Source organism: Anabrus simplex, chromosome 3 (genome assembly GCF_040414725.1).
Source record: "Anabrus simplex isolate iqAnaSimp1 chromosome 3, ASM4041472v1, whole genome shotgun sequence".
Classification (NCBI taxonomy): Eukaryota; Metazoa; Arthropoda; class Insecta; order Orthoptera; family Tettigoniidae; genus Anabrus; species Anabrus simplex.
In genome coordinates this window covers 15,923,114-15,995,202 of record NC_090267.1, presented here as the reverse complement: position 1 = coordinate 15,995,202, position 72,089 = coordinate 15,923,114, and the positions used below count along the sequence as shown (strand labels likewise).

General features: G+C 39.4%; 1 protein-coding gene across 4 annotated transcripts; it reads left to right on the top strand.

Annotated features, from left to right (window-relative positions):
- The first annotated feature begins 18,936 nt into the window (after nt 1-18,936).
- LOC137498986 (gastrula zinc finger protein XlCGF52.1-like) lies at nt 18,937-64,833 on the top strand. 4 transcript variants are annotated; one of them, XM_068226965.1, is made up of 6 exons: nt 22,140-22,446; nt 27,312-27,441; nt 35,512-35,607; nt 49,369-49,442; nt 60,691-60,791; nt 63,519-63,727. In XM_068226965.1, exons 1-6 carry the CDS (start codon nt 22,409-22,411, stop codon nt 63,599-63,601), a joined length of 522 nt encoding a protein of 173 aa, XP_068083066.1. In that variant the 5' UTR covers nt 22,140-22,408; the 3' UTR covers nt 63,602-63,727. The 4 variants fall into 4 exon arrangements, with proteins under 4 accessions (XP_068083065.1, XP_068083066.1, XP_068083063.1 ...); XM_068226964.1 differs by lacking the exons at nt 22,140-22,446; nt 60,691-60,791 and adding an exon at nt 18,937-19,197 and having other exon boundaries at nt 63,519-64,833; XM_068226962.1 differs by lacking the exon at nt 60,691-60,791 and having other exon boundaries at nt 63,519-64,833.
- The last annotated feature ends 7,256 nt before the right edge of the window (nt 64,834-72,089 follow it).

The window sequence follows — 72,089 nt, the reverse complement described above, 5'->3', positions numbered from 1 at the left end:
TCATCGATTTATAAATGTGACTATGGAATAGGCAAGTTGGTAGTATTCTATCCCCATTGGTATTAAAAGACCTGGCGGGAACAGCTCTAGAGTATTTTGTTTTCCTGTTTGCTTTGAGCGATCCCTTCTTAAATACTACCGCCGAGTCAAGAGGGTGCCACTTGCTGCATTCTCATATCGGTCGTAATGCAAGTGCTGCCTCTCTGTGGTCGAACGAAGAATCGCTGAAAAGTGATGGCTTGGCTGTTGTTTCCACAGCATATCAGAAAAGTTGGGCACGGATGCGCAAAAGGCAGGCTTCCTGGTTTCTGGCTAAATGCTTAGAAATTCTTGCTGACCTGTGATCTCACAGCCACCTGGCGTGGAGCGCACGTGTAGACGTGGTTGTGAGGGGAGTTGAATAATTTCCTATTCTGTGGCTGATATCTTTATCAATGCACTGTATTTCATTGTAGATAATATTTTTAAAGTAATTTACTTTTCAAGTAGGCAATGTACTTCAGCACATAAGGTACGGCCGCCCCTGTTTGCAACCCACTGATGTGTTTTTAGGCAATCGCCATTCTTATTATTTAAGATGATGTCTTATGTCAACCAGTCGAGTTGTATGTAGGCAACCCTAATGATGATCGTTATCAGATTCCCCTTGATTTGATATTCAACAAGAATTGATGATGACTCCAAGGGAGTCGAAACTGGTCTTCGCCCAATAAATATATTTTAATAATAGGAATAATGATCACTCGAAAGAGTATAAAGTGTATCTAATATCAGTCTGTGCTATACTGAGTCACAGATTTTGTTGTTTTTTGCACTTAAGGAAGTGATATTTTCCCCATCTGTTCCCACACAAGGAGCACACAGTCTTTTTTCGGGAAGTGAAAAATCTTCGTTGTGCAAATCTTATAGTGGAAACTGTGAATCGCATATCTGGTTATCAGATGTCTTTGCTCCCGAAGCTCCATGGTCTAATTTCGATCTATCATCGCGCCCGTAGCAAAAAACTCGGGGTCGATTTCCTTTGATTTTTCTTACAGTAACTTATCCGATATATTTCACAATGATGGAACATCCCTCAAACTCTTATCATATTCCTATTCCTTTCCGAACCAGTACTTCTCACTCAACTCTGCTTGAAAGAGAGTGGTAAAAAGTGGATGTACAGATTGCATTATAATGAATAGGCATAAACTGACATGAAGTTTCTGTTACCTTTCATTATACAGGAAGAGGACACTCCGTGTATTTCTCTGGAAGAAGTTGAAGATGATGCCAGTGCTGTGGGGACAGCACGCGAGGACGATGCAACAGGGAGCCATTCAAGCCCTTTTATCGCACTCACCCCTATAAAGCCTCCCGTTAAAAGGAAGAGTGAGAACGAATTTCTTGCAACTGCTGTAGAGACTTTGAAATGTGTCAAGGAAAGTCGCATGTCAAAGTTGCACACAGCAAATAGCGATGAGTGTGATATAATTGGAGAGCTAGTTTCTTCGGAGTTGAGGAAAATAAATGACCCCAAAGTGAGGGAGACTTTGAAATTTAATATACAAAAGTTAATTTATGAGGCAAAAATTGGCCAGCTTTCTGGTGAATAACGTATATTGTTCAGCACCTACACCAAGATAAATAAATGTGATTTGTTGAAATTTTCTGAGTTAATAATTTATTTGCGGAAATGTAAGTTACCTACCTGCATGTGTTCTTTCAGGAAATATTATATTATTGCTTCACATATTTCAGGATTAATTTTTGAGATCTGTTGCTTGTGATACTTTTACAAGGTATATGATAAAAGAACATATAAGGATCGCAGACAATGACTAGATGACCAAAATGACCATGTTATGAGCAGCAAAAATAATGAGAGTAACACTTATTTTCAGCATAAAAGAATTAGCTTTCTGGTTAGAAATATTTGTAATTTTAGAAAAACTGTTGTAGATACAATTAATTTCTTTTAATCCAAATTTAAAGAGGCATTTGAGAAATTGCCTCTAAAGCCATATATTTGTAAGATCAATAATAAGCAGGAAATTCTTCTTTTCATATTCGGGGCAATTGCGGGACATTGTTGGATAAAGTTAGGTTTTGTTTTGATGAAATTTGAAGTAGCAAGAAAGCAGAAAATCAATGAATGCAGGTATGCGTGTGTTCTGTTTCAATATTCAGACCTGACGAAGATTATGTGACAATTAGCCATGTGAATATTAAGAAACTGCCACAACCTAAATTTGTGTGTACCGGAGATCGTATCTGTTATGAATTTACAGAGGCCATAGATGTAATGTAGAAAAAATATGTCATTGGATTCCTTTGACATATTGTAGATTGTAATAGTAGTGTATTCTTTTTGTCCAACTTGTATTTTTTTGCGTACCCTTTAACATTTCACGTCGATGATGTACAGTGAGTGAAGTCTTCTTTATATGAAAAGTATTTCAATCATTACTGATCTGCACTTAGAGCAGTCGCCCAGGTGGCAGATTCCCTATCTCTTTTCCTAGCCTTTCATAAATGATTGCAAAGAACTTGGGAATGTATTGAACATCTCCCTTGGCAAGTAATTCCAATCTCTAACTTCCCTTCCTATAAATGAATATTTGCTCCAAATTGTCCTCTTGAATCTTCATATTGTGATCTTTCCTATATTTAAACACACTACTCAAACTTATTACAACTTATTCGTCTATTAATGTCAATCCACACCATCTCTCCACTGACAGCTCAGAACATACCACTTAGTCGAGCAGCTTATCTCCTTTCTCCCAAGTCATCCGAGGCCAAACTTTGCACTGCTACTCTTTTGTTGGAAATCACCCAGAACAAATCTAGCTGCTTTTCTTTGGAATTTTTGGAGGATAGCAATATTGGCTTATATTTTAATTGAGCATTATGTATGGACATTGGTTATTATTTATTGCAATTTTTCTCTGTTTTGGTAGTAATTAAAGTCGCTTCAAGTGTCAGGTAATTTTTAACAGTAAAAGTCTGTTTAATTAACAAAAGTAGTGCAATATTATGCTAATAGGGTTGTTTAAAAATTCAGTCAAATAATATACATTAGCTCTATCCCACTTTTGCCTCGTTATCTGCCAAAACAAGATTTGTCATTGAGTTAACAATGTATCCTTCTTTTTCCCCATGCCTGTTCTAACATTGGCCCAAACCACGGGGTAATTATGGGGCAAAGTTTCTATGGAATTGCTAAACAACTGTAAGATTTTTAATACAATTTATTTCTGGGAATGAACTGTGGGTACCAAATTACAATAATTTAACATTGTGCCAAATTTCCACTTTGAGATTTAGTGCACTAGAATTCAAAAGTTTTCATTTCTATCCCATAATTGCCCCAGCTGTCCCTATTCTAATGTTCCCAAGAAACTCTGGAGAAAAATATTGCCTCCTGAAGTTCTCAGTATAGCTGGGAACTACAAACATTGCAGAAAAGCAATTAGTCTGGAAGCGGTGCAGATGAAGTGTACCTTACAAACCATCACTCTAATTTTTGTTCCATATTGAAGACAGCGTTCTCACTTAGTTTACAAAAGAAGTATATCTTTTACCCCACCTATTTAATACAATTAATACCACGTTATGTGGTTAAATAAACATAGAAATTCTAAATTTTAAGGGAACATGTTTAGACCTTCTTTTATTGGGCATCATCAGCCTTGTTTAATCTTAAAACAACCATTATTTAGAGGATATTGACATTTATAATTTATGAAAATTGAACTGTGATTTCTGAAGGTTAAAAACACTAAGGAATAATAGTTATAAAATACGATGTTGAGACATGACATATACAACACATGTTACAATCATTGTGAACAATTTTAAAATCTTTGTCCAAAAGGAAATTTATGTCATAAAATTCTAAAAACAACTCTTGTCTGGCAATGAAGTGTATCTTCCTCGTAAGAAAATTCGAGCCTGTGTTAGCTAGAGGCAATTGTCAATACAATATCATATGTCATGTCTCAACATCATATTTTAAACTACTATTCTTAGTGTTTTTAACCGTCATACATACATACATACATACATACATACATACATTATCATTATAGACTCTTATGCCTTTCAGCGTTCAGTCTGCAAGCCTCTGAGAATTTACTAAACGTCGCCACAATCCTCGATATGCAACTAGTGTTGTGGCCTCCTTTAGTTCTATACCTCTTATCTTTAAATCGTTAGAAACAGAGTCTAACCATCGTCGTCTTGGTCTCCCTCTACTTCTCTTACCCTCCATAACAGAGTCCATTATTCTCCTAGGTAACCTATCCTCCTCCATTCGCCTCACATGACCCCACCACCGAAGCCGGTTTATGCGTACAGCTTCATCCATCGAGTTATTCCTAAATTAGCCTTTATCTCCTCATTCCGAGTTCCCTCCTGCCATTGTTCCCACCTGTTTGTACCAGCAATCATTCTTGCTACTTTCATGTCTGTTACTTCTAACTTATGAATAAGATATCCTGAGTCCACCCAGCTTTCGCTCCCGTAAAGCAAAGTTGGTCTGAAAACAGACTGATATAGTGATAGTTTCGTCTGGGAGCTGACTTCCTTCTTACAGGATACTGCTGATCGCAACTGCGAGCTCGCTGCATTAGCTTTACTACACCTTGATTCAATCTCACGTACTATATTACCATCATGGGAAAACACACAACCTAAATACTTGAAATTATCGACCTGTTCTAACTGTGTATCACCAATCTGACATTCAATTCTGTTGAATTTCTTACCTACTGACATCAATTTAGTCTTCGAGAGGCTAATTTTCATACCATACTCATTGCACCTATTTTCAAGTTCCAAGATGTTAGACTGCAGGCTTTCGGCACAATCTGCCATTAAGAGCAGGTCGTCAGCATAGGCCAAACTGCTTACTACATTTCCACTTAACTGAATCCCTCCCTGCCATTTTATACATTTCAGCATATGATCCATGTAAACTACAAACAGCAAAGGTGAAAGATTACAGCCTTGTCTAACTCCTGTAAGTACCCTGAACCAAGAACTCATTCTACCATCAATTCTCATTGAAGCCCAATTGTCAACATAAATTGATTTTAATAATCTACCTTTAATTCCAATAATTTCAATTTTTATAAATTATAAATGTCAATTTCCTCCAAATATTGTTTGTTTTAAGGTTAAACATAGCTGATGACGCCCAGTAAAAGAAGGGCAAAACATGTCCCCTTAAAATTTAGAATTTCTATGTTTATTTAACCACATAATATGGTATTATTTGTATTGAATAGGTGGGGTAAAAGATATTTTCCTTTTGTAAACTAAGTGAGATTGAAGTGTACCTTTCCAAGCGGTTTGCGTTCAAGGCGATGAGCATGGTGAGGGGAGGAAATAGAGCCAACAAGACACAAACGAACATCATTCTTGAGGTAAGTTTATTAATATTCCATACATAACATTAAAATGTGTGTATTTTTTTGAACAAGAAATCAATGTTTGAAGAAAGAGTGCATCAGCATTCCACATACACATCAGATTGGCTGTAAAAAATGTTCCTTGCACTCAGTGAAACATAGTCATTTGAGAAAATGTAAATATAAATGTGGCATAATCTTTGAAATTGAAACAAAACAAAGAAAAAACTCATAATGCAATAACTTACATGTTCTAAATGTATGAAATATGTTACATTCAGTTTACTTTGCGTTCAATATGCACTCGAATCACACAATATCACGTATGATTTCACTAATCTGAAGATAATATTTCTTCTAAATTACTACTTTTCTGAACGTTAGATGAAAAGTCCTCTGTTTATATGTACTGGGTACCAGTGGAGGTTCGTACATTAAAGGTTTTTGGCGCCGCCCCGCCTCCTTTTCAAAAACATTTAACTTTATTTCACTCTGTGATCGATTACATAAAGAGATGGACAAATGTAGCAGTCAAACTTAAGTGGCGTGATATTAAGTTTTACAATGTTGTCTTTATTAATTCGGTTGTAAACATTTTCCTTTTCTGTTTTCAAGAAAATTGCCAACCCTTTCAGACCGTGGCTGCTGTCCAGCAAGTGAGGCACTCAGACTGTGGCAGCAGAGCCCTGAGTAGGTCCCCAGACTTCGCAAGTGTGCGGGGTGCAGGAGGAGCCAGAAGGATGACGTTGGCTTGTCAGTTGAAGGAAGAGTGCAGGTGGGTGTATAGTATGCAAACCTTTTCTTGATCCGAAGTTCCCATTCAGTGCTATGGAGCTCAGGGATCAAGAAAAGGTTGATGTACTATACGTCCGTCTGGCAGTGCCCTCAGTAGGTCCCACGAGTTAACAAGTGTGCAGGGTGTGAGAGGAGACTGGAAGGATAATATTTTCTTGTTAGGGGAAGGAAGACGCAGGTGGGTGTAAGCGCTGAACAGCGGAGCCCTCAGCAGCATCGCCAAACACTTTGCAATGTACCTAGGCTTTTTCACACCATGTTGTTAGAGATTAATTCCAAAACATTTTACAAAACAATGAATTCCATTATACTGACTATTTAAATGATTCAGTTCTATTAAGAAGCTAACATTAAGATTCAAAATGTAACCACAACATGACGGCAATAATTTCTAGGGTGGTCAAATTGTTAACACATTGGAGACCGAGCCGAGTGTGTATTGGGGTGAGGTAACAGCGCAGACCGACCGTGCCTGAGGCTAACTCGGGCCTGCATATTTGTTATATTGTCAAGACAGCCAGGACGACAATCGGGCGGAAAATATACCTACCATTTTAAAGAACTTTTGTAACAGCTATACTGTGTGTTCGTGTCCTCTGTCGTTGTTTTCTTGAACTTCACTTCTACACTCCATGCTTCCACCACTTTTGGAGTTTTGTTTACATTGTGCAAAGCGTATAGACTGTTTTTTTCTCCTACCATGATCGGATCATTGAATGAAAGTTGAATCATAGAGATTTTAGAAGAGATTTTTGATGACAGTGGTTCAGAAGAAGAGATAGATGATTCAGATCTAGACCCTGATATCGAACCTCATGTTAGTGATGAAGGTATTCTATCATATTCCACCCAGGTGTGATTTTGCACTTCGTGGCTTGTTTAGTTTATGTTTCATTATCTTCATATGACTGGAGATTCATTTAGAACAAAGTGACGCAAGCGATGCTATTTCAAAGGCAGGGACAGATTCACATTCGCTGAGGACTTTTGGTGATTTGAATGTACTTGCAAAGCCTGTGCAAGGAAAAGCGAAAAATGGGAAAGTAACGAGAAGAGAGACATGCTGGTGTTATCCAATGTGTTATGTAGCACTTTGTGTCCCTGAATGCTTCAAACTATTTCACTCTCAAGTTCATTATGTGTAAGACTTTGTTGTCAGGCTTTTTGTTGTTGTTGTTGTTGCAAAAGGTATACCGTTGGAAAATATGTAATGCGAAAAGTATTAAATAGAACTTAATGCAACTTTTTAATCTGTAGAAGAGACACTTTTAATTTTTTGATGATATGTATACGTGTTACAATTGCAACCTACCTACTATTATCTACAATTTTTTTAAACCTTCAAAATTAGGCAGTCTGCCTGCCAATATACCACATTAAGACACGGTCTCCTATGAGTTAAATACGTTGTCATGCTTTGAAATTTGAGCAAGGAGAGAGAAAATTTGGGAGTGCACTATTTGTTTTCGTGAATGTTGTTGTGATTCACTTGTGACTGTGATCAGTGTATCAGGGTAGTGTCATAATAGTCAGGACTGCATTAGGTGTTAGCCTGTTAATGTGTGTGCATAAATGCGATTTTAGTGTAGTTAATATTGTACTGCAAGCAGATTTCTATTCAGCCAGTGTATTCGTATTATTATTATTTATCTAAAAGTATCGTGGTGCTCGCCAGTGAAAACTTGACCGATTGGGGAGGGGAAAGAGATGGCGTCACAGTCCTGCCAGAGCAATATGTCAGAAACCGCCACTGCTGGGTATCTAAGAAATATAAAAGAATCTGACAAGGGGGCATTCCCTACTCGTCACCACCGATTTCGCTCAAATTTATAGAACATGCAGGGCTTGGCTAGAAATGAAAGTACCCAAGGTGGGAACTCCAGATGGCCATGCGTATAGAAAATAAAAATAAAAATGTTGACGTGGCTCTCGCACCGTATAAGCCACTTACGTTAGCGCGCGCGCGCCGAGAAGTTGTTGACGTAGCGGTAAGAGGTCGGACTCGTAATTCGATGGTCGTGGGTTCAGCTCCCCGTGTGGAGACTGGTTTTATTCTGTCAACTTTTATATTATTCATTTTCCAATTAAGCAAAGAGGTGAATAATTCATTTTATTTATTTATACACAAAAGGCGTAGAAAAGGTAAAAAATTGGGATTTAATTGTCAGACTTTTTTCTACCTGCGCCAAGAATCTATTGTCTGTGCACAGCCGCTAGGAGCAACCTTCACTTGTCAGGTGAAAACGAATCTTACAGCGAAATGACTATTCACATCTATGGCACATTCCCCAAGGAGGAGAGATAGCCAATAAAGGAGAAAATAGACGAATTTCTGTTTGAAGACATCGGGAATGTTCGCAACTCCGAATTTTCTACAATTGTGCCCTCATTAAAATAATGACATCCTACATGCCTTTTGCATAAAAATAAATGAATAATAAAATTTTAAAAAGTATTCTCCACACAGGGAGTCGAACACACGACCATCAAATTACCAGCCCGAGAACTTACTGCTACGCCACTACGGCTTGGCGTGCGCACTAACGTAAGTTGCTTATACGGTGCGAGAGCCGCGTCAACATTATTACTTTTATTTTCATTTTCTATACGCTTGGCCATCTGGAGTTCCCACTTTAGGTACTATCATTTCTAGCCGAGCCCTGCATGTTCTATAAATTTGACCGAAATCGGTGGTGACGAGTAGGGATTGCCTCCTTGTGAGTGTGTTATATCCGTGCAGATCATCCTGTTCTGTTCTGCCAAGACACACTCCCTAATTCTGTAGTGAAGAAGTCTGCAAACTCTTCGCGAACTTCCTCAGAGGGAAGTATCCTTCAAAAAGGACGAAGACCCTCCAATCCTCCTTCATTCTTCTACATTCCAGGAATGATGGTACCAGTGTTAGTATCTTCATAGTCAAATGAGCCTGTTGGAGAATTCGCTGCCCTTGACGAAGTACTTGGACGTAGAAAGTTGTGCAAGACTGTGCTTGCCATCACCACAGAAATTGCAGTATTCACTGAAACTGTCATAGGTTTTCTGAAAACCCTGAACACTGAGGACAGAATTCCAAAAGCATTTTCCACAACATTTTGAGCCCTTAAAAGCCTATAATTGAATATTCTTTCTCGTGATCCTTTCTGATGTGTTCCGGAAAATGGTTTCATGATATTCCTTATCAGTGGAAATGCCTCATCGGTGAGTATGACATACGGTACAGAATTCAGCCTGCCTGGTAATGGTTTCTCTTGCAGAAGGTTTAGGACATTGCTTTCAAGTGATGTAGCCTATATAGTGTTGTAATCCTGAATACTCCAACATCAGAAATTCATCCTTGGCAGCCAATGTCTACAAAAATGAACTTATATGAAGTGTCCACGAGTGCTAGGAGGACAATAATGAAGTGATTCTCATAACTGCAGTAGAGACTTCCACTGTTAATTGGTGCCTGGAGAACCACATGTTTTCCATCCATCGCACCAACATAATGACGATAATTCCATTTTCCATGAAATTCCTTTTCTGACCAGTATTTTTCTGAAAATGTTACCTGAAACAAAGTTACAACATATGCATATACTGTACAAAATATAATAAATATAACTGTAATTGTATTAGCTGTGTTGTTATTTTTATAATGCAGGAAATAGTCTCTCCAAATGGAAGAGCTAGACAATGATAGTGCAGTGTTCTCTCCAGAAATTTTTGTCAGCTGGGTGTCAGGAATGAGTATTAATATTATGTAATTAGCACATATCTACGTTATACTAGTCGCACGGTCTGTAGAAATGGCAGGGCGGTTCGCTCATGAAAACCATCCTAGGGAGAGCACTGTAGTGGTGATGATCATCTAGTAAGGGAGACTGAGGAGGTAGCTCATCCTCAACCTTTTTAGAATCTTCAGCAGTCAGGCGTCCAATAAAGAGAAAATACCCTCAAGATGAAGCTCTCTCTGGGGGTCTGGGCCATGTTTCATAAAATATCGTTCATTAATATTATTAGTAATATACCAATAATATTAACTAATAATATTAGTATTATGTTTCATAGAGTTATTAGCTAATAAAATTAGTAATTAGTTTATGAGTCTAAATTTTTAGTAGATATTCCTAATATTAGTAAATTGCATTGCAGTCCACTGGTTGGTAGTGATACACTGTATCATTGTGCTTCTCTAGTGCAGTTCTGCTTGGACACTCCAGATATCCTTTAAAATCTTGGCTCATATCAAAAGTAAACCAAGATGATGGTGGTGGTGGTGATTATTGTTTTAAGAGGAAGTAGGCTACAACTAGGCAACGATCATCTATAATAACACTAATCAGATAGAAAAAGGGAAAGGATCCGACATTTTGAAAAATGAAGGTATCGGCCAAAGAAAGAGAAGGGCCTCGAAGGGCATGAAAATGGAAGGCTCTCTTGGCCTCGCAACCTAATACTGTCAGGGTTGGAAAAGAACAAGTGTTAAACAAGGGATGTTGGAAAGATAGATGAAAATGAGCCTGGCCCAAGCAAGTTGAAGCAATGGCAGGTCTCATCTCAATGCCCCATGTTTGCCAACCCACACTCCCAAGTTGAGAGCCCTGGAACCTCTTTTTAGTTGCCTCTTACGACAGGCAGGGGATGGCGTGGCTGTTATTCTACCGCCCCCAACCATCAGGGGGTAGTAAACAAAGATTTTGCTAGTCCATCCCAACAGAGATTTTTAAGAGCACATGAAATAAAAAAGTAAAAGGAACAAGGAGGGTTAAAGTGTGCAAAAGGCTGCGAATAGCTGACGCTTTATCTCAATAACCTTCTGCAAAAATCCTCCTTCTCTCACTTTATTTTCACTTCTTTTATCCATTTTCATATGTATCAAAGTCACAATAATGACACTATCAAGTGAGCCTCTTGAACATGTGGATTAATAGTCGGTTGTAGTCAAGCATCAGCCTACCGCTAGGAACAAACCAAACACATATACAACAGACCGATTCTAACCTCCATTTGGATCAGCTGACTAATTAAGTAATATTATTAGTGAAGATATTTTATAAGTCATATGTAAATCTTTATGAAACAGAATTTGGTTAACTAATAATTATTTTTATGAGTTCTAATATTATTAATTAGTTTTATGAAACAGGGCCCTGGGGATAATGAAGAGTATTAAAGAAGCGAAGAAGAAAAATTTGCAGGTAGCAAGCAAAGATCGGAGAACTTGTTGCCTCTCAACTGCAAGAGGTGAAGGTGAAGGACGAAGTGGTCCAGGAAACAATGAAATTTTTGAGACAAAAATCTATCAGTTAACTGTGGTACCGTCTACTGAAATTACGTATGTTGTAAAAAATGAATTAAGGATAGTTGTGTATTTGATTAAAGCGTATTAAAAAATCTATAAAATTATTCACAATGATAACAATGTGTTAAATTTACCTGCATGTGTTCTTCCACTAAAGATGATATAATTGCTTTGCATACTTCAAGGATAATTTTTGAGATTTGTTGCTTGGACACTTTCACTACGTACATGATGCTTGTGTAAGAATCTCCTGAGGCCAGGAAACGCAGATAGCTGCTTGTAACTGTGTGTCTGCCTTTCTTATGGTAGGAAGTATTTTTTTTCAAAACTACATTAAAATCATGCTGGGATATTCTCAGAAAGTTTTTGAATCCAAACCTATCTTCTACTTTTAGCTCATTCAGAATCTCATCCACATTGTGCCTTTTATTGAGATATTGTCATACCCACATTCTCCTTTCCTTCCTTCTCAAGATCTTGTAAGAAGCAACAGTGGCAATAACAAAGATCAAATCCTGTTCATCTGAGTCCATTATCCTTGTTTGAAAGTACTAGACACCAACTAAATGCATTACCACAAATGAATATGATGAACAGACAATACAAGACATCACCTGAATGTGTAACCACAAACTGATATGAAGAACAAAGGAAGTCAAGTTTAATATGTTTATTAAGTGTGGACACAATGTTAAATAAAACAGTAATTAACATTTAACATGTTGATGTTGTCATCAGTTAACATTTAACACTTTTAATATTGAACATGTTGTTAAATGTTAATCAGTGGAGACCGGCCTTTAGGCCGCCAGCGCCACGTGTCGAGCTATGAAAGTACTCCGATTACAGAGTGTAGACCCGACTGTCAAGACCAGAAAGAAGCTAGCTAGAGCGACACATCATATCGCTATCCGTCAAGCTCTACTGTACGTTAAATATTCCCAGCTAACTGCAGCAATTATTGCTTATTGCTACGCGCCTTACATAATCCCCGGTCCCGATCACATTGGTACGTTCAAAATATTCGTAAACTAAGTTTCGATCTTCATCTACGAGACAAACGGATTACCTGAATCTGGATTCCGGGACATTCAAACATAGCGGGTATGAACTGGCGGACCGCTTAGCTCAGGCAGCTGCGCATGGTCAGGGAGTGGCGTATCATTTGATGTTGATCACAAAGTTTATACAAGGAGTAATTTTAATACCACGTATTCAATATAAATTTATTCCACTATAGTGTGGTTAAATACACATGGAAATTATCAGAAATTTGAAGTACATGTTTCGCCCACTATTTATTGGGCATCATCAGCTTCAATCAATCTTAAAACACACATGGTCTAAGGAGTCATAATAAATTCTGTAAAAAATTGATGGATGCAAAATGTTTACAGTAAAAAAAAATTGTATTAAAACAGAACTTATACTAAAATCACTTTGAAGAAATGATGTGTTCGTCTAAAAGTCGTATATTGTTTTTAAAAAATAGTCCATGTCTGACACTGAAATGGATCTTCTTGATGAGAAGTTCAAGCAATATATATTACACTAGGAAAACAGAATATCAAAAATAAGGCGTCAACAGGATAAGAACAAGACGGTTAAAAGATGCAGTAAAAGTTCATATTTGAGGCCAATATTTAAAATAAGAATGGAAAGAAGTACTTGCATTGAAGGCAGTGTAGTTTATGACGTCTTGGAATGTTGGATTAAAATAGTGGTATGTCGTGAAGTGCTGAAAAACATCGAAGAATTTGCCGTAAAACGCTGCTAAAATATCGAATAAAAGAAGGTAGGCTGGACGACAAATTCGTGTAACAGAAAATGCCTCTTGTAGACGTGGATGTCCGTAGTAAACAATGTTGTCAATTTATTCTCAAGTTGTAATGTACACTGACTGACAGAGCAAATGCAACACCAAGAAGGAGTGGTCAGAACTTTATGCCAATTGTAGGGTAGACTGACGTCACTGAGGTATGCTCATGATGTGAAATGCGCCGCTGTGCTGCGCACGTAGCGAACGATAAATGGGACACGGCGGTGGCGAATGGCCCACTTCGTACCGTTATTTCTCAGCCGACAGTCATTGTAGAACGTGTTGTCGTGTGCCACAGGACACGTGTATAGCTAAGAATGCCAGGCCGCCGTCAACGGAGGCATTTCCAGCAGACAGACGACTTTATGAGGGGTATGGTGATCGGGCTGAGAAGGGCAGGTTGGTCGCTTCGTCAAATCGCAGCCGATACCCATAGGGATGTGTCCACGGTGCAGCGCCTGTGGCGAAGATGGTTGGCGCAGGGACATGTGGCACGTGCGAGGGGTCCAGGCGCAGCCCGAGTAACGTCAGCACGCGAGGATCGGCGCATCCGCCGCCAAGCGGTGGCAGCCCCGCACGCCACGTCAACCGCCATTCTTCAGCATGTGCAAGACACCCTGGCTGTTCCAATATCGACCAGAACAATTTCCCGTCGATTGGTTGAAAGAGGCCTGCACTCCCGGCGTCCGCTCAGAAGACTACCATTGACTCCACAGCATAGACGTGCACGCCTGGCATGGTGCCGGGCTAGAGCGACTTGGATGAGGGAATGGCGGAACGTCGTGTTATCCGATGAGTCACGCTTCTGTTCTGTCAGTGATAGTCACCGCAGACGAGTGTGGCGTCGGCGTGGAGAAAGGTCAAATCCGGCAGTAACTGTGGAGCGCCCTACCGCTAGACAACGCGGCATCATGGTTTGGGGCGCTATTGCGTATGATTCCACGTCACCTCTAGTGCGTATTCAAGGCACGTTAAATGCCCACCGCTACGTGCAGCATGTGCTGCGGCCGGTGGCACTCCCGTATCTTCAGGGGCTGCCCAATGCTCTGTTTCAGCAGGATAATGCCCGCCCACACACTGCTCGCATCTCCCAACAGGCTCTACGAGGTGTACAGATGCTTCCGTGGCCAGCCTACTCTCCGGATCTCTCACCAATCGAACACGTGTGGGATCTCATTGGACGCAGTTTGCAAACTCTGCCCCAGCCTCGTACGGACGACCAACTGTGGCAAATGGTTGACAGAGAATGGAGAACCATCCCTCAGGACACCATCCGCACTCTTATTGACTCTGTACCTCGACGTGTTTCTGCGTGCATCGCCGCTCGCGGTGGTCCTACATCCTACTGAGTCGATGCCGTGCGCATTGTGTAACCTGCATATCGGTTTGAAATAAACATCAATTATTCGTCCGTGCCGTCTCTGTTTTTTCCCCAACTTTCATCCCTTTCGAACCACTCCTCCTTGGTGTTGCATTTGCTCTGTCAGTCAGTGTATGTCCGAATGTATCTGCAGCGTTAGTCTGTTTGAAGTTCCTACTTTACAGAAGTTATTATGACTCCTTAGACCATGTGTGTTTTAAGATTGATTAAAGCTGATGATGCCCAATAAATAGTGGGCGAAACATGTACTTCAAATTTCTGATAATTTCCATGTGTATTTATCCACACTATAGTGGAATAAATTTGTACTGAATAGGTGGTATTAAAATTACTCCTTGTATAAACTTTGTGATCAGCTATTTTTCAATACAGAATAATGGTTTGTCATTTGATGTTGCCGTTCATGGAATTTTGGAGTAGTTGTCTCTCACACATACGCCTGCTTTGGCAGACTGAATGGAGTGATCCCGCTTGTCGTACAGGTCGTCACTTGTATTCGATACCTCCATATGTCCCGCGCTCCCCGTGGTTTCTGAAACACCCCTATACTAGACGTCAGATTACTACTATTATTCGTATGCGACTTAACCATATGTGTACATTCGGTGTTCGGCTGTTGTGCAGTGCACACGTCTTTCTCCGGTCACTGGTGCAGCGGCTTTTTCACGTCTGTAGATAAGTAGAGTGTTTTATGTTTGTATCCTAGTACTTCTTCTCTTGTTTTTTGTTTCGGGGCTAGTATTGTGTCCTCACCTTTCGGAGTACTATGTCTATAGATAGTGGTGGTGGCCCTTTAGGAAGACCACCTGATATTGGCAATGATGCCATGCGTGAGAACTTACCCATGGACGCTAGTAATACTGATACCCAACGAGACCGTTCTCAAGATACAATACGTGACATGGATCAGCGCCAGCACGTTCCTGTATCTACATATTCTAACACTCATCTTGGCCTCTACATAGTATATGTAGAATCGACTGAATCTCAAAATAAAATAGGACATATTCACCCTATGACTCTGGGTCGGATTTTCTTTGAGAGGCAAATTGGTGAAGTCAAGGCCATCCATAGGAAGGGAAGAAATAGGATTCAAATTACTTTCATGACACGTAAGGCTGCAAACGCCTTTCTTTCTCATCCCATTCTTAAGGAAAAGAAATTGACAGCTTTTATTCCGTCCTCGAATATTCATCGAGTAGGGGTAGTACGGAGAGTCGACACTACTATTTCCGAATCCGACATTCTCACCTATTTAGAATCGCCATATCCTGTAGTGAAAGTACAACGTCTAAATAGACTATCATCCAAAGAGGGAAAAACTGAATATATCCCTACAGGTACTGTAAAGGTTGTATTTGAAAGTCAACAACTTCCGAAAAGTGTGTCCATTTTTAAGGTCATTTTAGAGGTTCAGGCCTTTATATTCTCTCCTTTATTACGTAAACGATGTCAGCGGTATGGACATACCGCTACTAATTGTCGTTCCAGGGAGCCGAGATGTGGAAAATGTTCCCTTAATCACTCTACCGAAGATTGCACTCACCACCTAGTTAAATGCGCTAATTGTGCAGAAAATCATCCTGCGGGGGCTGAATGTTGTGAAATCCACAAACAACAGAAAGAAATCAAACGCATTATGAGTGTTGAAAACAAATCCTATTTAGAAGTGAAAAACTATTTTGCCCCATTACAGTCCATATCCAACCCCCTTCTGATGCCACAACATTTCCCTCCTTTTACCAAATAGACCTTCCCACTCGGAAGAAACTCTTCCTCGAAAGCGTAAATTTACTATGGTGGTTAGTAACCCTCCCCGCCCACCTGTTAAACCAGGTTATGACAGGGCATCATATCTGAATTTGATAAGTAATCCGAAGATGGTTCCAGAACATTCTGGCACTCCAGTAGTGCGTTTGATACCTGCTACTCCTAACGAGCCTGCATCTACATCACGGAAGTCAAGTCCCCAAGGGCAACCTTCGGATTCCCACGCACAACTATCAGCATCTCCCTCTGTCACGGCTTTACACTGTAATTCAAATGTTACTTCTACCGACAAATGTCGCAACGTCTCTAAGATGTTTGAAGAGTTAATAGAAAACATGGGACAAAATGTCCAAGTGAAGCATATGTTAAAGTCATTACAGGATGAGATTTATATTTTATTGGGACCCTCCACTCCTTCCAAGTAAACCATACGGCTATTCCAATAGAATTGTAGGAGCATTCTACACTCATCCGACTCCGCCTAAATCATGTCTGTACGCCTACACATCTCTATCGCCTTACTCTTCTTGCAAGTACCTTATGTCCATGTGGCCGAGCAGTCAGTACTGTACCTCCCATCTTTTTTCACTGTCAGACATATGAACATCACCGTCGCGCATTCATAGGTAAGCATTTTCATGTGGGTTACCAACTGCCGTTAAACGTTTCGTGTTTAGTGTCCTAACCGACTTTTCACTTTGTAGACTTAATCATCAATTTTTTTAGTTACAGGTAACATCCATTTGTAACCTTTTCCTTTCCTCTAGGTACGGACTTGCACATATTAACCCTTATCTGTGGTCCGGTCTTGTTTGTTAGTAGTAAGACGTCGTGACAGACCACACAGACGTGAAGAATTAGAACCCTGTGCCCCAGTGTTTTTGTGTTATGGCCTGATAGTTTAGCCTATATATCAGTGGTATTTTCCTAAGTTTCATCATTCCCTGCTGCAATTAGCTTCATTACATAGCTAACCCTACTCTCTCGTAGTGTACTACTTTCTTCTAATGTTGGCACCTCTCCCAGACATTAATTAACCCCCAAACCAGTGACTGGACGTAGCGTCTTACGACGATGTCCAACAACTAACTAAGGAGAAGGAGAAGAAGAAGAACCATATGTGTACACCGGATTACTTATTCCGCATGAAATTGGTAGAGTCTAACCTCTGCACTAGAGCTGGGGACGGAGCGGAGCAGTTGTTGTGACGTCATCACTCGGTAGTACCGAGTGAACTACCGAGTAAATGTCCTGACGCGGGACATTTAAACACGTTATAGGTATGGCACTGCGAAGGTATTGCATCCCTCTATTAATACCCTTCTCTCACAACGTAACAACTGTAAATAACTGCATATATATTCACTATAATTGTCATATACGTAACTGCTAGGGAGTAGGAGGTAGTACGTGGAATAAATGTTAGTTACTCGTATAGTTAACCCATTCGAATAGTGAAACAAAGCATGGCGCATACCTACCGAAAGGGTTTGTATACAAGGGGATTGGAAGTTAACAGAAAAGTAATGTATTAACAATTATTTCGTAAGTTCATGTGATACGGTACACTGTTAATGAGAAGAATAACCTGAATATAAAGAATCTTATCAGAATATAATGAAAAACACTGACATAATTTCATCTACAGGATGACAAAAGTAATTACGTAAATGAACGTTGACTGGAATGTCCTTTGCAAATGTGATTACAAAACATATCTGACAACATACTACTACACGTCCCAATGCCAAACAGCTATCAGTAGAATGCTTCTATAAATACAGTTATTATATTATATTATATTATATTATATTATATTATATTATATTATATTATATTATATTATATTATATTATATTATATTATATTATATTATATTATATTATATTATATTATATTATATTATATTATATTATATTATATTATATTATATTATATTATATTATATTATATTATATTATATTTGATGTGCCACCACCCGTCGCGTATGTGCGGCCACAAAATTTGCATTTTGCGTGTTTCCTATTGTCAGTGATGTCAAGAAACTGCCAGGCATCCGACGGTTTTCGTGGCCATTGTGGAACAACTTTCTGTAAAAATTTCTTTAAATTCCTTTAAATGTTCTAAAAATATAACTACTATCTACGAATATGTTTAAATATCACACTAACACCACAAATATAATCTAACAGACTTTACATTATCTACAAAATATAACAAGCGTAGGAAATATATACGTACATTCGAAACAACACAGATTGAATACAGGTACTTTCGTACGTGTGTTGTGCGCTACACTGTGCTCAGGTCCTCCGCGAGTACTCGCAGTTGTAAGCGGAGGGGATCGGTGGTGCGCTCTACCGATACAACCGGATTACTCATCGGTATTACTCGCTCCGTCCCCACCTCTACTCTGCACATGTCGTACGTCGGTGGCTACTATTAATCATATTTTATTTCAGTGACCGTTATTAGAAGTTAGTAGGCGTAAATGGTTACAACCTTGTTTTCGGAAACAATTCGCGTTACATACGAAATTGACGTGTTGGATACTAGATTCCACTCCATATTCGGTAGCTGCCCTATCCAATTTCCTTTTTGACAACAAAATATTCCTGTAGTTTCTGTCCTTTCCCCTACTCCGTAAGTGTGGACCCGGTTCTGTACGTGATTTGTAGAAGTCGCCAAGTATAGATCGTTCTGGCGTGAAGCCTAGTACCTTGTATCCCTGTGTTTGTTTCCTGTGTGTAGGGTTTGTAGTTTCTTTCTATACTTACACTTACCTTTAGCATTAAAGTTTCAGCATCCTCCATCTTTTGGCTTTGTTTTTAGGATACGTGGCTGGGTATACCGCTCCCAAGCGAAGCCCATTAAATAGACAAGACAAGACACATCAAATCGGCTGTGGGTTTACGATTACTGCATACGACTGGAAGATTGTACTAGTGTGTAGATAATTGTGATCGTAGGGATTCGGTGTTCGGCTGTTGTGCGGTGCACACGTCTCGCTCCGGTCACTGGTGCAGCGGCCTTTTCCTGTCCGTAGATAAGTAGAGTTTTTTATGTTTGTGTTCATATTCTAGTCCTTCCTTTTGTGTTTGTTCTGGGGCTAGTGTAGGGTAATTCCTTTTGGGCTATTATGTCTGTAGATAGTGGCGGCGGCCCTTTAGGCCGGCCTCCTGATATTAGAACAGGTGCCGTGCGTAAGGATTCCCCCATGGACGTTAGTAATACTGCTACCCAACGTGATAGTTCTCCAGATACAATACGTGATTCGGACCAGCGTCTGCAAGTTCCTGTAGCTACCTATTCTACCACTCATCTTGGTCCTTACATAGTATTTGTCGAATCGATTGACTCTACAAATAAAATAGGACATATTCACCCTATGGCTCTGGGACGGATTTTCTACGAGAGGCACATTAGTGACGTCAAGGCCATTCATAGGAAGGGAAGAAATCGAATTCAAGTTACTTTCATGTCTAGTAAGGCTGCAAACGCCTTTCTCTCTCATCCCATTCTTATAGAAAAGAAATTGACAGCTTTTATTCCGTCTTCGAATATTCAGCGAGTAGGGGTCATACGGGGAGTAGACACTACTATTTCCGAATCCGATATTCTCACCTATTTAGACTCGCCATATCCAGTGGTGAAGGTACAACGTCTAAATAGACGTTCATCTAAAGACGGAAAAACTGAATATATCCCTACAGGTACTGTGAAGGTTGTATTCGAGAGTCAACAACTTCCGAAAAGTGTGTCCATTTTTAAAGTCATGTTAGAGGTTCAGGCCTTTATATTCTCTCCTTTATTATGTAAACGATGTCAGCGGTATGGACACACCGCCACTAATTGTCGTTCTAGGGAGCCGAGATGTGGAAAGTGTTCCCTTACTCATTCTACTGAAGACTGCACTCACCCAGTCGTTAAATGTGCTAACTGTGGCGGAAATCATCTTGCGGGAGCAGAACATTGTGAAATCCACAAACAACAAAAAGAAATTAAACGCATTATGAGTGTTGAAAACAAATCGTATTTCGAAGTGAAAAACTCTTTTGCCCCATTACAGTCCTTATCTAACCCCCTTCTGATGCCCCAACATTTTCCCTCTTTACCCAATAGATCATCTCAATCGGATGAAACTTTCCCTCGCAAGCGTAAATTTACCATGGTGGTTAGTAACCCTTCCCGCCCACCTGCTAAACCAGGTTATGACAAGGTATCATATCTTAATTTGCTCAGTAATCCGAAGACGGTTCCGGAACATTCTGGCACTCCAGTCGTACGTTTGATACCTGCTACTTCTAAAGAGCCTGTATCTACATCCCGGAAGCCGAGTCCTCAAGGGCAACCTTCGACGTCTCCTGCGCCAATATCGGCATCTCCCTCTGTCATGGCTTTACATGGTCAATCAAACGATCATTCTGATGTACAGCTTCCAAAACTCTTTAACAATTTTGCAGATTTAATCGCAGTAATGGACCCTAAAGACCCATGGAAACAAGAGCTACAGGAAATATATGATGACCTTTTTCGATTATATGGACCTTCCCCTACTGCTAAGTAACACATGCGGATCCTGTAATGGAATTATCGGAACATATTACATATGCACAATCATATAATATTTTGGAATATTCACAGTTTTCATTTGTACTAACTACTAAAGCACCTTGATGGCTTTAGATAATCCAGAACATTCTAATATTTGGTACATTCAACATTTCCGTACATTACGTTCAGACTTATCCCTCCGTCATGTTCAAGTATTATTCACATGGCTTCCGGGCCATTCTGAAAAACACGGCAACTTCATAGCGGATATCCTATCTAACGAGGCCGCCCAGGGTATTGGATTGGTCTACTATAACGCAGTTTCACACACAGACTCATGGGAATACGGTCATCACGTCATCCACGATCAGTGGTGTGTAATGGCGTCGCACTCCCCCGTTGAAAGGTAAGCACTTATTCACGATACTGTCTGATATTCCTACTAATCCGTGGTTCGCCGTTTGTTCCTACACTCGGCGTCATATTCTTCAAATCATACATTTCCGCTTAATTCATGTGTGTACGTCTGCTCATCTCTATCGCCTAAATCTTATCGAAAGTACCTTATGTCCATGTTTTTGAGCAGTAAGTCCTGTCAATCATATCATTTTTCAGTGTCAGACATATGAACATCACCGTCACGCATTCGTCGCTAAGCTTCTACATGCGGGTTGCCAACTGCCGTTAACTGTTTCGTGTTTAGTGTTTCAACCGCCTTTTCGCGTTGTAGACTTAATATTTTTGTTTTTTATTTTCACCTGTAACATTCAATCCTAACCTTTTCCTTCCCTATAGGTACGACCTTTCGTCTCCCAACCCTTATTTGTGGTCCGGTTGTGTTTGTTTGTAGTAAGACGTCGTGGCAGACCACACAGACGTGAAGCATTAGAACCCTGTATCCCTGTGTTTTTGGGTTATCCTAGTTAGTTTAGCCTTCATATTATTTGGTTTTTTTCCTCAGTTTCATTATTACCGGATGTCATTCACTTCATTACATAGCTCACCCTTCTATCTTGTAGTGTACTAATTTCTTCTCATGTTGGTACCTCTCCCAGACATTAATTATTCCGCAAACCAGTGACTGGACGTAGCGTCTTACGACGATGTCCAAAAACTAACCAAGAAGAAGAAGAAGATTACTGCATACTTCACAAATCCGGTTTGGTTTTGAAGTGGAGCGTATGTTATTAGTTATACTGCACTGTTTTAGGATGCGTCTTGGGCATATCGCGCGAAACAATGCACAGTTTTGATCCGTTAGTTCTGTTCCTTCTCCAAGATTTGTTCCTTAAGGAATTGTGATTACTATCATTTTACACTGTGTCCCCAATCCTTAACATATTTTCAGTAAAGTTCAAGGCTCAAACATTTATTCTGTCAAAGTTCTAGGTCTGAATAGTAGGCTTCATATGGTACATCGTATAAAACATTTCTCAACCGGAATTAGGTAAAACTGTTTCCGATATCGGCATATTTTGTCCTAGATCTATATTTTTATGTTTAAACCCATGCAAATAGTTTTTCTTTTGAAAATTCGTTGCTCTTGCTTTATGATAGCCGGCAATTGTTGTAACAGTGTAAATCTGAGTTTCACTGCATTGGTTATCTAAATTTAATAGTAGGAGAGATGGTGATGGAGGATGAAAATTTTATAGGGAAGTAACAAGATTTAGTGAATAGTTTCAATTATTGTATTGGCGTGTTATTCAACTCATCTGTGTGCACGATTTAAGAGGGATATCCAGAATTTTGATTCGTTTCTTACTTTGTAGGCTACAAAACATGTTAATAGAAAAGTTCCTGGTTGGAAACCTTCGGAGTTGTTCCGTTTAGGTTACATGTAAGATTATCCTTATTCCTGTAGGAATTTTTGGTATATCAGTGTCATCTTGGAGATTCTTCTGTATCATATCAGTACTCCACAACAGCTATATACAGTTGATAGCCAGTATTTATACCTGACGAATTCTTTGTGTGTGATATTATAAAAGTAGGCTGCCTCTCTTTTGGTAGATATTTCTCGAGAACTGTCAGTGCATATAATAATTACTTCAGGATATAATTCCGGCTCTCAAGACTGTAAAGGATAATAGTTATATCCATGTAAAACCAATAATATATTAATGTAACTAGCTGAAGTATAGTCCACGCACCTTTTAGTGATGTTTCTTTGTTTAGGGTGAGGAGTAAGGAGGGAGATCAATCAATCAATACTGATCTGCATTTAGGGCAGTCGCCCAGGTGGCAGATTCCCTATCTGTTGCTTTCCTAGCCTTTTCCGAAATGATTTCAAAGAAATTGGAAATTTCCTCTAATACCGCCAACTGAATGGAAATTAAATCTGAATTGAATTGATAATATGATCGATCGATATGAATTTTCTAAACCTTTATTATCTTAAGCCAACAACTGTGTCATACACATATTATATAACATTATATAACATTTCTCGATGCGAATCTTGTTCCTAGCATGAATTCCATAGTTTGGCTTTGCTGTGTAAACAACAATAGTACTAATACGTAAAGTGTACGCCAGATGTCGCACAGCGATGCATAAGCGATTCATAGTTTTTGTTTCAAAGGTTTCCAATATGAATCTCGAAGATACCCGAGGTCGACCAATTCAGAACTAGGGTGTCCATGTATCGCTAAAAGGTGCGCATACTATACCTGTGCTTTGCTATGGGATTCTCAGAAAGCCTGTCTTTGTGGTTTTCATAAATGAAGTCAACTTCGGCCATTACAACGTAGGAATGTAGCCATTAAAAGCAATCTTACCAGTTTCATATAAAATATTACAAACCATTTTTCTCGTCATTATTCCGTATTGATCATAGCTATAAAACTAAGTTTACACAAGGAGTAATTTAAATACCACCTATTCAATACAAATTATTCCACTATAGTGTGGTCAAATGCAGATAGAAATTACCAGAATTTTAAAGGTACATGTTTCGTCCACTTCTTATTGGGCATCACCAGCCTTGTTCAATCTTAAAGCCCATATTGGTCTGAGGAATCTTATCAAATTACATAAATTGTATTGATAAACTCTTAATTGTATTGATGTAATGGTTACATAATAATTACAGCAAAAAAAATTGAATAAAATATGTACACATACTAAAATCACTTTGAAAAATTAAAATGCTCATCTAAAAGTAATTGTATCGCATTGTATTTTAAAAATAATCCATGTCTGACACTGAAATGGGTCTTCTTGATGAAAAGCTTGAACAATATACAGTATATCATGCCTGGGGAACAAATTATCAAACCCAAGGCTTCACTGGACAATCGAAGATGTCTTAATCCATATCGCCTGCAATTCGACTACGTATTTTCATCCCAGTTAATCGACTTTAACCTCATCATATACCATTTGTATTATTCTTATCCAGACAGGTTTCATTAATACCTGAAGAACAACAAATACTCGTAAACATTTAGACCAATGGTATGGCACAAAACTCCCTTCAGCAAGCTCTCTGTTAAGCATCCTTTGGTAGTTTCATTAGTCAGGAGAAGCACTCACCAATGAAGAAATGGCACTTCAGTAACAGTTGGTGTCATTGTTCCAGCAAATGAGCAAAGCGCTAACAACAAGAGAAGAAGAGAAGAATGTCCTTTTTGCACTGTATAGTGTTATATTGCTAGATGATGGAGCATACTGAAGTTTTACACTGGCCTTGCTTAAGACAATAAATGTTCTCACTTCTGTAATAGATATTCATATTTGAATGATTTTTAAACACAAAGTGTCGCATGATATGATGTAGCACTTGCTTTTTAGTGTTGACTTAATTAAAGTAACCTGTAAGTTTTTCAGTCTGTTGAACACAAGATACAGATTTATAAAGTACTAGTATATAGCCATTTTGCAAGGCAAAATTGAATGCACTAGACCACTAGACCATAAGGCAGAACAACAAGTAGATGGTTAGACCAAGCAAAGAAGATCACCGGTCTACCTCTTCACAGTATGTTAAGAAGAGCTGAAGACCGCTCAGGGTGGAAAAATCTCGTTAAGAATGTAGTTACTAATGAAGTCAAGAAATGAGGTCACGACGCTCAGCAATCAGTAAACCGATTGATGATTATGTCAACTTCAACAGTTTGAAAACATATTGTAATGGTTATAGCGTCCGCCATGCCAAGTAGTTACGCGCCGAGCTCGTCGCCCATCGCTCCACCCCCTTAGGCTCGAGCGCGCCAATTGCGAGCAACATTTTAAGTGCTGGGTGGGCCCTTCTCTCTTCTGTCCATGGTCGCACCGCATGGGACGACGGAAATTACTTCCAAGAGAACATACCGGACCCAGTTCGAGACTGGATCGAAGTCCAAGAAGAGTGCCGAATACCCGATCGCCGGACTACAGAAGATGACAGTACAATGCAGCCCCCAGCGATGTTCAACCTACGAGGAGGTTGTGGGAGTGCTGGACGTGTGCTGCGGTGTCCAGCAACTGAGAGCCACCTACCGAGTCCAGCTGCAGGAGAGGAGTCAGCGCACTAATGTAACGCCGCGGGAATTCGATGCCGAGATTGAGTGACCAGGAGACGTGATTTTGGAATTATCCCGAGGTGACACCAAGCTCGAGGCGGCTGATGGCTGTAATAAACCACGTGGCGCTGCGACCCATCCAGGGAGGACGACCGGAAGGAAACAGAACTACGAAGAGGCTCTGACGATGGCCAATGAGACTGAGGCAGTGACTGCAACAGTACAGCTGAAGGGACCCCTATTAAGAGACGGAGCACCAATCAAAGACGAACAGATGACCAACGAACGAGTATGCCACCTGACTAGGACACTTGTTCTGGCACAAAGCCGCATGCTGGTACGAACATCAAATTCCACACCCCGGAAGAAGAGGAATTTCAGCAGGGCTAAATCTGGGGTGAGCAAACCAGTCCCGGGCATCACACCAGAGGACTACGAAGGCGCTCAAGCCCTGAAAGTGGATGTGGGTGTGGAGGAAAGGAAAACCACCGAAGATCCAGCTGCCACAAGAGGACTCGCTGATCGTCATCAACGGGGACAAGGACACCGTCGACCGGACCCAGCGGATCCCCCACGGGAAGGTGGTGGCCAACCGAACAAACCGTATTTCAGCATATCATGGAGCAGTTCGGGACAAGCAGCCTTAAGGAAGGGGCAATGTAATGGTTATAGCGTCCACCATGCCAAGTCGCTACGTGCCAAGCTCGTCACCTATCGCCCCACCCCCTTAGGCTCGAGCACGCCAATCGCGAGCAACATTTAAGTGCTGGGTGGGCCCTTCTCTCTTCTGTCCATGGTCGGGCCGCATGGGACGACGGAAATTACTCAACGATTAATCTGGAGTCTTCCATCTCATGAGGTTCCTGGATCCATCGAACATCCGGACGATTGTAGAAGGCCCAGAGCAGGTATATAAGGAGAGGAGTAACTTTGAGTGAGAGTAAGACGGAGTTAGTGACTGAGAGCGAGATTGAGTTCGCTGGAGCGCAGTCAGTTATGGCCTGGGAGAGTGCAGCCTGATGAATTATCTGCCTGTTGGAGCCAAGGACTCGTTCCTGTTGCCCTGACATCGTGTGTGTGTATGTGTGCGCGCATCCCTTGTGGCTGGCTGCTGGAGAAGAACCTTGGGTGTTCTGGAGCGGCGAAGAAGGGAACACTGTGTGGCGATGTGTGTAGACTGTGAACGGGGTTTGACGGATTGAGTGAACAGCGGATACTATCCCGACCTGCGAGACTGACGTGTAGGCTGTGGACCGTGACAGCGCTGGCGAGTATGAGTGAGTGTAGTGTACATAATCGATGACTCTGTGTGTTTGTGACATTGTAGATGGAACATGAGAAACTATGAGTGATAGCACAAACCGTGTGAATGTACTTGCGTAAGATGTAATCTCGGCTATCATCTGTGTGTGTGTAAATCTGTAATTGTAGTACTAAGTTAATAAATCTTAGAAATAGGACGCCACTAGGTGCTGTCCTAATTTATTTATTTATTTACCCCGCCAACACGTTACAGTATTTTTTACACTGAATGTGGAGTATGGCACTGTATGGAAGGGAAATGGGGATAATAATTGGACCTGAGTTAAAGGTTGCTTAGTCATTGGAATATCTTGAAGTTTGCTCCAATTTGATACTGAACAATGCACAATGAAAATTATGTCCTTGTCATTTGTAGTTCTATGCAAAACTGTGCATCTTATGGTTATGTTTATGATATCAACAGCCCTGAAAAACTACAAGCTTGTTGCATAGTCACTGGACTACAAACTAAGGATTAATAATATATTTCTGGTTCCTGTTTCAGTGCAGCATTATTGGAAGTGATTTACAAGCTCAGCACCTTTGAACTACTTCATTTGCAGTGTGAAATGGACCTGAAAGTACAGATCAAAGAGGAACCAGTCTGGGTTGAAGTAACAGCAGATACTTCACTTGTGAGTGTCATTCCAGGTAACTTTATAGTGATAGCAATTTAACCTACAGTAGTGTGGCAGTTACTATCAGTATAGCACATTTCATAGCAAACATACTGATATAGGTTGAGTCTCGCTCAAAAGTTTTGGGGAAGTGAGAGTTCTTAATTATCTTCCTTTGCTCTCTCTGTTGCTGCATTCACCACAGTCCATTGCATCCTTCCAGATATATGGCTTGCAGTTCAGTGGCTCTTCATTTTGACAGGAAAAATGTATTGAATGATAAGAATTTCATTTTGTCCATATTGAACTGAGATTACATACATTATTATTATAGACTGTTATGCCTTTCAGCGTTCAGTCTGCAAGCCTCTGTGAGTTTACTAAACATCGCCACAATCCTCGATTTGAAACTTTTATTTGAGATTACAATTAAATTAAAAATATATTGTGGTTTGCACCACCCCGTTCCCTACCGATGATGTGAGACGTAAAATGATACGCACATAGGGGAAAAATGAGGCGTGGGACCACGACTAGGAAAGGCCAGGAGAACACAGCATTGAGCTGAAAAAGTCCCTCATTATTGATGAATAAGGATATCAATCTAATACTACGGCAATAAAATCCGAATAAAACTTAAATGGGGGTGTATTGCTAAAGTAAATTTGAAACAGACAAGCAAAATAGTGATGTCAATAACTTAAAAAGGGAAAAGGATTGTAACATAAGCATACCTCGTTCAATGGATGTCAAAACATTGTAACGTGACATTTGCAGGTGTTAATACAGCTCACGCAGCCCAGTTCGTTCTTTTTATGAAATTGACTTCTTCCAAGCATGTATATTCTTTTCGCTCATTATTTACAATAGCCATATCTCTATGATAAAACCTCTCCGCATCATGGAGAAGAAAAGGCAGGTAAAACAAATATGAAAGACAATATCACGCCCGAGAGAAGAATGTCTCTGGACCAAAGAAGTGTATTTAAAATGAAAGGAGAAAACACAGGCAGGCGCATTGCCGACAAGAATGAAGGTAAATAAACATGGCTGCCTCACGGGCAAGCAAGCGCCCGAGACAGAGACCAAGACAAAATAAGTAATACTGTACCGAGAACCAAAATAAGGTACAGAAACTAAATTAAAAACGAAAATAGAACTGAGCAGTACATCATCTTTTTGCTCCCCTAACTCACGCACACACTCCCGAACTCGCACACACACATATGCCAGTACGGCAGGCAATACGAGCGGTCGCTCCAATTAATAAAGTCGGATACCAATCCATATAGGGTGACTCACCTGGTCACGAAGTGCAGGTCTCTCGTACACCAGACAGCAGTGTGCATGACGCAGACAATATAACAACGAGATCGGAAGAATCCGTACTCAAAACCACCATGCCATGTGCCCCGTATGGCGAGAATGGAGTTTCCAGTCGACACGGGGAGCACAGGTATATTTGATGGCGAAATACCATACGATGCAGTGCACATAAATGGAATCAATTAGAGACTCGGTTATCATCATGGCATAGTCACAAACATACTAACAAACACACGTCTCATTCATGCTGTTTGAGCCGTAAGAGACATATCGATCAGCCATAAACAATAGGGCCAATAGTAATACAGTAAAACCTCGTTAATTCGAAGTCGTTGGGACTCAAAAAGCGGACTTCGAATTAACCGCCAATTCGCAATTCAGAAGTACCAGCCCTTGCCATGTTACAAAATATTCTAAGGCCCGTTCCTGCATGCAGTTAACCTTGATTCACAGTTTAAACCTTTCAAATGTCATGAAAAAAGATCGATTTCCAAAATGTATCTAAGAAGGTGCATTTACAGTATTCAGATAATGCACCTGGATATCTCACTGGCATACACAACCTCACGCAACGAAAGAAAGAAAAAAGCATGATTCAAAGACGAGAAATCTATGCTGGCTCCCATGTGCAAGTGCTTTATTAATTGGATTACTATACTGTATGCATTTTAGATGCCTTGTATTTACACAGAAAGTACCCAATGCCCTTAAAAATCAAACTTTCTTATGACTATCCTTGTATGATTTCCCGCCATGGCACTTCACTCGTACTTCAGAAATGTAAACACTTGCTGCATCACAAAGCATTCTAAGACCCATTAATACATGCCCTCACCTCGATTCACAGTTTAAACCTTTCAATTGCCATGGAAAACCTATTCCCAAAATGTATCCAACAAGGTGCACTTTCAATGTTCAAATAATGCACTTGGATAAATCACTGACAAACATAACCTCACGCAAGGAAAGAAAAAATAACACAATTCAAAGACGAGGATAAATTATGCTGGTTCCCCTGTTCAAATGCATAATTTTTTGGATTTCTGTTCTGTTTGTATTTTTAGATGCTTTGTACTGGCATGGAAAGTGCCCGACGCCTTTAAAACATTGTGGCTTATCGAAATTTCCTATGACGGGATTAAGTTTCTCGCTTCCAAGTGCATTGTAACGCACTACAATGACCCCCATCCCTCACCCTTGTACGACACTCCGGCTGGCACTTTCTCCTTTAAAATAATAAGACCGTTTGGGCTTGCTTTAAAATAAAGCAATGCAGTTTCATCAGCAATGACAATATGGTTCGGTGCCTACAAATTTATTATATGAGCCACGTTTTTTCGTCAATTGTCGGCATTGCCAGTGTTCGCGGATTCTGTTTTTCCGCACACGGCCTGTTGCATGATATTACGGCGTCCCTTAAAAGGTTGAATACAAAAGAATTCCGATTTCATTCAACTTAGCTATCATCAAGCGTACTGTAGACGCACCGAGGTGAGTGTAAGTACGGAAACAAAGAGAAAGCTACCCCTCCACGTTCTGGAACACGTGTTCCATTATGACACGGATAAATTTTGAGTTGAAATTACTCTGTAACATAGGTTATTATTGTTTTAAAATGTAAAGGCAGTTTTGAATTAAAGTATAAATTTTGGTAATGGGGCCGATATTGTACTTTGAATTGCGAGTTATCCGTATTTCAAATTAAACAATTTAAATAACATGCAAAACTCCATCTCAAGTTTCCGGGAATGAGAGCTTCTTCGAATTAGGCGGGATTTTGAATTATCGAGGTTCTACTGTACTAAAGAATTGCAGAACCAAAGTTAAACTACAATTAATGTACCTGCGATATGAGTAATCAAAATAATAAGATGCATGTTAATATGAGGTAGGTTTGAATATGTTAAATACCCATTTATAACATAGGAATGCAGTTCTGCTCTGTGTGGGCTCCATTGTTAATTCATCTCCCATAAACGAGGCAAAGATACCCTTTACTTCTTGTCTCGCAAAAGGAACCATCTTCCGTGTTTATATTACATGGTGCTGCCCTCTCTAGTACATTGTCAAAAACTCATAAGCTATTCGAATTGAGGCCATAGGAAGCCATTTACATATTGAAAAAAAGTCACATTTATGAACATGCCATTAAGCATGGCTCAGCATCCAAATGCCCCCTTTTAAAATGCATCCCTTCTTGTTGATCAGACAAGGGGGACCCATTTTAAAATGAGGCCTAATATCTTCATTCTAAAGTGCACGCACTAATACATACTAGGAACTTACAATCTAACTATCGCTATGAACATATACAAATACACACAATTTCAAAGGCTATTTACAACAATTCACAATAAAATGAAGTCCACCTTGACCGGAGGTCTGGACTTTCTTAAGAAAAAAGGGTGTCACGCCGAGTCAATCAGTCTATATTCGTTTTTTAAAAATTCATTCTGTATATTCGGGTGTAAGAGTCAGGCATCCAAGGGAAACCAATATGATTTGAATAGCGCCTTCACGTACTTAAGGAAATCAAAATTTGTTCCGTCTCAACTTCACTCTGTAATACCAATATTCCTTCTTTCCCTTTTATTTATTCATTATTCCCTGAGAGAGAAAAGGGCTTTAGAATAAGGGCAATTATATGACAAACGGAACAATCATGTTGCTACTAAAATATTATGCACTATATGTAGGGTTTTACGTGCAACATTGATGATAAGGCTTTACTGATTATATATGTGCTTTTGATAATCTCTTATTAACAAAATCTTCTAATTCTACTGTTACTGGTCCCAGGAATCTCACTATTCTCTTGGGATCTGACTATTTAAACAGCTTGGCCGCCGAGCTTATGGGAAACATTTTGCACCACAACCTGGTCTCCCACATCCATTGCAACGTTTCTCCTTCCTCGGTTGAATCTTTTAGCCACCCGTTAACAGGCTCTGACCAAGTGCGCAACAGCTTCCTTCCATTTAGACTCAATACCCATGCTCCTCGACAGCTCGGACAGATATCCAATGTCCTATCTCAATTGGGGCCGGTCAGCCAGGGTTCGTCCTATAAACAGATCAGCTGGAGTATGGTGATGAGACTCATGCAGAGCATTGTTGAAGGCTATAACAAAAAATGACAAATTTTCGTCCCAGTTGCGCTGATCAGCGCTGTGGAACGCAGTTAGACAAGATTTTAAATTGCGGTGAAACCGTTCAACGTGAGAAGGCTTACTCAAAACCACCCTGCCACGTGCCCCGTATGGCGAGAATGGAGCTTCCAGTCGACACGGGGAGCACAGATATATTTGATGACGAAATACCATATGATTCAGTGCACATAAATGGAATCGATTAGAGACTCAGTTATCATCATGGCATAGTTACAAACATACTAACACACACACGTCCCATTCATGCTGTTTGGGGCGGAAGACGCATATCGATCAGCCATAATCAATAGGGCAAATAGTAATACTAAAGAACTGCATAACCAGAGTTAAACAACAGTTAACGTATCTGCGATATGAATAATCAAAATAATAAGATGCATGTTATTATGAGCTAGGTTTAAATATATTAAACACCCATTTATAAGATAGGAATGCAGCTCTGCTCTGTGTGGGCTCCTTTGTTAATTCATCTCCCATAAACAAGGCAAAGATACCATTTACTTCTCGTCTCGCAAAAGGAACGATCTTCCGTGTTTATATCACACAGTGCTGCCCTCTCTAGTACATTGCCAGAAACACATATGCTATTCGAATTGAGGCCATAGGAAGCCATTTACATATTGAAAAAAAAGTCACATTTATGAACATGCCATTAAGCATGGCTCAGGTTCCACCTATTCAATACAAGAAAACTTATTAATGCAAGGTTACATTATAAGTCAATAAGTGACTCAATGTGTTCCTGGTTTGGTTCAGTGATATTTGAAGATTCAGAAATATCCCAGGACATGTAAGTGACTTTACTGGCATATAAGTAAATTCCTGTACGACAACATTCTAGTAACTCCAGTGTCCTCCCCAGAAGTTTTCCTCAGCCGGATGGCGGAAATGAGTAGCCAGGTGGAGAATATTGTGTAAAAATGATCAAATTTAAAAAGTCAATAAGTGAATCACTTATAACGTAACCTTGCATTAATAAGTTTTCTTATATTGAATAGGTGGAACCACAATATATTTTAAATTTAATTTTAGGAAAAACGCAAGCTGACTAGCTCAGAGGGGAAAATAATGGCATGGTAATTTCATGTTGGCAAGTGTGTTCCTGGTTCGGTTCAATGATATTTGAAGATGCTGAAATATCCCAGCACATGTGTGTAACTTTACTGGAATGTAAGTAAATTCCTGCACGACAACGTTCTAGTACCTCTAGTGTCCTCCCCAGAAATTTTCATCAGCCGTATGGCAGAAATGAGTAGCCGCGTGGGGAATATTACGTAAAAGTGATCAAATTTAAAAAATTTCTGCTCAGGGCATTAACAGTAATAAAAGACAGGTAAATTTAACTGCAAAATTGAACTATTTTCATATTATGACAACCAAGACATTTCAAAATATTTTGAAGTTCTAGGTGCCGGTTGTTCATAAGCATGAAACACTGGAGCTTACCACTCGGTTTCTATGGACTGCCGCATTTGTGCCATCATGGGGAATCTTGTGGTCACATGCGATTCTGCACTTAACTCCAATGCAATTGATGCAATTATATTGACAATAATGAAGATTTATCATTTATACAAACAGTTTTATAGTATTTAAATTTTGATTTGGATCACCAAATGACTCAAATATGCATTAACGGTAAGTAACTCGTACATATCTAGGTTATGTTAGCGGTGCGGTCTTTAAAAACGCCAGGGCGGTGCGCCCAGTAAAAAGGTCCTAGGGAGAACACTGACCTCCGTGTAGTTGAAGACCTTGAAAGTTGTTACACGGTCGTTCGAGGATTAACTGTGACGTGACGTAATAATCTATTCCAGAGACTGTGAGCTGCTTCTTATTAGATGTGATATTGTGCAAGAGTTGCTAAAAGCTAAAATTCTGCAACTAATGCACACTGTTCTGAGAATGAATGTGTAGGTGAAAGAGTTCCACGGTACAAGCACTGCAGAAGAGAGTGATGTCTATACATATCTGAAAATCGAGTGCACTCCTTTTCAATATCAATAGCTTGGATATTTCTTATTATGTTACTCTGTTAAACTTAATACTGACGTATATGCACAGTGTAGTTTTGTTATAATTTTAAAATGTTACTGTGTCAAACTTGTACGAATATCAAAGTTATGTTAAAGAAATTAGTGTCAGTATTGGAATTGAAACTCATAACAAACTACCTTTTTCTTCAGAGAACATACTGCAATATTGCATTTTAAAGCTTTATAGTCTTTAACATAAAATAATATTTGGTGTAGAGTAAGAAATGTACAGACGTTCAATACATATTCCTTTCATCACAGGGCCTGATGACCTAGATGTTAGACCCCTTTAATGAACAAAGATGATCAACCATTCATCACACAGTGCACATAGGTGGTAGCATAGTTGTAGGACCTTGCTGTCGATAGCAGAAGTGGTGCAGTCCTGGAAGTGATTCATTGTGAGTAATTGCTGAGTGGAATATTGACATCATGCCATTTTCCCTTGCATTCTTATCTAACAGCTCTCTGCCCAGTGTGCTGATGGCCAATGGTTTTACGTATATGGCAATATAATAAATGGTCTGTGCTCTAACCGTGGTGTGTCCAAACATTATTGGTACTCATGATACCTGTTACTGCTAATAAGAAAATTTAAGTTAGGGTTGGGTTACATTGTACTTTTTGCTGTCATTAAAATTACACAGCAATTTCATCAGTTAAGGGGTAGAATGCATTCCTGTTACCTAGGTTTTTTGGGTTTGATTCCAGCCAGTTAGAAATTTTTTACCCGAATCTGACATCTGGTCTGAGATCCACTCTGTCTATGTGAGCTCTCTCGTGTAAAAAGCAAAGATACATCTCTGCCGGCCTCAGGCTGAACGGCAAAGGCCTACCATGATTGTAGCACCATGTTAATTATTTTCTTCACCTGGGAAAAATTTCTGCTAGTGACATTTAGGTCACTGCTTTTTACTGTTAAGGTAATTTTTTGTGTAGAATTCATAGGTACCAAGCAAATTGGCTGCATGGTTTGGATCACACAGCTGTCAGGTTGCATTCATCTGGTAGTTGGTTTGAAACCCTCTGTCAGCAGCCCAGAAGTCAGTTTTGTGTGGTTTCCGATTTTCATACCGTGAGTTTGTTAAGGCTACAGTCACGTCTAGCCATTCCCAGCACTTTACTGTTCCACCATTGCCGTAAGGCATGCCTGTGTTGGTATGATATAAAATTGAATAATATTAAAAACCTTTCACTTGTCTTGGCAGACTAATGTGTAATAGCATTTTCTGGCTAGGAAAGGGAATTAAAGGGACAGTAACTCACTCCTTACTTCCTTAGTATATCTCCTTGGTGACACATAGGCTCTCTGTGGCAGATTACTGTAGATCAATTGAGGATCCAACCATATTTTTATGTGGGGACTTAACACACGACAGATTAGATAGACACGATATATTTCCTGCTAAGCTGTACTTGCTGGTATAAAATGTGGTGGTCCGTGTTTTGAAATATAACATAAATACCAGCAGGTAATAAGTGACCGTGCATATTTGTCGGTGACTATATTACCAGATCTGTACAAAGAATATGCCTAATCTATATTCTTTTTTGCAGGAAAATTATGAACTTATATCCGAAATGATACCTCTGAAACAGGAAATCAAATCAGAGTTAACAGAACCAGGACGAACACAGGAAAACACATTTGAGGTAATGTACATAATTTGATAATCCATTGTCTGATAATGGAGATAATCAGAAAATGGCTGAATGGATTTCATTGGACAATTCTTCATTTCAATGCATACAATTTTAATGTCCTAGGGAAAATGTACATTTTCAAAACCTGACTTCATATTTGCTTCAAATGGCTCCAAGATCTCACATTAGATGTCATGTGGCAGATGGTATATTTCCTAAAACCTCCATTACATATCGTCTGGAAGCTGGTATCATTGCTACTAATATGTTTGACTGTGTTAATATTTCTTATGACAGAGTTTCAATAAGTTATTATTCTTTTGTCACTGTTATTGGTGCTGTGTAGAATAACTTGAGAAAGTTTTTGATCCAGTTTCAATGAACAACTCCTTATTTCAACACACAACAGGTTAGATGGACAATATGTATTTCATGCTAAGCTGTATTTGCTGGTATAAAATTTGGTAGTCTGTACTTTTAAAAATAACATAAATACAGGCAGGTAATAAATTACCGTTCTCTTTTGTTGGTGACTATATTAGCGGATCTATACAAAGAATATGCCTAATGTATATTCTTTTTCACAGTAAATCAGAGTTAACAGAGCCAAGACGAACACAGGAAAACAGGCCCTGTTAAAAGTAGTAATTTTTAGGTTTGTTAGCTTTCCTGTATAATATTCTAATTTTCCACAAGTAGTTCCAAGGTTGTCCACTGTGTATTGTAGTGCACAGTTAAGTGTTGTGTGACAACTAGCATTGGTTCAAGGCCCTCAACTCCATACAGCAGCTGATATATTTAAATTTCTTTTTATATATGCATAGTGTGTGGCAGATGGCATCATTGCTACTAGCGGTGTACTGCTGGTATAGCCTATTTCAGGCAGTGTTTTGTTAGCTTGTTGTTAGTACAGAGTGCACACAAAGTCAGTATACCCCTACTTATTATTTATTTATTCCCATTGTTATCGACTTCGATTGTTGTCAGTAATTGGTGCCAAGATATTGAAAGAATGGCTGATACAAGTGATTATACAATTGGGAACGTTTGCTGACCGCTGTATGGATTCATGAGCATTAAAAAAGTGGCAAATCGATTAAAAATGTGAGGGACAATTTTGTTGCACGGTTTGTGAATGCAGCACTAACAAAGGATATGTTAGCATAGGAAAGGAAAGCCTTTTGAATGGGCAGTGTTTGCATCGTTCCAAGAAGTGGAAGACAATCCACCAAACTTGAACTTTATGCTGATGTGGAACAATCTGTCAAACAATCTCCAGTCAAATCCATATGGAAACATGTGTCAGAGTTAGTGATACCAGAATCATCCATGAGGAAACACATGAAAGTAGATCTGAAAATGAGATATTGCCATCCATTGAGTGTCAGTGATTTAGGAGACGATGATTTGGAGAGATGTGTTGATAATTGTGATCAGATGCTGCAACAATTCCAAACAATGACTCAGAAGGCAGAAGTTACATTCGGTGATGAATGTGTGATTTATTGCAGTTCCCATAGTCCATTGTTTACTTTTAGGGAAAGGAAAATCCAAATTTCTTTCAAGAAATTGAGCGAAACCCATCTCACATCATGATCTGGGCTGGAATGACGCAAAATTATCTGCTTGGCCTACATTTTTTGTCTTTTTGTTAATCAGAACAGTTACCTCCAGATAATTAATGACTGGCTCATCCCTCAGCTGCAAAATATGGGAATCTTAGATGTTGTTTGGTCTCCACATGATGGGGCACCGGCTCATTTTGCAGTGGCTACTTCACAACACTGAATGCAGTCTTGGGGAATCGCTGGATTGGTCGATGTTCAGACAATGTACCAGCTCCTCTTCCATGACCACCGAGGAGACCTGATCTAACAGCACCCTATAACGTACTGTGGGGTTACAGCTAGGAATTGGTGAAGAAGCAGCAGTATGTTTTAATCTGGAAAATGCAGTGCGCAAATCTTTCCAGACAGTGACCCCATGGATATTGTTTATTGCTAAATATGAGCATCAGAACATGGTGGCATATTCAGCTGTACAGAGACAATACAGGGACACATACAGATGTTTTAGATTCCTAGGATGTAAGATTTAAGTAGAAATAAGTAAATAATGAGTATATGTATTCTATATCAGTTTGAGTTTAATTTAATATAGGGGTATATGGACTTTGTGCGCACTCTGTACATACATTCATACATTTTCATTATAGACAGTTATGCCTCTCAGCATTCAATCTGCAAGGATCTGTGGATTAACTAACCACTGCTTTAATCCTCTTTTCGTAACTAGTCCTGTGGCCTGATTTTCTTTATATCATTAGAAAGTGATTAAGTCTAAGATTCATCATCTTGGTCTCTCTCTACCAGGTGTAAGCAGATGTTTTTGCTGGTTTTTGTGGTAAAGAAAACATGTAATTTTCAAGGAAAATTAATTTTTTGTTTGTTCAAAATATTGGCCATTGGCTTCTACACACTTTGCCCGTCTTACAGGTAAGTTATGCCAGAAAAACTCCTTGTATTTTGCAGCAAACCATTCATCGAGCCATTTTCCAATATCCTTAAAATTGCTGAAGTGCTGCTCTGCATGCGCGTGCCCCACTGATGCGAAGAGGTGATAGTCAGATGGCGCCAGGTCAGGGTAGTACGGTGGGTGCAGAAGGATGTCCCATCCGAGCGATTTCAACAAGTCTTTTACTGGTATTGCTGTGTGAGTCAGCACATTGTCGTGTAACAAAATCACTTTGCCATGTCTTCTGGCCCATTCTGGTGAGCGACTCCTTTGAAACAACTTGGTGAACGAAACGAGGAGCTGTCAAGATTAATGGGGCATATGGACGAAAAAGTAGGACTGCTGAGTCGGCAAAGAGTTCTGGATGTGTTAGGAGTTAATGGTATTCGGGTAAGGGGAGATAACGAGATAAGTGATCATAGTGTCCTCGACAGGTGTTAAATAGTGAATGGCAGAATATGGGGAAGGACTGTTCATTACGAATACTACTGCACGTAACATAGTATCTGTTAGGCAATGTGGATGGATTTGGCAGTTGGAGGAATTAGGACAAGAATTGTCTCGGTTTAATCAGCATGTCGATGCGGGAGTTGGAAATTTGAAGGATATGCGAAGGGGATGGATAAATGTGGGGGAAGATATGGAAGTTAATAGGCATGGAAAATGTTTATTGGACTTCTGTGCTAGTATAGGATTACAAGTTATGAATACATTCTCCCAGCATAAGACTAATCACTGCTACACATGGGTGAGTGGGTCATCAGATCCATAATAGACTATATCATATCAGAAATTTGTTAGGAATGTATGGGTATTCAGGGGATTTTTTGATGATACAGACTATTAACTGATCTGTAGTAAATGCAAAAAGATAAGTCAGAGATGGCTCAAGACAAGGACTGATGCAGACAGGAAATTGTACATAGATGAAAGAAACAGAGTGAAACAAATAATTATTGAATCCAAGAAGAAGTCTTGGGACGATTTTGGTAATAACGTGGAAAGGCTAGTTTGAGGACATTAATAGAGAATCTTAGAAAAGGAGGTGAAGAGGAAATCAATAGTGTTTAGAGTAAATCAGGTGAACTCATAATAGATCCCAGGGAATCACTGGACAGGTGGAAGGAATATTTTGAAAATCTTCTCAACGTTAAGGAAATCTTTCTGGTGATGTGGCGAACAAATGAGTTCATGGGGGCGAGGACAACAATGTTGGCAAACCTGCATTAGAAGTAGTGGAAAGTGTGGTAAATAGACTCCATTGTCATAAAGCAGCAAGAATAGATGAAATTACATCTGAAATGGTGAAATATATAGTGGAAAGCCAGGGATGAAATGGCTTAATACAGTAAAATGGTTATTATGAGATGTTAGTTACCTTTCGGTTGAATGAAAGCAGCAATTACACCTATCCATCAGCAAGAGAATAGGAGGGATTGCAACAACTATCAAGGCATTTCATTGATCACTGTACCAGGAAAAGTGAACACAGATATTTTAGAAGGGAGGGTGCAGTCAGTGGTTGAGAGTAAGTTGGATGAAAACCAGTGTGGTTTCAGACCACAGAGTAGCTGTCTGGATCAGATTTTCAGTATGCACCAGGTACTTGAAAAATGCTACCTGAGGATTGGACAGTTATGTTTCGTAGATCTAGAGAGTACCGAGGGAAAAGATGCTCACAGTACGGGAACATGTGCTGGCTTCATGTCCCACTAACTACTTCTTTCACGGTTTTTAGAGATATCGAAGTGTCAGAATGTAGTCCCACAGGGAGTTCTTTAATGTGCCAGTTAATCTACAGACATGAGGCTGATGTATCTCAGCCCCTTCAAGTACCACCGGACTGAGCCAGGATCGAGTCTGCCAAGTTGGGGTTAGAAGGCCAGCGCCTCAACCGTCTGAGCCACTCAGCCTGGCAAGGGAGAATGAGCTCATGGTTCAAGGTACTTACAGGGGTTAGACTTTTTTTTTCAATTTGCTTTTATGTCGCACCAACACAGATAGGTCTTATGGCGACAATGGGACAGGAAAGGCCTAGGAATGGGAAGGAATTGGCCATGGCCTTAATTAAGGTACAGCCCCAGCATTTGCCTGGTGTGAAAATGGGAAACCATGGAAAACCATCTTCAGGGCTGCCAACGGTGGGATTCGAACCCACTATCTCCCGGTTGTGAGCTCACAGCTGCGCGCCCCTAACTGCACAGCCAACTCGCCTGGTAGGGGTTAGACAAAGCTGCAATCTTTCACCTTTGTTCTTCATAGTTTACATAGATCATTTTCTGATAAATTAGCAGAAGGGTATTGAGTTGAGTGGAAATGTTGTAAGCAGTTTGGCCTATGCCGACGACTTAGTCTTAAAATGGTAGGTTGTGCTGAAAGCCTGCAGTCTAATATCTTGGAACTTGAAAATATGTGCAATGAGTGATATATGAAAATTAGCCTTTCCAAGACTAAAGTGATGTCAGTAGGTAAGAAACCTAGGATAATTGAATGTCATGCTGGGAATACAAAGATAGAACCGGCACATAGTTTCAAGTATTTAGGATATGTATTCCCCGGGATGGTAGTATAATAAGCGGGACTGAATTAAAGTACAGTGAAGCCAATGCAGTGTGTTCACAGTTGCGATCAGCCGTATTCTGTAAGAAAGAAGTCCACTTCTGGACGAAACTATCATTACACTGCTCTGTTTTCAGACCATCTGTGCATTATGGAAGTGAAAGCTGCGTGGACTCAGGATACCTTATTCATAAGTTGGACCTAACAGACATGGAAATAGGGAGAATGATTTTTAGTACAAACAGGTGGGAAGAATGGCAGGAAGGTACACAGAATGAGGAGATGAAGGCTAAGGTAGGAATGAACTCAATGGATGAAGCTGTACACATAAACCAGCTTCGGTGGTGGTGTCATGTGAGGTGCATGGAGGAGGATAGGTTACCTAATGATTTAAAGTTAAGAGGTATTGAACTAAATGAGGCCACAGAGCTACTTACAAATAGAGAATTGTGGTAGTGTTAGTATATTCACAGAGGCTTGCTGACTGAATGCTCAAAGACATAACAATCTACAATGAAGACTTACATTACACAAAAATAAATATGAGAAAAACCACAAAACAGCAAGTGTGAAACTGAGCAGGATCTCAAAAATCAAGAAACAGACCACTCGTCAGTTTCATAATTAAGCATGTCACCTTTATGCCACTTGCAACTTCAGAACAGTGGCTTTTCAAAAATGTTACCACTGTTGAGTTGAATGTTATTTTTCTTTCCATCAACCTAAAGGACTAGATGTACACTGATTGCCATAAAGTTTTGCATTTGCACTGTATTACTGTACCACAACAAGTCACTTATTAGCAGATAAACATCATAAGTAATAGAGAAGCTAATTTTGATCTGTAGTAAAGCTAAGTTGGCCTTAAGTCTGTGGTATTTACAATTACTATAGGTTAATAAAGAAGGCAACACCTACAAGAAGATTTACAGGAGGATTGGTGATATTACAGTGCCTGCTGTTATAAAAGTATGCCAGAAATACAAGTTTAGTAAATGTTAAAAAACAGCTCCAAGAACTAACAGATATCCTATTTAAAGCAAATTTATAGTAGCCATTCAAAATGTTGAATGAATGCACATCTAACAGCTTCTGCACCATTATTTTCATTTCTATCAACTTGAATTTCACCTTCCTCTACACCCTGCTTAACTCTATCCTCAACCTCTGCATCAAGAGGTGGTTGGTGTTCGTTATTGTTGATTGCCAGATTATGCAGAACTGCACACGCCACAATCACTCCTTGCACATTTTCTATTTTCTGCCGAATACCTAATGCCAGCACTGGAAAACGGGCCTTCCACACACCATACTGTCTTTCAACAGTGTTACGAGTTCTTATAAGAGATTCATTATACAACTGCTGAGCTCGAGTAACTGGGTTCCTAAGAGGAGGTAGCAAGTGCAGACCAGGGGCATATCCGGAATCACACACAAGGACCAAATTGACAAAGTCACCTCTCTCCAACCTTGTTTTCAATAGAGAATTGTTGAAGATGGTGTAATTGTGGCTTGGACCTGGCCACCTAGCCACAATGTCCCTAATCCTCAGCTTTGTATCGCATACAGTCTGCACATTCATAGAGAAGTAACCTTTTCTGTTCCTGAAGTGTTCAGGGGCATCTCCACCTGGAGATTTAATCCTAATATGGGTGCAGTCCAATGAACCTATTGTAAGGGGATAAGCTGCCAACCTATAAAAATCACTCTGAAGACTATGACATTCTCTCTCTCCTTCAGGCATCTTGATGTATGTTCTCCGAAGTGAAGCAATTGCGGCACTGACTTGATTTACAACAGTTCCAGCAGTAACTTTATGAACACCACAAAAATCACCTGCTGTTGTCAGTGTTCCCCCAGTGGCATAGAACCTCAGTGCCAATAATAACTGGTTCATTGGAGGTAATGCAGAATTTCTGAAAAAGAAAAAAAAAAACAACACTTAGTTAGAATCCTACCATACAAATGTATATATGATATATAGGCTGCCATAATTCAATATCAAAAATACATAGTGTTGCTGTGATATAGGCTAATATGTAATACAGGCCTACAGTGAGACACACCGGTAATATTTCTAATTAGGTCTGGGCCCTACATGTTAATTTCAGGCCTTGCATTTTCTGTAATTTAATTTATGTCAGGCCTCATATCACATAACAGGCCTATACAGAACTAATACACTGATTTTATGGCAAGTAAACTGTTATTTGAACACATTCACGACTGACGAGCTACATGACATCTCCTAGAATATGGAAAGTAGTGTAGCCTGTTGTTTTGCATACTTGTTTATCATACAAAATAATTATTCGTTCTGTACAGTGAACTAGAATTGTTTGCCTCTCGTATACGGTAAATAACCTCGTCAATAGATATTATATTAGTCTTCGGTCGTGTATAATGTGTGTCGATATAAGGTTACACGCCAACAAACCCACATGAAGAGACGTTCTAACCTTGCTTCTGCTACAGGTATGTTACACGTTACCTACTATATTTCACACCCAGAATAATCATAGCCCTAGTTATATAATATTATTATTCCACTAACAATATAGAGTACATAGGTTACTCACCGATTTGTAGCATGTTCCAGTTGATCACGGATCTCATCTAATACAAGAAGTGTCGTCGGTTTTGTTAACCTGAAACGTTTTACAAATTCTTCGTCATCCCATTCTTCGAAGTTATTTGGACGTGGCCTAATCCTTTTCACTTTTCTGACACGACGAAGCATCTGCTCCGGAAATTCATCAGAATCAGACTCAAAATCAAACTGGTTCATCAAACGATCATCACGATGAGCAGCCATCTTGAATTATTTCTACTGCCGACAGCCGTTGCCTACGAGATACACAAGGCCGGGAAATACAGCACACTAGACGCGTCCTCGAGATACTTCCGGCAAGTGCCGCTAGAGTTCTCTTTACTGATCTGTCTCGCCCGCCCATTGCCACACGTTCGAATATGAAAAACTATAAAAATTAATTAAAACTAGTAATTTCAGAAGGCAGCAAACAGATATGAGATCAAAGATAGACAAAGGGCAATTGTTTGACTTATTTTCTACAACGTATTTCTTACAATATGCTTAAACGAAATAAGTAATTCACGAATGAAGCAGAGAAATCTGATAGCGAGTTTGTCACTTCTTACCGATTCCTTTAATTGTGCCACAGTGTATCCGATAAGCGGATCGAGATTGCTGTCATAAATAACTTTGGGTTTAATCGCCCTTTCACCAATTATCAGCGATCCAATCTTTTCCTCCGCACATCTGATGTTTTGACATTCGTATTGAAGCCGCTGTTTGGTGAGCGATGTTATGCCCGTTACGCAAATATTTAGCGTCGTTTCACTGTATTTCTCTTTTTTCTTCCCGTAAAATTAAATTGGTGTTCTCCTCTGTGGTGTAGTGGTTAGTGTGATTAGCTGTCACTCCCGGAGGTCCGGATTCGATTCCCGGCCCTGCCACGAAATTTGAAAAGTGGTGCGAGGGCTGGAACGGGGTCCACTCAGCCTCGGGAGGTCAACTCAGTAGAGATGGGTTCGATTCCCAGCTCAGCCATCCTCGAAGTGGTTTTCCGTGGTTTCCCACTTCTCCTCCAGGCAAATGCCGGGATAGTACCTAACTTAAGGCCACGGCCGCTTCCTTCCCTCTTCCCTGCCTATCCTTTCCAATCTTCCCATTCCTCCAGAAGGCCCCTGGGCTGCCTGGCCGAGGTACTGGTCATCCTCCCCAGCTGTATCCCCGACCCAAAGTCTGGTGCTCCAGGAAACTACCCTTGAGGCGGTAGAGGTTGGATCCGTCGCTTAGTCCGAGGGAAAAACCGACCCTGGAGGGTAAACGGATGAAGAAAGAAGAAGAAAATTAAATTCGTTTTAGCAGGAATAAAGCTCTTAAATTACCAATTTTAGCATGCTTTTCAAATCGGTGTGCTTTTTGGTCAAGTTCAGATACCGTAAAACTTTTTTTCTGATTTCATTACCCGTATCCTACTTCTCAATTTACAGATTGTTTTCTGTAATCTGGCATTTAATTTTCTCATCCGTATATTTTTTAGATTTAACAGAGATACTCGTAGACTTTCCTTGATATGGAAACGAGACTTGTACTCATTTTTCGTTTGTGGTTGACGTATGAAGATATGGTATGTTCATCGTTATGTGAATCGGAACTTTTACTAAATTTTAATGGCAATACATCATTTTTGGGAGCTGGACGCTTCCTGCGTTTGACATTTCCCTGTTTGTGAACAGGATACACAATGAAAACAGAAGGAAGTTTGACTGATGTGCTTACACTGAAATCTGTTTTATGAGAAGAATTGCTAGGTACCTAAAGAGATCCTACTACATCACCTTGCCTGGAAATAGTTTGCTTCCATTTCTTCCTTAAACCGCACTCGGAAAGGAAACTATGGAGCGTCAATGTTCATGCTTTTTTAGTGTCATCCGAAATACAGAGAGGTACACAACACTGCACCTTCTTCTCAACCTCACAGACACTCGCCGACAGAAACAATGTTCATAATGAATTGCATAAAATCAACACAGCATCACAATTACTCCGCATATCACAATGTTAAAGTCCGCCAAGAACAGAACGGAAACCTGACATCTAGCGGCCAAACCGTGAACACGGTCGACCCGCCTTTTCAGCGACAAATTAGTAGCTATGTCCCGGCCTTGTATATCTCGTAGGCAACGCCACGGCCGACTTCCAGATAACAGCGTTAACAGCCTCTTCAACTTCGGGATAGCTATACTCGAGAATATTTTCCCAAATTGCACATACACGAAAGTCGTAGTACGCGTTTTCAACGGAACTTCCAGGTAAATGTCCAAACTGCCAAATAAATTTATACGGCACTTTTATCTGGCTGTCGTAGTACAGGCCCTAAAGTATCTAATATGTAAGTAATTCAAATAACATTTTGTTTGAGAAGTGCCATTTTCTATTCTCGTAAAATATACATGTGAAGTGCTATCTTGAATTATCCAAAGAAGTGATGTTACGCGGAAAGTCAACCAAATTAATAACATTAGAGGTTATTAGGTAGTCATCTGACCAGAATGACAAGTTCATTCGATTAGGAAGTATTTAACCAGTGATGACCAAACGTTGCGTTCGTAATATTGACAATGTTGAATGAAAAGGTTAACTTATCTTAAATGCAGATATGATATGACATTGTGGCTAATATTACGTCTACATTAGGGCATAATACTGTGAATTGGAATTGAAATACTTTTTTTGCAAGTTGCTTTACGTCGCACCGACACAGATAGGTCTTATGGCGACGATGGGACAGGAAAGGGCTAGGAGTGGGAAGGAAGCGGCCGTAGCCTTAATTAAGGTGTGGTGTGAAAATGGGAAACCACAGAAAACCATTTTCAGTGCTGCCGTCAGTGGGGTTCGAACCTGCTATCTCCTGAATACTGGAGACTGGCCGCACTTAAGCGACTGCAGCTATCGAGCTCGGTGGAATTGAAATACGATCATATACAGGTTATAGCAACATCTTAGGAAGATATATGATGATGATGATTAAAGGAATCTGAAGAAAATTGAGAACAGAATGGGATAGTTAAGTGAATGAACAGTGATTATGTTGTAACATGCGTCAAATTAAGATGGATTATTATGGTTAGTGTAATGTAAAGTGAAATACGAGATGTGTAATATGAAGTAGATGATATATGTGAAGAATAGTCGAATATTATGAAGAGTAATGGTGATGATAATTATTGTTTCATCAAGAATGAAGAAATAAGATATTTTTATTGACGATTGGATTCATTTTAAGGTGGAGGATAGTTATACTTGATTCCCTAGTGCATGTTAATAGTCCAGTAGCCCACATATAATACAGAATACGATCTATGTAGTGTGCCAATATTAACTAAATACCTGTAGATCATCAAAGATAAATCCACATAGGGAGAATAACACAAACGTAGCCTATATTGTTACAAATTTCTAACCACAAATATTTTCAATCAAATAAGAGAAGTTTGGAGGCTTATTTGGTTACATTGAATGATATCACTGGTAATATTATCTGTAATTGAAGGTTGATATTGACTGGTAGAGTCTTCTTACAAGTCAGACTACCGAATACCCAGAAAAATTTCATTGAATAGTTGTCAGATGTAGATAATAGCATAATGACAGATCATGTATGATAAATGTGTTGGCACTTAGATTTTTTTTTAATTCATGTTTATTTTTGATGAATAACTTGAGTTTCGTATCCCACTATCGGCAGCCCTGAAAATGGTTTTCCGTGGTTTCCCATTTTCACACCAGGCAAATGCTGGGGCTGTACCTTAATTAAGGCCACGGCCGCTTCCTTCCAACTCCTAGGCCTTTCCTGTCCCATCGTCGCCATAAGACCTTTCTGTGTCGGTGCGACGTAAAGCCCATAGCAAAAAAAAAAAAAAAAAAAATAACTTGTGTAAACAGCAGTAATGATAATTTGATTATTTTTAGAGTGAAATTATGGCTTCCCTATAACGTTAATGTCAAAGGTGAGAACTTTGAAATAAGCAAGAATGTTTAAGTGAATGAGAAGGTTAATTTCAATGAAAGAGGTTAACAAATAGTTATGCTGATAATGAAGGATGGACAGCTACTTACCAGCGAAGCTAACTTGCTGTGAATTGATTAGTAAAGGTGATATATATGCAAATTAAATGAAAAATTTATGAAACTAGATTCCGTAAAGATAGATGCAAGAGTAAAGCGTGATGTTATATTTGACACTAGCTACATAATGTGCATCACAGTCAAACTTCTTTTCGTTGATATCAGATTATTTCATTTCTCAAGATTTTCTCTTTTATTTAATAAAATACTATTAGAAAAAACTTTTTCACTCTTTTAATGACTTCTTAGGCTAAGCATGTAGTTGTAAGTAAACATAGGTTAAGGATCATTGAGAATCTTTGCGGAAACAAACTGGATCGTGAACTGGAGACACCCGATGCGTAGAGGTTTTATCTATTCAATCGTTTATCCCGATGTGTCACTCTCCGTAGCGTAACGGTTAGTGTTATTAGCTGCCGTCCTCGGGGGCCCGGGTTCGATTCCCGGTACTGCCAGAAATTTAAGAATGGCAGGAGGGCTGGTATGTGGTTCAAATGGTACATGCAGCTCACCTCCAATGGGGGTGTGCCTAAAAAGAGCTGCACCACCTCAGGATGAGGACACGAGTTTACATTATAGCTGCCTCTGTGGATCAGCGGTAGAGTGTCGGCCTCCGGATCCCAAGATAGCGGGTTCAAACTCGGCAGAGGTAGTCGGATTTTTGAAGGGGCGGAAAAAAGTCCATTCGACACTCCATGTCGTACGATGTCGGCATGTAAAAGATCTCTGGTGACACATTTGGTGTTTACCCGACAAAATTCATTAAATCTCAGCCATAGACGCCCAAGAGAGTTTCGGTTTACTCGGTCTGCCATCTAGTGGGGGCCTAGAGTAAAACGGAACGTCGAAATTGACGAGCAGACAGCCAGATGGCGTCAAATTGAAATGTCTGCACACGGTAGCTGAGGCCATACGATTATTATTATTATTACTCTTGATATAAACTCTTGACCCTGATTCGACCCGGATTGGAAATTAATGATACTTCGGGCCTAGTCTGGATCTAATTGCGACTCGACCTGGACGCGGGAACGGCGCATAATAAAAGTACAATTCATGGAAGTACATGATAATGACACACAGACAAACAAAATTAGAACTGTCCAACACGAGATGGTCTGGGCATCAAAGGAGGGAACTCTGTTATATTTGCCCAAACCATTCATATACAATCCTGTACGAGAGACATGTCCATCCACCCTTTTTCTTGGATACAAACGTGGATCCCATATAGGAACAACATAAGGCGCGAGTTTTCTGCCATCACCTGTTACAGCAAGCATTGCAGTACATCGTTCTTTTTCACTCCCGGTAGCGTGTACGATTATACTCGATGTCCCTTTTTTATCGATTGTTCAACTTTGTGGCATACGGAAACTGATTGTCGTCTGACCTGTGGTTCCTATTTGGGAGAGCAAATATTCCTTCACTTTACGCTTCTCAATCACAAAGTGATGAAAATCAATTACTTTCTGGTTGAAATCATTCGGCATTTTATGGCATGTTGATGTTATTTGTCGAAGGGATAGTCCATTTTTCATCATAAAATTAATCACTAAGCCTCGGCTAACCTTCAAATCCGAGAAACTTACTCCATGTGCAGTAGCTGTCCTTATCGTCCTTTAAAATACAGCATTTCATGAGAAATGGCATATCCAACGTTGCCCTCAGTACACTACACCATCCGAGTCAAGCCGAGTCGGCCCGATGCACTGTGCACGGATCTCTGTGCCTCGATTTGCACACATGGGGTTTTGAGCATTTGAGAGGCCCTGGTCTAGATAGTCCTTATTGTTTGAAGTTTCTTGTTTTCTGTTGCTACCAGTTCTTGTTGCTATAATCTCATTTGTTCCTCTTTGTATTCATGTCTCTCTACATAATTATGACCTGATTTAATACTTGCTTTCAGTTTCTTATATTTGTATGTTGGAAGAAAAATTAATGATAATATTTTTGTGCCAATATGAAATGTATTTTATCAGCTGTTTCTTGATTCTATATTCTGGTTCTTAACCTCTTTTTTCCTTATTTCTTAATTGCAGCCTTCTGCAGACATTAAGGAGGAAATACTCATAGAAGAGCATCAAGTGGATCCAAACATCAAAGAAAACAACGAGTAAGTACACCACTAAATGTACAAAATATTGAATATCTTGCTGAACTGTAATTCTCGGTGGTGGATGTTTTTCATTTCTGTGAACTGGACATTTTTGTCACTTTAATTCTTTCATTACAAGGTTACATTTAAACTCTTAATACCCTAAGAAATTAGTGGTTAGTTTATGTTCCGGGTTGAAACATGTTGTGGTTTTCTGAACATTACGTGCAGTTTGCCGACATTTCAAATACATTGCAGTATTCTTTGTCAAGGTGACTGAAATATTCCTACCTGAAACCAGGTAATCAGCCTCAGTCTCCCAGGCAGCAATCATACTACCACTGAAGCTGATTACCTGGGTTCAAGTAGGGGTATTTCAGTCACCTTGACAAAAAACACTGCAATGTATTCTAAACGTCAGCAAACTGTACGTAATGTAGAGAAAACCAGAACATGGTTCAACCCGGAACATAAACTAAATAATTCTACACACCGTGGAAACTTCACCTCTAAGAAACTAATAGTTACAATTAAATGTGATATTCAGGAAATTTAATAACATGTTTAATCTCTTCCTAGATATAATGTTATTAAATACAGTCTGTAGACAGTATGTGATGTAAATCAACAAATTTCTGAAGTCGGTTCATTTATGAAACCCATGAGCAACCGTGAAAAATGTCCTCATGCTTGCACTGTCACTGCGGTAGTTGTCATCATATTATTATCATCCGAAGTGTGATCTGCAAGTATTTCCTCGAAAGCATTCGCAATTTTCTCAGAAGTATTAAGACTTTTGTACCTCCAATAACACACAGAGGAAGCCATGTTCATTGATTGTCAACTAAATCTTTGAATTCAACAAAGTTTGATGTTAGAATATGTTGAAAATGATTTAACACTTCACAACTAACAGCAGGCTCCTTCTTACATGACACAGCAACTCAGCCGGCTCTATTTTTCACATAATTCCTCACAAATATTCCTATATGTTCTCCTATGGCCTGCTTAGAGCAATCATTTCATTGCATTCATCATAGTAATTAAGCACAGAAATTAGTAAACAAAAGCTTCATTGATCAATGGCTTCCTTTTTACACTTAATGTCATTGTAGAACTGCCATCTGCAGATATTGTACCCTTCCCAGTCTATGTATAAATTCCAGGAGCTCATCCCAACATATATTGGGTATGCCCAGGATAATAGTTGGAAAATATAATAATCTTAAAGATGAGTACCAGTAGGTAGGAAATGCTAAGACAATGAAATATAAACATAAGAAATGAATGAGATTCATTTAGGCAGAATGCAAAATGTATTAAAGAAAAACCTTCTGACAGGTTAAGAAAATGGCAAAGTACAAGAATCAAATATATTAATGAACTCTGTCAAAAATAAACAAACACAAGACCCACCTGGGTTGAAAAGAAATCAGCCATTGTTATAAAAGCATATAAACTATTAGAATGATGTCCATCATCATTTTTTATTTGAAATTACAATGTTCGAGGTAAGTGATCTGCATTTAAAAATATTATTTTAAATCAAACCAAAAATAGGTCATAGGTAGCTCTCAGATGACTTGTGTTACATCAGGTAATATTGCACTAAAACACACACTCAACTAATGACTGTAGTAAAGGGCCCTACATCCTAATACCAAAAACCCCTGAAATCATAATACTACAACTTGCTCAGCCGCAAGGTTCGAAACTTTGTACCGAAACACATGTCAACCCATTGGAACAGAATCCACATGGTAGCAAAATACAACACTGGGACAGAACACATGCATGAAAACCTCGTGAAATATTCCTTCAGTGTAAATCAGGACTGTGACTAATTAACGTAGCATCGCCCTTTAGGATGTTAGTGCAGTGAATGTGACAAATTCCCATCTCCTAACTTATAACTTGAAATAAGAATGTGCAAATGTTGTGGTGTGTTTAAAAATAAAGACCAAAGAAAAGACATGAATATTACCACTGTGTTTCCCATTAAAGACTCTACGGAAATTGAAATGCTCTCCCGCAGTAAGGTGCAGCTGAGGGTAATAAATAGCATCCACTGGACTTGACACTTCACAGTTGATGACAGACTCTTTGCTACGTGTCATGGCAAATCATCTGGCTCTCTTATTCGCATAATTTCTTGCAAATATTCTCATGTTCTTATATGTTTTCCTTTGCCCTACCTAGGGCAATCGTGTCATTATTCTTCTCATATAGTCTACTTCTGGCTCTTTTTATTTATCAATCGTTACAACAAACCAACCCACATGGACACTAACAACAACAGATCACCTGTCATAACACACTCTACATTGGAAATATTTGGTACGTGACAAATCAGTGCCAGTTAATGGAGTACATAAGTTTCCGAGTACAGAATTATCAGACAAACACATTAATTTTCTCTACACAACTTAATACAATCTTTTATTTACAGGCCAGACAGTATTCCAATTGACAGTACTCTGTTAACATTAAATACAGCAGAATAGGAGGCAATCACTTCCCCATTTTAGAACATTTCACAACTATCTATGGAGCACCAAATAACATATATATTTGAAAAGAAGAATAGGCTGCCAGCGTTACTATTATTTATATTTTATAATTAAGACAAGAGACTCTACCTCAAGTTTAACCTGATTTTATGGTCATTTCAATTACGTACTATGTACAAACTCCAATTCTTTATCTTTGTACAACAGAGTGTACATTTTATATTTTAATAACTTTTTAAATGAAATTTAGGATAATATGCTTTTGCAGCACATCCTCGAACATTGAACAGATATTTGTTCAAGACATTTCATTTGAACTTCGCAGTTACCTCAATAATGAAGTAAAAACTGTGTGTGAAGTTTTTACGGTGTTAGCCTCAAACTACAAACTGTAAAATATTTTTAAGACTTCTTATTCTGTATCTAAACCTTTAATAAAGCACAATGTTGAGTGCAACATGTGTATTTGTAAATTTTAAATCCATTGAAGATGGCCTAAAATAGTTGAAACAAGTTTGATCAATGAATACTTGACCTCCTCATAGATAGAGGGGGAAACTTTGTATTCAATAGGAGGATCTAGAATTATTGACTGGAGAATGGTCGTTTAAATATTGCAATGTTTGTTTGTATGCTCTTTGTTCCAAAGCTTTAGAAAGTGCAGTAAAAATAGAGTTGAGGCAGTAATTAGAAGGTAGTTTATGGTCAGGTTTCTGTCGTACTTGAAAAAGATTTGTCTGGTTCCAGAGACACAAAAAGGTACAGCTCTTGAAATAGTAGTGAAACAGAGCCCATTTCAGTATCAACAAATGCCCATAAATGTAAGTTGGTGCAGAGAAAGCAACACAGCTTAAAAAATAAAATAGATTCACCTCTTTTGCATAGGAGGATTATCTGGCAGAACTATATTAGTGTCAGAAATGAACTTGTACAGAACATCATGCATTATGTTATGATGTGATGTGATGCGATGCGATGCGATGCGATACGATACCATACGATACGTTATGATATGATATGATATGATAGGTCAGTGAGAATTGTAAAAGTCTAAGATTATCTAAAAGTTGGTTGTGAAGTGTCAATGGTTTTGAGGTCCCTTTAACACACTCTTTTGATTTCTATATTACAATGATAGACAATACTTATTCTAAGTTTAAGGCAGCTTATTTCTAAATTTAAAAAATATGATGTGGTAAAATTTGCGTCAGTAGGAAGTCTAAAATTATCTGAAAGTTCCTCTATGAAGAATCACTGGTCTTGATGTTTTATTAACAAACTTTTATGATTTCTATGTTAAAGAAGATACATATTGTATGTTTAAAGTGCCAATTTTGTTGGAGCGAGTAAAGCACTGCTCTAGGTTAGGTTGTCTTATGTTTAAGACCAATGTTTTGGAGTGGTATGGTGAGTGTTCCTTCCTTCATAATTTGTGATCTGTTGAAAATTTTTGATAGCTGTATTGGAATATCTGAATTGGAAGAAAGAAAGAAGGAAAGAAAGGAGAAAGGTTTTCTGTTAGAGAATGTCTGTGATATGTATTGTGAAATATACTTGTGTGTTTTACTTACTTTTCTGTTGTCTCTAGTTGATCGCTTACGTGTTTGTCGGGAGCGTGCTGTGTACTGACTCTTGTATGATGGGCTGGCTTTTGTAGCAGCAGAGGTGGAAGGTGGTGGAGCAGAGGGCTGGGGTAGGAGGCGGTGTGTCCTGTGGAGTGTTGGTTGTGTGTTTGTGTTTTTGTGTTTTTGATTCTGTTTATTAATTTTCTTTTAATAAATATTCTTCAAGGAGGGAATGTAGCATTGAAGAATGTTGTTATTTTCTGTTATTTTGTTGAGATTAAAATCTGGGTTGGCAAATTGGTCCATGTTGATATAGAATCCCTCAAAGGTATTGAACAAGGGACCCTTAGAATTTATATTTCGAATTTCCATATCGCCTTCAGTATTGGAAAATTCATGTTTGTATTCTTCTATGTGTTGTCCTATGGAAGAAAATCAGTTTTATTTTACAGTGTTTACATGCTCATTGTACCAGATGAATAAACTCCTGCCAGTACGTTTGATATAACTTGCCTCACATTTAGTACATTTTATTTGGAATATTCCTGAGTGGTTGTATTTGTTGTTTTCATTGACAGATTTGGTATTATGCAGAATGGTGGCATTATTGCAAGAAGTTTGAGAAGCTATTCTTAAGTTACGTCTCTTGAAGAAGTTGATTATGAGATGGACATTGGTATTATTAAAAGTGAAAATGACGTAGTCTTTGATTTGTTTCCTTTGGTTAATTTTTATTTCGGTTGATGTTTTTTTATTTTTTGGATGATTTTATTTATTGATTCATTGTTATATCCGTTTTGATTAGCTCTTTAATGGATTATATTAAGTTCTTTTTTTTAGGTAGGCTGCCTTTTTGTGGGCGTTGGGAGGGGTGGAATGATGTTTGTGTGAGTTTTCTGTATACGTTACATGATCCAGATGTCTGGTGACAGATATGTCTAGATAGTTTAATGTGCAATCTGTTTATCGTAAATTTTATGTTCCAATTGGTTTATCTGTTCTAATATGTTGTTCCCATCTGTGAATCTTCCATCTAATACAACAAAAATGCCGTTCGCAAACCTGCACCAAAAGAAAATACCATAGTATGATATACAAAGCATTTAATATACTCCTATCTCACAAAGGCCTAAAAAAGTGATATAATCAATGGAATAGCTAAACAAACTGTATATAACAAGGAATCAATGAATAAAATCATCCAAGAAATGAAACATCAACCAAAATCAAAATTTACCAAAGGAAACAAGTCAAAGACCATGTAATTTTCACTTTTAACATTGCCAATGTCCATCTCAATACCAACATCTTCAAGAGATGTAACTTAAGAATAACTTAAAACTTCTTACAATAATGCCCCCATTCTACATTATACCAAATCTGTCAATGAAAATGACAACTACATCCGCTCAAATGTATACCAAATGTAAGGTACTAAATGTGAGACAAGTTATATCGGACGAACTGGCAGGAGTTTATTCATCTGGTACAATGAAGATGTTAATGCTGTAAATTACAACCTGTGACAACAAAGTCCTGTACTATCAACATAGGTGAACAGTGCACGACAGCGACCTTACTGTCCTTCGAAATAGTCCCCTCCCACAACTCTGCACGGCTGAGATCGGCGATGCATGTCCTGGAAACTTTGCAAGAAGACTTCCTTTGGGATGGTGTTCAAAAGTCTCATCACGTTTCGTTGGATGCAAGGAATATTGTCAAATCTCTTTCATTTCGAGGCAAGTTTGAACCGTGGAAATAGGAAGAATAGGATTGAGATCTGGCGAGTATGGGGGATGTTCAAGTTGCACCACCCCTTTCTTGCCATGAACTGTTTGACGATATAGGCTGTTTGTGGACGAGCATTGCCATGGAAAAAAACCGTGAACGTTGTGCGTACTGGGGTCGTACCCTACGTAGACGTTTGACGACACGGGTCAAAATTTCAAAGTTCCGCACAGCATTCAACATCGTTCCCTCAGGTAGAAATTCATTGTGGATATTGCGTTGACTATCGGAAAAGGTGATGAGCATCGTTTGGATGCGTGACATTTCGGCTCTGACCTTTTTCCGACGAGCGGATCCCGGAGAGCGCCATTCCATGTTTGCTGTTTTGTTTCAGGGTCATACATGAGACACCAGGTTTCATCCTCAGTGACAATACAGTTCAAGAAATTTGGTGTTGCATCCTCCGTTTCGACAAAATCCTGTGAAGCCTCTAAACATGCCTGCTTCTAATCGTCATACAAGTGATGTGGCGTAAGACGAGAACACATTTTCCTCTTCTCTAACTTCTGGGTAACGATTTATCGCATTTTATCTGCAATTCATCTGCGCACACTTAATTGCCGTTCATTCATGATTAATGTCTTCACCTTCTCAATGTTTTCATCACTGACAGCGGTCTCCGGTCTTCCGCTACTGGGGTTGTCGGAAATGCTTTCCTGGCCTCCTCAAAAACAGGCGGACCACTCGTACACACACATCAAGGACAGTGCTTGATCTTCATAAACACGTCAGCATTGCATGCATTTCTTTTGGTGTCTTGCAGAGCTTAAAATATAACTGTACATGGATCTTCGTTCATGTTCCTGTTCACAGTTCAGAACCAACGCACTAAAAACGCACTGTGTCAGACAGGTCCTACACGGCACACACACGATGCTCAACTGAACAACGTTGGGAGCAGGTGGTCAAAACCTGCTGCTACACAGGTGCAGCGTTCTATGTCACCAGTGTTGCCGGATCGTCCGTTCTGACTTCGTTCACCAAACTTTTTGTCACAGGTTGTATAATAGATTTTCTTTCATAGGACAACACATAGAAGTATATAAACATGAATTTTCCAATACTGAATGTGATATGGAAAATCTGAATATAAATTGTAAAGGACCCTTGCTCAGTATCTTCGAGGAATTCTGTATCTACATGGACCAATTTGGCAACCCAAATTTTAATCTCAACAAGATAAGGATCAAAACAACATCCTTTGCAATGCTCCATTCTGCCCTTAAATAATGTTTATTTAATGAAAGTTAGTAAACAGAAACAAAAACACAAACACACAACCTAGACTCCGCAGGACACCCCCTCTCCTACCCCATCTCCTCCTCAAGTCCTCCCCTCTGCTGCCACCAAAGCCAGCCCCTGTTGTACAAGAGGCAATACACAGCACACTCCTGACAAACACGTAAGCAATCAACTAGAGACAACAGAAAAGTAAGTAAAATATGCTTACAGTATATTTCACAATACATATCAGAGACATTCTCTAACAGAAAAACGTTTTCTTTCATTCTTTCAATTTAGATATTCTCACACAGCTATCACAATTTTCCAACATATCACAAATTACAAAGGAAGGAACACTCTCACCATGCCACTCCAAAACATTGGGCATTAAAATTAAGACAACCTGACTTACAGAAGTGCTCAGACTATATGAAGATTTCAAGTCAATTTACTCATTCCACCAAAATTGGCACTTCAAATATACAATATGTATCTGCTTTAACATAGAAATCATAAAAGTATGTTAATAAAACATGAAAACCAGTATTGCATAATAAATGAACTTTGAGAATTTTGGACTTCCTATTGAAGCAAATTTTACCACAACATTCTATTATTTATATTTAGAAATAAGCTGTCTTAAACTTAGAATAAGTATTGTCTAGCACTGTAATATAGAAATCAAAAGAGAGTGTTAAAGGAAAATCAGGAGCAGTGATACTTCACAGCAAACTTTTAGATAATTTTAGACTTTTACAGTTCTCATTAGTGCATGTTTTATCATAACAATGTATCATTTAAACTTAAAAATAAGTTGTCCTAAACTTAGAATACATAATGTTTAAGACTGTATATTATTTTAACAAAAACCAAGGTTCTTCAGCAGCTGAAGATGGCCTATTATAAAGGCCAAAACCAGTATTGAAAAATGTTCTAAGTACTTTAATATATATCAAAATATTGATTAGGTGGGAAATCAGACCTTATAATTGTGATACGGGACATGAAACTAATAAAACTACAAGGTACATTTAAAACATCAATTACCCAACAACTTTTAAACTTAGAAATAAATCATCGTAAACTTAGAATAAGTAATGTATATCCAGTGTTCAATATTACAGCTTACAGTAATGTGGGCTGAGCTTACTACTAGCTTAACATTGCAAGTCATGATAAAGTAAAGTTAAAACCTAACTACCCGACATCTCCATTACAGCAACCAGAGTACAACAAGCATTTCCATGAAAATACAAGAAGAAATACTACTAGTTCAATATTCCGAATCCAACAGCATCATATAAAATTTCACACACAACTTAAGTATTTTCAGTGCTTAAAATACGACTTACAATACTATAGGTTGATCTTACTACTCGCTTAACATTGCAATGATAATGAATTAAAATTAATCACGTAATTACCTAACAACAACAAGCAAATCCATAGAAAGAAAGTATGGCAAGGTATACCACTAGTTTAATATTCTAAATCCAGTATCATGGTATACAAATTCACACACAACTTAATTATTTCCAGGTCTTAACACTACAGCTTACAATACTATAGAATGAGCTTATTACTAGCTGAACATTATGTTATTATAAAGCAAAGTTAAAAACTTAGGACCGGGCGCGTTGGCCGTGCGCGTAGAGGCGCGCGGCTGTGAACTTGCAAAGTATGTTACAAGTGTTTATTTATATATCCAACACGACTCCCTCCCTGTCCGACCATGTAAATCTCTCGCAACCAACAACACATAAATTTAACGCTCCGCCTACCCCCTCCCCTCAACCACACCCTCCTCCGCCAATCTCACATCGATACAATACAAGAAGTACAAAACTCTTTGTATTGAATAGGTGGATATATAAATAAACACTTGTAACATACTTTGTATTTACATACATTTCAATACGGACCTAACATGAGAATTATAACATGTAATGTGAACTTGCATCCGGGAGATAGTAGGTTCGAATCCCACTATCGGCAGCCCTGAAGATGGTTTTCCGTGGTTTCCCATTTTCACACCAGGCAAATGCTGGGGCTGTACCTTAATTAAGGCCACGGCCGCTTCCTTCCAACTCCTAGGCCTTTCCTGTCCCATCGTCGCCATAAGACCTATCTGTGTCGGTGCGACGTAAAGCCCCTAGCAAAAAAAACTAGGTAATTACCCAACAAAAACAACAACATGAGTACAACAAACAATTCCCTGTAAAGAGAATTCTACAAGAAGTACTACTAGTTTAACATTCTAAATCAAGCTGAAAATCATAAATTGGGTGTCCATAATTTACAGCTTTTACTTTACACTAGCACCATTGATTTTAAATGACTTGATACAGGATGGGAGTGCATCAGTGATTGCTGCAGGTAACTTATTCCAATGCTTTATGGTCCTGTTTATGAAGGAGAATTTGCCCACATCCATATGCTGGTTTCTGGCCTTAATTTTATGCTTGTGATTGTTTCTTGGTAAGTACAAGGGAGGTTCCAACCTATTCCTGATACTACTCCAGGGAGTCTTTCCATATAGCTCTTATAAAGACCACACTGGTGAGCTCTAATTCTTTTAGATTCAAGTTCCCAGTTAATGGTATTTCTCCTATTCGTGGTCACGAAATGCATTGCTCTTCTTTGAACTTTTTCTGGGGAATTTACTAAACCTACCCTGTATGGATCCCAGCTTGCAGATCCATATTCAAGAATCGGTCTTACCAGGCATTTATAAGCTTCACTTTTGGCACAAGAATTAGCTTTCTTGAGATTTTGCATAATAAAATCTAACAATCTCCAGGATATCTTAACTACATTTTCCACTTACTCTGACCAGTTTAAGTCTTTTCTAATAGTAACATCTAAGTACCTACAACTATCACTTATACTAACACTTTCCCCTCCATGTTCATAATCCCTACATTGTCAATTTTTTACTGAAACACAATTTCTTGCTCTTTCCGCTATGGATTCTCATTTGATTTTCATGTGCCCATTTTTAATCGTATCTAGATCCTGCTGAAGCAGTTCATCCTCCTCTGTTTTTATCCCCTGGTATATAATATAATAATCAGCAAAGAGATGCACTTCCGATTTTATCAAAATCAGGCATATCATTCATGAAAAGTATGAAAATAATTGGCCCAATAACTCTGCCCTGAGGCACACCAGACGTAACGTTTATTGGAGAGGATAGCGTTTCTCCCATGTGCACCCTCTGGGTTCTTCCTCTCAGGAGTTCTCGTATCCATTTCACAACTCTGATGTCAGTATCCGTACACGCTAACTTGTCAAGGAGAATGTCATGTGGTACAAGATCAAATGTCTTAGCAAAATCAATTACTACTGCATCAATCCTTGACCCATTGTTGACTTCATCCGATATATCTTGACATACAGAACAGAGCTGGCTTTCACAGGAGAAGCCTTCCCTAAAACCAAGCTGCCCCTTATGTTATTCCAGAAGAATCCCATTTTAGCCCCAAATAACTACTATTAATTGCTCCATTTGTTTACATATGATTGACGTTAAACTTACCAGTCTGTGGTTATTCAAGTCGCTCTTCTTACCCCCCCCCCCCCCCTTGTGAATAGCAACTACAATGGCCGATTTCCAATATTTTGGATCCTTTGTATGGTTCAGTGATGTATTAAGGGTTCTTAATAAATACTGGCTGAAGTACCCGTGCTTCGCTACGGAATTCTACATTGTATACAAAATTCTAGGTTAGGTACTATACACGTTGTGAGCAAGATTGTATTAAATTGTATAGCTCTTAACATCCTAGAAATGCAATGGGGAAGTCAACAAACATCTTTTCTCATATTGAGACTCGGTTAGTCACAGTCCGGTTGGGGAATTTTCATTTTAATGGGAGACACTCTCTCTTCACCTGCCTTTCTACATCCTCAGGAAGACTGTCTTTGTGATTTTCCTAACTGAAATCAACATAGATCATTACAATTACGCCAGAAGGAATGTTGTGTTTAAGACCAATGCTATCATAAGAAATACTCAATCAAATTAAAAACCACACATTTTCTCACTTTCAACGAACAGTACTACGCTATAATTTGCATACAGTACTACGCTGCCGATCTAATAGTCTAAAGTTCCAGAGTTGGAATGACCAAGCAGCAGACAGCCGTGTTCTGTGAACACTCCTCGTCTTTTTTCAGGGGCCTACACCATCACCCGCTTCATCACCTTGCTACCTTATTGGAGGCCTTCGACATTATGGAAAGGATCTGGATGGGGCGCCTAGAGCGTTTGCTTCCTGGTGGGTTCTGGAGGCATCTCCCTTCTCGAAGTATCCAGCAATGGCGGATCCAGTTGTGCTCCGTCGCTGTACGAGTTCAATCCAGAATGTGATTTGTGCTCTGTCAGTGAATGAGTTCATTTCAGTCCAGTGTGTGAGATGATATCTGAATGAGTTCAGTTCTGTCCAGTGTGTGAGGTGTGCTCTGTCAGTGAGCAATTTCAGTTCAGTCCAGTGTGTGAGTTAGGCTCTGTCAGTGAACAAGTTCAGTTCAGTCCAGTGTGTGAGGTGTGCTCTGTCAGTGAACGAGTTCAGTTCAGCCCAGTGTGTGAGTTGTGCTCTGTCAGTGAACGAGTTCAGTTCAGCCCAGTGTGTGAGTTGTGCTCTGTCAGTGAGCAATTTCAGTTCAGTCCAGTGTGTGAGTTAGGCTCTGTCAGTGAACGAGTTCAGCCCTGTCCAGTGTGTGAGTTGTGCTCTGTCAGTGAGCAAGTTCAGCCCTGTCCAGTGTGTGAGTTATGCTCTGTCATTGAGCAAGTTCAGTTCTGTCCAGTGTGTGAGTTGTGCTCTGTCAGTGAGCAAGTTCAGCCCTGTCCAGTATGTGAGTTGTGCTCTGTCAGTGAGCAAGTTCAGTTCTGTCCAGTGTGTGAGTTATGCTCTGTCAGTGAACAAGTTCAGTTCAGTCCAGTATGTGAGTTATGCTCTGTCAGTGAACAAGTTCAGCCCTGTCCAGTGTGTGAGTTATGCTCTGTCAGTGAACAAGTTCAGCCCTGTCCAGTGTGTGAGTTAGGCTCTGTCAGTGAACAAGTTCAGTTCTGTCCAGTATGTGAGTTATGCTCTGTCAGTGAACAAGTTCAGTTCAGCCCAGTATGTGAGTTATGCTCTGTCAGTGAACAAGTTCAGCCCTGTCCAGTGTGTGAGTTATGCTCTGTCAGTGAACAAGTTCAGTTCAGTCCAGTATGTGAGTTAGGCTCTGTCAGTGAACGAGTTCAGTTCAATCCAGTATGTGAGTTAGGCTCTGTCAGTGAACAAGTTCAGTTCTGTCCAGTGTGTGAGTTATGCTCTGTCAGTGAGTAAGTTCAGTTCTGTCCATTGTGTGAGTTGTGCTCTGTCAGTGAGCAAGTTCAGTTCTGTCCAGTGTATGAGTTATGCTCTGTCGGTGAGTAAGTTCAGTTCTGTCCATTGTGTGAGTTATGCTCTGTCATTGAGCAAGTTCAGTTCTGTCCATTGTGTGAGTTATGCTCTGTCAGTGAACAAGTTCAGTTCTGTCCAGTGTGTGAGTTTTGCTCTGTCAGTGAACAAGTTCAGTTCTGTCCAGTGTGTGAGTTATGCTCTGTCATTGAGCAAGTTCAGTTCTGTCCAGTGTGTGAGTTTTGCTCTGTCAGTGAACAAGTTCAGTTCTGTCCATTGTGTGAGTTATGCTCTGTCAGTGAGTAAGTTCAGTTCTGTCCAGTATGTGAGTTAGGCTCTGTCAGTGAACAAGTTCAGTTCTGTCCATTGTGTGAGTTATGCTCTGTCAGTGAGCAAGTTCAGTTCTGTCCAGTATGTGAGTTAGGCTCTGTCAGTGAACAAGTTCAGTTCTGTCCATTGTGTGAGTTATGCTCTGTCAGTGAACAAGTTCAGTTCTGTCCAGTGTATGAGTTATGCTCTGTCGGTGAGTAAGTTCAGTTCTGTCCAGTGTGTGAGTTATGCTCTGTCATTGAGCAAGTTCAGTTCTGTCCAGTGTGTGAGTTTTGCTCTGTCATTGAGCAAGTTCAGTTCTGTCCAGTGTGTGAGTTTTGCTCTGTCAGTGAACAAGTTCAGTTCTGTCCAGTGTGTGAGTTTTGCTCTGTCAGTGAACAAGTTCAGTTCTGTCCAGTGTATGAGTTATGCTCTGTCATTGAGCAAGTTCAGTTCTGTCCAGTGTGTGAGTTGTGCTCTGTCAGTGAACAAGTTCAGTTCTGTCCAGTGTGTGAGTTGTGCTCTGTCAGCGATCAAGTGCAGGCAGTCTGCATGTGAATGTCAATGTGGCCGTTGTGACAAGCTAAGTTTGAGGAGGCATTCTGTGGAGTGTTCTGTCCATTGGAACTGTGCCTTAGTTCTGTATGTCTATCTCTCGGGCCAGCTGCTATGCATTTACCTCGTCATCTTGTGCAGCAAGGGAGAGATTGGGATCAGACAGTGAAGAAAATCAACTGCAAGGAGTGAACGGACAGCTTACGTCATACCGAACAGTAAGACTTTCGTACAAGGGTTGTGAACTGAGGACTGTGACAGTGGCAGCGAGCATACAAGTCTCACTGAATGTGACTGCACGTGTTAGCCGAAGAAGATTGAGAGCAAATTAACGTGACTGAACATTGAGAGAGCACTAACTAGAATTAGTGTTTTGTGTCATGTATATTCTAGTCCTGCTGGTCATGTTTTAGCTTGTAAGGTTAAGGAGTGACATCAGTTATATCACAGTATGCTTATGGGTCTTATCAGTTTAATGAATTTTCCCTTCATTGTGGAATATTTAGTTTCCTTTATAAATAATGATTCTTTAGCTGGTAACTGATGCTACCTTTTCAGAACTCTTCATCATCATGGCAATTTTCAAACAATTATGGACAAATTTTAACCTTAAGTGTAAAATTTATTATTATATTATTTCTTACAAGCGTAGTTAATTTCCCTTCACAAGTGTTGTATTGAAATGTACTCATCCTCCTTGCAGACTGTGAGGGTTAGTCTGAAATCGAAGTTAGTTTTGTTCTTATTTTATTTCAGTGGGGCGAATGTTGCAGTATTGGCAGAGGACACTGGAGAAAAGATGCTTCGATGTCATGAATGCAATAAAACATTTGCACTGAGAAGTAGTCTTCAATTTCACCTGCTCATCCATTCTGGAGAAAGGCCGTACCAATGTGACGCTTGCAACAGTACTTTCGCTCGCCGAAGTAATCTCCGAGACCACATGAAATCTCATGCTGGTCAGAGGCCGTACCATTGTACACATTGTAGTTGTGCTTTTACTCGTAAGTCCCATCTAAAGAGGCACCTACTCTCTCATTTTCGTGAGAAGCCACACCAATGTAAGGATTGCAATGCTACGTTTAACCTGCAAAGTGCTCTTGAAAGGCACATGTTAAGTCACTCTAAAGACAGGATTTACTGTTGCAGGGAGTGCAAGAGGAGGTTTAGTAAACCAAGGTATCTGCGTGAACATTTGCGAATCCACTCTGGAGAAAAGCCGTTTAAGTGCAAGGAATGTGAAAAACAGTTTACTCAGAAAAGTACTCTACGAACGCATATGTTAGTTCATTCTGCTTTCAGGCTGTAGAAGTGTACTGCATGCCATGGGGAGTTAACTCACCTTAATAATCTCCGGACACAAAAAAGTTCTATGTCTAGATATTCCGTAGCTCTGTGTTGAATGTAATACTACGTTTACTCGTCGTTGCACTCCTTAGGAAGACTGGAATGAGTTCAATAATACGTTTTCCAAACAGTAGAGTAGCTGTTTATTCATTCTGTAGAACACATTTACAGAGAGTCTTCAGAAGGATTCGTAAACGAATGTAGCGGGAAAATGTTACTCCCGTGCATAGTACGGAAACGAATTATACAGGAATATTTGATCTTTGTGAACCACAGACTCTTTGTAAGTACAGTAGCATTCCATTAGTCCGGCATCCAACGGTCCGGAACGCCCGATGATCCGGCACCATTCTAGGATACTTTTTTTTACGTTTTTTTCAGTAAAAGCGCATAGCGTGTTTCGAAACCACCCGGAAGTGTCCACTACGCGTCTGCTATTGTTAGACAAAATCGGCATTGTTGGCTGTCACCACACACAGGTTCAGTTCATTGAGGAAACCGAAGAAAAGGGAATCAGCTCTGCAGAAGCCGCAGAGTCCCTAAATACTTTTGCTGAGTGTAATACTAATTATAATGCCATTGAACTTATCATCAGAAATAACTTTTGTGCCAAGCGACGACGATCTCGAAAACAAAAAGGTATTCGAGATGCTTTTAGGTCACACTAAAATATTGTACAGTACATGTATGTAAACTGAATGTGTTGAATAAAAATTTGGTGCTGCCGTAATTTTGAGCTAAATTTATTAAAATGATGATTCAGCTGATCATCATTTTACTGCAAAACGCCGTGTTACAGCTGTTTTCGCTGTACGCCTTAACCTATATCGTAGTAAGAGATACCGCGCGATAGTCCGGCATTTTCGGTAATCCGGCACCGCGCCGGTCCCGAACGTGCCGAACTATCGGACTTCAACTGTAATACTTCATGAAAAATTTCCAACATTAGGCACATTTAGAACATTGCATTCAGTGCATCATAATTTCGCATGCAACATTTTGTACTTTTCAGTCCGCAGGTTGGATATTAAAGAGAATACATTCTAAACATAGACTCTACTAAATTGTACAGTCGTTTCCAATACTACGCTATGAAATTTTCTAACATTAGAATTACGAATATTTTAACCTAAATTTGTTCTTAAGGTGGGATATTAAAGCATATTTTAACACGAAATGCCCGTAATATTAAAGTATTTCTTGCGGTTAAGTATGCTAACTTTCCAGGGCATGAATGAATGGTATATTGCTGGAGGAAGTACAAAGGCAGGGGTTTCGACAAAGTAATTTTAAGTCTTTTTTTAAGAACTGAACGTATTCAGAAATCATAGCACCTATATAAGTTCACCTGATCTATGGTGTCGTCTTTTGCGCCGATACTCCAGGTGTCGTCCTTACCATCGCACCATGTTTCCACATTGTACGAGGCCGAACAGTACAGTCGTCAGAATTGCCTTTTGTTACATGGTGTCCCGGAACAACCATCTGAGGATGTTTACATCAAAATGATTGAGACACTGAAAAATAAACTCAGTAGAACTTTCATTTCTCGATGTGACTCACTGCCGCAGACTGGGCCGCCGAAATCGAACGTCTGCTGAAGTGGTCTCACAGGAAAATTGGCTGGTCATTATTAAGTTCCTTCGGTACCATGATTGTGATCGAGTGTGGGGTCATGCTAACAGCTCTCAAGTGTGTGAAAAAATGTCCTTAACCAAGCAAGGGATTTATGAGGACTCCAGAAATGCGAATTTCAAGATGGACGCATTTGTGTCTTGAGAGAAGATTGAAGTAAATCTCAAATATGCATGATGGCGCTGTAAGAAAACATTGAACTTAAAGAAATTATGTGCAGAGTAATTACCTTGTGCACCTCACTCGGTTGCTCGGGTAGGCTCATTTTGCATCTTACATACCTGCAGATCCTTCCGATTTACCCGACAACTTTCCGATTTTCAGATTTATTTTGACTTCTTCCTATTTTTGACCAATATAATCTCTAGTACGGCCAATAATCTTCCCCTAGGATAAACGATGAATTCTTATGTGCTTATGTAATTTAAGAAAACTCATTTTCGACCGTACATATTGATGTTTTATTTCGTGAGTTTTTCGTCTGTCACCGTGTATCGTATTTCCTGATCACTGGGAGGCAATCATCCTGCAAGCAAGAGAGACTAGCGCTCGCTAGCAATGCAGTTAATCGAGAAGAAATAATGAGTTTGTTACTGTGTTGTTCGCACGCTGTTAACATCGTTTCTGTGCGTAGTTTCGTTGGAGTTGTAGGCCACGTGTTTTTTCTTGCATTTCTATGTCCCCCCGTTCTGTCAAAGTCATATGTTAATAATGTATGGGACATATTGAATTGTTTTGCATGTGGTAGTTTCGCGTATTTAAGTGCATATTTTTAATGAGTGGAATGTTTTAAGGGGATTGTGTCGGTGACAGTTTCTGGTATTTTATTTTCTCGTTAAGGCCAAAAAATAAACGTTATCTCTAAATGTTCAGAGATTTGTATAAATTTCCATTCATTTCACCGTCTGATGGAGGAAACTACCGTATTTTTTTCATATAATAAACTCCCTGGCATAATTTTCGCGTCCTAGTATTTTTTGGCATCCAAAGTGGAGAAAAATGTTCACATATTTGACGTACCCACAACTTCAAACATCCATCATGCAGCTCCAGGTGGGTTTCGAAATAAAGATGTCAACTACTCAAGTAGCAGACTTCCTATTGTGAAAGCTGGCAACGTGCTGTTATTAGCCGGCAGGAAATCCCACTGCACTAGTTTTACGAGTGTTTCGGGTACGGGACATTCTCTGGTCTCAAAATTGTTTGTCAGTTCACAGTATTCGAGTAATACTGCATCATACAAACTCGCGGCGATCAGTTACGCCGAAACATAGGGGAATAGTGCAACAGGCAGCAAGTATTCAGTGTCTAAATGAAACGTGCGCTACCGTGGTAACAGAAGTACAGTTCAAACGGCCAGCTAGTCTAGCATTTCGCGGACGAAAAAGCAGCAAGTTTCCGCATGTAGAGGAGGATCTGCTTGAATATATGATTTTGTTACGCAACATTTGATAAACCGTTTCTCACAAAATGAGAATGAGAAATAGTCGTTGCACATGGAAACAGTGTCTTGCATTTGAAGGTTAGCCGAGGCTTGATTGATTTCATGAAGATAAATGGACTTTCTCTTCGATGAAGAAACCTTTATGCCAAAAAATAGCGAATTATTTCAATATTTTCATCGCTTTGTAACAGAAGCGTAAAGTGATGGAATATTTGATCTCCCTAAACAAGGTACCGCAGTTCAGACGCCAATCAATTTCTTTATGCCACCAAGTCGAACAATCGATAAGAATGGAACATACAGTGTTATCGTACGCGCTACCGGAAGAACAAACTATGTACTGTAATGCTTGCGGTAACAGCTGATGGCAGAAAGCTTGCACCCTGCATTTTCTAAAACGAAAAACAATGCCTAAACCAAACTTTCCGCGAGTGATTCACGTTCGTAATTAAAGAAAGAAAAAGGTGGATGGGCACATCAATCGTAACGGTTTGGGGTAATGTAGCAGGGTCCCTCCTTCGATGCCAGCCCTTCTCGTGTTGGACAATTTTCTTTCTTACCGGTATGTCATTGTTATGGCATTACATGAATTGTACTTTTATTAGTTCATGTTCATTTCACTTCAGGTTGTATTGTCAGCTCATAATGGGAAGAATATTTTCCAGTGTCGATACTTCAAACCCATATGTCTCACTTACCTGATGTACGCTATTTGACTTTTCAGAAAAAATCTCACGCCGGAATTGTATGCCAAATGACGATAACCGCATATGAGATGAGCCAATTGTGTTTATATTATATTTGATGTGTCTTTTAAAGGTAAACGAATTGCAAAAAAATTGTAAATATCTGAATTCCTTGAATAATTTACGGATCCGAGATTTTCGCCTGCATTTTTCGTCAAAAAGTGCATTAATTATGCGAGAAAATATGGTATTATGCATTTTGTTGCGTGTCGGTGTGACATAAATATTATTATTCATATGTAAGTGTCATAAATGAGAATGATTAGGTACATTTTCTTGTAAACTTTTTTGTTTTCTTAGATTAAGATTTTAAATTTAATGGTCAATTCGCATTGTAACTGTAAATGTGTATGCCTTTTATCCTGACCATTTTTCACCTAGACCGTGGTGGAGTTTATGTGATGAATCCGAGAATAAAAAATCTTCCTATTTTTGGTTTCTGAAACTTGGCAGATATGATCTTAATTTTACATCCTACTGCTTAGTTTCATGTGCTTGTTGATCATTACAGTGGTAGTATCATTGACCTGCATTCCTCTCTCTTCCATCCTTACCACCTTTAACGGGACTTGTGTTTCAGTAACAGTTTAGCAGCCACCCGCGGTTGTTACACTGTTGCCATCTTAATGACCAGTCATTATTAGCTCATATGGAAGAGATACAGGCTTTTTTGAAGTCAATAAAGTACATGTCATTGGAATCAGTGAAAGCTGGATGCGTAAACACTTACCGTCACCGGCAGCTAACCTTGAGGGATACTCAATACTACATCATGACCGTACTGACAATATAGGTGGTGGGCTTCTACTTTATTACAGAAATGAACTAAAATATAAGATAATTTCCAATTCTGACCCAAGAATTACACTGCGAACGAAATATATTTTGGTAGAATTAGACTGTGATAAAAAGATATTAATAGGGATTTTATACAAGCCACCTAAAGTAAGGCAGGCTAATGATTTTGAAGTGGGCATTTGCAAATTTTATCTCGGCGTACAATGATATCATAATCATGGGTGACCTTAATACTGAAATTTTAAAGCAGAATAGTGACTCGAACAATCTACTGAATTTATTTCTGGCTACAATCGTGATGAGTTTCCCCTCAATGCTACTAATCACGTTCATTACTCTGACCGCACAAGTCATACCTTAATTGATCTTGTATTAAATCAACCTCAAAAAAGTAATTACGAACGGGCGGATCCCTGCTCCTGGCATCTCTTCACATGACCTATTGTACGTGTGTTATTCTACACGAATACCTAAGTACAAACCACTCTACATATAATATGACACTTACGACATATGGAACGGAGTAAATTACGCTAAGATGCATATAAACTTGCCTTGGGATAGTGTACGTAATTTTCAGAACATTAACTATAAAGTAAACAAATTCTATTCATTGGTACTGAAAATATGTAACAAGCACGCACCAAAGGAACAGGTAAGAGTCATCCACCATTCTTCCGCGTGGCTAATAGCCAAGTTAAGACCCATCCTGAAGAACTCGAGTTAGATTCATGGAGGATGAACTGAGAACTGCTATCAAATGTATAAAATATAACAAAACTGCCGGCTTTGATGACATAAGATAAGAGCAAATAAAACATAACTATCAACTGGCTTTTGAAACTGATAAACACGTTTGTGACTAGAATATTGATTCCAAAGATCTAGCGAAAAGCAAAATATGTGGCCCTGCTTAAACCGGGAAAAGAGCCAAATGACCCCAAAAACTTCAGACCCGTATCTCTTCTCTCTCACCTTTTCAATATTCTGTAGAGGACGATATTGACTACGGCCAGTCATGACAAACTGTACAGAGAGTTAAGACAGATGCATTGCACAGATGATTTCAAGTGGTACAAGATTCTGAGAAACAGAACCAAACAGTTAATTCAGATTTCTAAATACAAATGCTTTCAGGAACTGATGAACATTAATAGCCCGAGACAAAAATGGAGTAAATTACATTGTTTAGGTATAGGTGAAGCCGTAGAGCAATTTGTATGAAGCATATCGCTAAAGGCTTTAAATGACCATTTTGCGTGGCCAAGAATAGCCTCTACCTCCTTTCCTAAAAATTCACTACCCTTGGTTCAACAGCAGTCTGTGTATAAGCAGTTCTGTTTTAGAAATGTCAGCTCGAATGAAGTTAAAGGTGTGACATACTCTATTACATCTAATGCCACAGGTAATGAAGACATTCCTATATCGCTGATTGAGGATTATTAGGAGCTGTTCCAATACTAACTCATATATTTAACTACTGCCTGACAAACGGAGTCTTCCCAGTTGTTTGGGAAAATGAACTAATTAGACTCATCCTGAAGAACTCAAGTTAGATTCACGGAAGAAGAACTGAGAACTGGTATCAGATGTATGAAAAATAACAAAGCTACCGGCTTTGATGACACAAGATCAGAGCAAATAATACATTTTGACCCCATAACTATCAACTGGGTTTTGAAACTGATGGAAACGTTTGTGACTAGAAGTTCTGGCCTTGCTTAAACCGGGAAAAGAGCCAAATAATCCCAAAAACTTCAGACCCGTATCTCTTCTCTGTCACCTTTTCAATAGTCTGGAGAGGATCATATTGAATCGTATTTCTGATTCTATAGACAGATTATAAAGGAACAATCAGGTCTCAGATCGGGGAAGTCGTGTTCTGATCAGATACTTAATATAACCCAGCATATCGAGGATGTCTATGAGAGGAAACAAGTAAAAGAATTTGTTTTTTCATCTCACGGCTGCTTATGATACAGTGAATCATACGAAGAAGACAAGGAAGCTGTATTCAACAACGAGAGACCATCGGCTGACAGTTTATTCAATGCCTGCTCCAGAACTCTCAAGGACAAGAAACATCGATGGAGATGTCAAAAGAATGGCCTCCCCAAGGAAGTGAGTTGGCTCTTATATTGTATAATATTTACACCAACGATTAGCCACTTAACATCGAAACTAGGGATTTCATCTATGCTGATAACTCAGCTGTTGCTGTTCAAAAACTGATATTTGAAGCAGTAGAATTAAAACTGGCATCTGCTAGCTGTCTACTGTGAACAGAATCACCTGAAACCCAATCCGAAATGTCCGTTATGTGCATTCCATCTGCGCAAAAAAGAGGCAAGAAAAGAGTTGTACGTAAACTGGAAAGGTCACAAATTGAACCATTGTGATCAACCCGAATATCTAGGGATAAAGTTGGACCGTGCCCTAACTTATAAACAGCAAACAGAAGGTATGCAGCAGGAATAATCTCATTCCCAAACTCACACACACAACATGGGGAGCACAGCCTAACTTCTTCCGTACATCTGCCCTTGCCCTGTTTTTTCTGCTTCAGAGTAGGCTCCTCCAGTCTGGAAGAATTTCGCTCATGCAAACCAACTGGATGTTGCCCTCCACGAGACAGGTCGCATTTTTACAGACTCTTTACAACCAACTCCTGTTAATAAGATATTTCCACTTATGGGAGTAGCACATCTATAGATTAGGAGACGAGTTGCAGCAGAGATTCAGAAGAAGAATTAAGAAACACATCCATGACACCCAATTTTTGGAATTCACGCCCACCCACCAAGGTTGAAATTGAGGAAGAGCTTCCTACAAACAACAACATCAATCCAATCATTAGCCGAATATTGGCTAAAGGAACTCTGGAGAAGGAAGTTGCCTGTAGGATTATGGAAAGTGAAAGAGAAGCCAACTGCAGGACATCATATTTGATATGTACATTGGAAGACGCTTAACAGATTAACTTCTGGAGTGACACGGTGTAAAACCTACTTGAAAAGGTGGGGATACGATGATAAATATTTGTGTGAGTGTGGTGAAAAGCAAGATCATGGACATCTTCTCATCTGTAGAAATCTGCCTAAACCATGTAGTATGAAGGATTTGGTGGAAGCCAATGAATGTGCCATCTCGACAGTTGAATACTGGAAAAACAACGTGTGAATATAGTAGTTGTAAATGTATTGTAGTGATTTCAGAATCGGATAAATAAATAGTAGTGCATTCGAAACCTACCTTGAAATTTGCCAGTTGGAAATTTGAGTTCAGGATGACGAAGTAAGACCCTCGGTATCCCTCAAGGGTCAGTACTCGCACCACTGTTATTTATCATCCATATTA

Excerpts from the sequence above, each read along its gene's own strand:
- LOC137498986 (XM_068226962.1), top strand. The coding sequence starts at position 22,409 with ATGGTACATCGTATAAAACATTTCTCAACCGGAATTAG. Across the intron at positions 27,442-35,511 it reads TAACAGCAGATACTTCACTT|GAAAATTATGAACTTATATC; the intron begins GTGAGTGTCATT and ends TCTTTTTTGCAG. Across the intron at positions 49,443-63,518 it reads AACATCAAAGAAAACAACGA|TGGGGCGAATGTTGCAGTAT; the intron begins GTAAGTACACCA and ends ATTTTATTTCAG.